Raw genomic sequence first — 71,196 nt, 5'->3', positions numbered from 1 at the left:
CACAAATCTACAGACATGCATCGTGTATATCCCAACTACTCCTCTCCATGTGTAAATGTATGCCGAACAAGCAAAAATAGGAGGCAGTACTTTGGAACTATTACTTCAACCTCATCTCTGAGAGTTTGGTGTTTGGTAAGTGTAAGTGGTCACGGACGAGAAAACCTCATCTGGGACAGGTTTCCATACGATGATAATAATAACAGTTACCATTAATATACACCGATATTTTTTTCTGAAACTTTTTCTTTCAGTTTTATTGGCTAGCGTCGAGTATTTTCTACTCTCTAGAAACACACATATATATATACATACATATATATTCGATAATCACTCTGGTACATTCCACACTCACATACAACTCATTGTGAATGGGATCAAATTTCCCAAGACAGAAATTAATCCTCTATCTTTTCGTTTCTGCTTATGCTTATCGGAGGAAAGGAAGAATGTTTCATCCCGGAAAAAAAAAAGGAGAGTTGATTGTCCCTAAATTCCACGACCAAAACTGAACTCATAACAGGAGTTTTACATTAATTTGGTGGAGTGAGCAATAAGATTGTCTCTAGATTTACAACTAAGCCTACTGAAGAATATATGAAATGATTCTTACATATGATCCTTGGAATACGGGGTTCAATTTCCTTCAGATGTTAGATATGAAACAATAATATTTTTGCATTTTCGAAGGGAAGGTTCCTGAGGTACCAGAATGTGGTAACTGGTAAGGCAGCTATTTACAGTGTTTTTTCACCAATAACTGTATATTTTTTAGTATCATGTAGGAAATTTGTCAAAACATTAAAAAGACAGGGAAATGTCCTCCTTACACATCAGAATCATGGTTCTGCTCCATCAAGTACACTGCATGTGAAATCATGGTTCACCAGAACTATTTTCTCTGCCTTGATAACAGCGTCTAGTTGAAGAGGTGCAAAACTCCGACCAGGGCCATAGAAATGAGGAAAGTAGTTTGAATCATCAGCTGCCTCATAAACTAAGCCATCTGAAAGCTACAACAAACAAGAAGAGAAAGTGCTATCCATATGAATTATATTTGGCAGAATAAACAAATGAGTACCACTAAAAGACAAACTGGGGCTGGATAGCTGCTTGCGTATATTTCAGAGCAAAACAGCTATTCAGCTCTCCAGGTTTATATCCATGTATACAACATGTGATTGGCCCATGTGTTTATATGCCCCAACTTCCATATAAGTAATAAACATGAATACTAAAGAGAAATGAATATATATAAAAGAAGTTTACAGCTTTCCTTGGTAATTAAATGATCTTATATGACTAAGGCCTCGTTCGGCGGAATGGGTAAGTTAACCTACCTTCCTCGTTTTTCGCGCGCACACTTCCCGAACTACTAAACGGTGTATTTTTTTGCAAAAAATTTCTATAAAAAAGTTGTTTTAAAAAATCAAATTAATCTATTTTGTATTTTTTAATAATTAATAATTAATTAATCATGTACTAATCTATTACTACGTTTTCCATGCCAGATAAGTTAACTTACCCTCTCCTTACCCCGAACACGGCCTAAATGTGGAGTTTTAAAAACATGGCTCATTACCTTGGAAGTGTCGACCTGTAGCAGGTATAGATCATTCCTTCCAAGGAAAAAGTTTTTTAACGTCATCTTCACCTGAAACAGGCCAAAAGTGATTTTTTTTTAAATACATGTACAACACAAATCATTCAGTGTTGCATGAAAAGTATATAAATTCAAATATTGATATACGACAGTAATAACACTCTTTTGCATGGAGTTGTTTTCTGCAAATTGAATGATGTATAACAATAGGCATGGCAGTTTAGTTTGTACTCCTATATGCAATACAGAGCCAAAGAATGCAACATTAATACACAACGCCTTTTCTTAATAAACCACATTCTCTGAATTCAATATCCAGATATAATGTGATTCCATGTTTTCTTTTTGATAGCATTTACCTACAAATCATTTGCATAACCAATTATGGGATTTCAATCTTCGTGGGGGTATGAACATTACATCCAGATTTATTCCTACAAAGGCCCGAAAGTGACCAATTCCCAAGAGTGAACCAATTTTCCTGACTATCAAAGCAATCAAGGAAAGAGGAGTGTGTCCTTCCAAGCAAAACAGAATGGCTTCAGTAGGCTTTTAAAAGCCAAACTCTCTATGATCACCATACTTTATATAGTTAGATACATAGATTTTCTTCCCAGTTTGTTACACATCCTAAATGAATTGATAGATCGAAAGGGAAATGACATCTCGGATGGCCAATTGGTGACCCAAAAAAAACAGGAGATTTCCACACATATATCTGTATACAAACTGAAGATGATATCAAACCATCATAGAAGGGGTAATGCAACAAAATGATGCTGTCATAGGCACCGCTAGATAGCATTGACCTGCTTGGACCTCCAAGCGATATGTCCTAATACTTGCATGCTACACTTGAATATGGCACAATTTTGAAATTCCACGGCCTTTCATTCTCCGATGTATTAGACATGCAGCCGTACCATGAGCTTTGTATTCATTCAGTTATTTCTTTAAGCATGGGTGCCAACATCTGCAAGCATTGATGCTTTCGGCAACCGATTTTAATTGTCAAAAATCAAGTTGACTGACATGGTTCTTCATTGATATCTGGCGTCCACAGCTCCATGTCCTGCTCTGTAATCAGTTGATTTGGTTTATAAACCAGACACTGTAATGAATTCACATGACTTTACCCACCAGGACCAAACAAACTCTAAGTAATCAGCCATCCCACACCCATTCCACTGAAAACCAATCACCTTACTCTTTACATTACCATAGGACCAACCAAACGCCACCCAATATACCAAAAGTAATCCATTCCACAGAGTCAAACATCCTAAAAAAACGAAATGGCATCTAGGAGAACACACACCCCAGAAGAAGGAAAATCAATACGCAGGAGAGTACACGCGAAGCTCTGTAGCCGAACAAAAGATGAAATCGCACAATCATAGAAGGAAGAAAAGCACAAAACAACTACGCTGCGAGAGGCGCCTCTGATAGCATTGCCCTGCACCAACTTCCAAGCCCTAGTTTCTAATACTTAGAAAGGCTTACCCCTAACATTTTTCAGAGAGAGGTTTATCCCTAATTCCACACAGCAATTTTCGACCAGACAGTCTAGAACCCTAGATCCACGGAAAAATTAGAGAGCAATAACTAGGACCAAATCGCATCTGATAAACCGAGAGATCCATGGCCATATCAATTTGGGGATTGACCTGACTGAGGTCGCTGAGGTGGATGCAGCCGGTGGAGCGGTCGAGATCGCCGCCGAGGGTGCCGCCGGTACGCTGAAGCTGTGCCCACTCATCCGCCGTGCTGATACGGTACACAAACGCCTGCACCGCTGGTTTTGCCATCTCGCCGGCTGCAGTCTACACAGTCTGCAGTCTACACTGTCAGTCTACACTATGTTGAGGCCCTCTTTTCTACTACTCGCTACCGAGTACTTAAGTATTATTACCACTGTCTAAAAAAACATCTTTTTATTGGTGTATATAGCGTTTACTATTTGTCTTATTTGAAAAATATGTAAAAAACTTAAAAGAATCATTCACATGTAAAGTACTATTCATATTTATCATCCAAAAGATCATAGAAAAATTAAATAAGACTAAGAATTAAACGTTATATAAGAAAAGAAAATAAACGTATTTACGAACCGAGTAATAACATTCAATTTAATATGTGCAGAAGGTCCTTAGTCTTCACTATTGTCACTAGACCCATGAAGCCTCGGTTAGCCCTCACTATTTTTTGTCATGGATATATTAGAAAGGTATGGAACTTTGTCACAAGGTTTAATGAGATGAATTTTATCTCTCGCTATAATTTTTCACTAGAACCACTCATACTTTTGAGTTACCCATGCTATACAGTACAACATTGATTTATAATATGCTTATTAATTGTTTTATGAGCTTATTGAGAATGGGCATAATATATACTCTCTTTGGGTTTTTTTCCTTTGATGTTATTTAATTTTAAATCTATGTTTGATCATTTATCTTATTTAAAATTTTATGCATGTATACAAGATTATAAGTCATTCATAAAGTTTCTTTAGTAATAAATCATATCATAATAAAACAATTATATAATTATATGAATTTTTTAGTAAGGCGAATGGTCAAATATAGACCCAAAAGTTAATGACATTAAATAAAAAAAAGCCAAGTAGAAATTTAAAGGTTATCTATTTGTTGTGATTTTCTCATGAACAAGAAGGTGTATGCTTTGCATCCGGATCTGTTTGGGGTGTAGTGTGCCAGGCAGGGGCGGATCTAGCGTAGAGGTCGTGGGAGCTCCAACCCCCCTATACGCTGGATCTCCATAGAAAATGAGGGAGAGGAGATGGGAAGGAAGAAGAAGAGGGGATGCTAGAGGAAGAAGAAGATAATCAGCTCCCCAAACCTCAGATCCTGGATCCGCCCCTAGCGCTAGGGGAGAGGAATACACGAGGTGAAGTAGTTGTTTTGTTTTTAGGTTTTCTCATGACGAGGAATGTAGTGTGAGGGCATAGGGAGAATGGATAACTGCGCATTTTAAACCGTGGAGGTATATCTTTTTTTCACTTTTAGTTGTAACACTTCACCATTAGTCTTATTTTGAAAAGCAAATAATTTGTTATAATAATATGCTTTTTATTATTAACCTATTTTCAATGTTAGGTTTCTACCGTGCAACATAAGCTTACTTCAAGCGGGTACCATCTACCATGTTTTATTATGTTTTATTATGAAACGAACCATACGGGTAGCCATTTACATTAGTTTCTTCATTTTTCATAAGCCATTGAGGTCATCGATGGCTCGGATTATCTTGTACAGACGAGTATCATCCTGTTACCTAAGCTGGGTATCAAATTAATAGACGGTACCAACATTAGCTAAAACCTGATAGACATAAACTTGGTAACAATGGTATCAACGGGTATCAGCTAGTACCTATTGGATACCAGATCTGATACATGTAGGATACCAAATCTCATCGACCTGGTAACAAACAATATCGATGATATGAGCCGGTACCTATGGGGTTTCAGATCTAATATCTGTCAGGTACTAAATCTCATGCCTGCCCAGTATTGTTTAATTTTGGAACATCATCCCCTATAAATCTATAATAGCAGCTACAAAAATTTAGAAGTTTAAGAATAAAAAAAGGAAGTTTTAGTTTGATTTGCACACTTACAATTTCAGTAAATGCTTCATTGGCCATAATTTGTTTCACACAGATTTCAGGCCAGCCGAGACCATCCGACTAAACATCCGAACTTTGCGATCTAAAACAATGCGGAACGTGTGTTACACGTTCCCAAACCAGACTTCCATACAAAACCGCTAATTAATTAAACGGTAGTACCATAGAGGCATAGAATACTCCTAAATTAAATCTCTAAGAGATAATTAAGGCCACCAAATCAGGACTCAGGAGCAGCAGCTGCAGCTAGCGTGGCTAGTTAACAATGGCGCATCTCCTCCTGATCTCCCCCTGGCCGCCGGTGAGCACCCCCACCCTGCCCATGTTGACCATGGACGCGCCGAAGTCCCGGAGGAAGGCCTCCTCCGAGGCCATGTACTGGTGGACGAGCCCCCTGGTGACGTCGTTCCGGAGGAGCGCCTCGTCGGAGTGGAACATGCCCCTCCGCTCGGCGACGAGGCGGTAGTAGGCGGCGTCGAACGTGGTGGAGCTGCCGGGCACCATCTCCAGCTGCGTCGTGTTGTCCCTCGCCGACCTGCACCGCCGCCGCAGCGCCGCGGCGTACGACGCGTCCAGCGTCGGGTCCGTGTTCTGGTGCGCCGTGAAGTTGCGCAGCCTCTTCGCGATCGACGGGCAGTGCGTGTTACCCAGCGCGTGGGCACCTGGAAAAAAAATACTCAACACTCATCACCTTATTTATTATTATTAGAATCAGACTCGATCTGAATTACCAATTTGATCGGCAAGAATTAAGTAATATGAATCTGTGTGAGCTTAAAAAAGTCTGAAACTTAATATGTGTACCTGATAGAACAGCGAGATCCTTGAGGCTGAGGCCCTTGGAAGCAAACCTGGTGATGAGCCTCCGAATGCCATCGAAGGAGTCGGGCAAGTAGGTCACCGCCTCCTTAGCGCTCGACACGCGGCCATCTCGCCGGCCGGTCTCCACCTCGTACAGGTTGCCGTCCTTGCTCCACCGCCCTTGCCTCACCGCCTTCGTTGCCTGAACGAACACATGCGTGCGCATGCGCCGCGCCATTAATAAATTCAGCTGATCCACAGGCTAGCTAGTATCACTGGTTTAGTTAGTTTGATTGATTGATTACCAGCGAAACGGCGTCTCTGGCGGCGATGGCGAGGATGTCGGCGCAGGAGACGACGGCGGGGCACTTCCTCTCCAGCTTCTCCTTGGCGGCGTCGATCACGCCAAACGCGTCCAGCGTGTGGTTCGGCTTCGCGTCCTTCTCCGCCGTGTTCGTCTTCGTCGAGTTGATGAGCACAGACGCCTCGCAGCCCTGTTCAATTCCAAGAAACAACCTTGGCCTTTAAAACTTTACTCTCTTCCTTCCAAAATGCAAAGAGCTCTCGCTCTTCAAAAAATCAATATTTGGAAACTTTTTACTAATAACTTAAGAGTTTTTTTAACAAAAAGTATCTGGAGTTACTACATTTTGTTAAAACTTAGTACCTGACATACAATGTAACTTAAGTTATCAAAATTTTGCATTAAAATTTTTGTTATCTTAAATTACTTTCCAAGAAAGTAAAGAAGCCCATAATTAAACTAAAACAACTACTCCATATTTAATGGCACTACCTAAGATTTTTACATAAAAATATTTTCAAATGATGTTAATTTCGTCGTTGATGCTAATGTGTTAGGAAACAAGTCAAGATGAAGGAACAGAGAGCTACTTAATTACACTCCTTTTGCGACAAAAGGGGGTACTGCTTTGTTGTTTTGCTTGTTTTAATTTGTACTCTTTCTCTATATGTCGGATGTTTTTGCTTTTTCAGTCAAACGTAAGGCCGTGGGAAAGAAAATTTGGCTCTTGTCAGGGCTTGTGAGTGGACTATATTTTGTTTCTATTTTATTGAAAAAAGGTTCAGGGTCACTTTAGTTTGTGGACAGATGATGATGGAGTGAATCTCATCATTTAAACTGGCTTTGGATACCATTGCACTCAAAAAGGCAATCAAACAGGAATACAGGATGCAGAAAAGGTCCATTTTGAAGGAATCTAACCATATCGATCTTATCCTCACTTTCTTATTTCCTTTTACCTTTCCACACCCCTAAATATCTCCTTCACTAGCTAACAAAGTAACTAGTAGTTAAGTAATTAACAATAGTACGAAATGCAATTAGTAAAAAAAAAACTTCATTTGGACAGGCTATAATAAAAGCATTTTAGTTTACCCGGACGAAACAATCGTGGAAGTGAAGCCTGAGCAGCGGCGCGGTGGTGGTCGGGTCGTCATGGACAGCCGCAGCGACCACCTCGCGCACTATCGCCTCCGCCTGCGGGCATGACTCCTTGTAGAAACCGACTGTCAGCCCGCCGCCTCCGCCGTAGCCATGGACGACGGGAGCCGCCGCCGCCGCCGCCAGCAGCAGAGAAGAAAGCAAGAACCACCGGCGACGAGGAAGAAGATGCTCCCACGCTGCCATGGCAGCACAGTACTGCTGCAAACTCTCTGCAAGAGCTGAGCTGCTAGGCTAGGCTGCCTAACAAAACTGAAGCTTGTCAGAGAGGGAAAGAGTTGTTAAAAATGCAGCGAGAGTGACCGGGACGTGTGCCTTGCCTGCCCTGTGCGTGTATATATAAAGGGCCAAAGGGGCGGGGGGGATGCCATCTACGAGATCTTGGGGAGAGTGTCATAAATGGAGGGGGAGTGCTGTTTCCCCGGCTGTCATGGGCATGATGCCATGTGATTAGGCATGGGTTTCCGGGATTTTAGCGCGGGGACAGCGTGGTGGAGATGTTATCTGAAATGTAATTAACATGTAACCCGATCGAACTATGCTGATTAAGTGCCAGTTGCTGCTACATGTACAATTTGATCACTGTGTGTGCATGTTCAATTTGATCAGTTCAAAGTTTGGCTTGTTTATATTGGAATTTGGTAAGTTATGAGTATAGCTTGACGTTTTAGATAGATGTTTAATTTAACCGGCTCCTATCGAAATAGGTGTATATAAATGTTATATTGGAAATATGCATATCTAAGTGGATATTTGAGATTTTGTTTTTTTGTTTGTGGGGGGAGGGGGGGGGGGGTTGGAATTTGACAATAAACCTTAGAGCTTTACACTCATCCTACCTTTTGTATCGATACTAGTACCGTGAGATATTAATATCCCTACTCGTGCTATCCACCACACGACCAAGTTGTACCTCAAAGTACCATGCAATCGTAACCGTTCGATCTATCATCACCGATAGTCGGGATTTTAGTATCATCTTGATTGTGAGGTGGATAGTGTCACGCCCAGAAATTCCTCACACGAATTTCTGAACTTAATTGTGTATTAAATCCCTGTCCAGGAGCAGCCAGGGTACACAAAAAGACAATGTTGATTACATAACCATCGTTCTTAGAAACAACTGAAAATTACACTTATTCTAGCGGAAATGCAGCGGAAAGAAAAAGGTAGACTAGCTCCAGCGTATACGGCTCCAGTCCACAGGCAACGCTTCAACGGCGAATCAGCTCACTCCTGAGAGGCACCTCCATCGGACTCAACTTCTAGCTTTGGGGTGGGAAAGTTAAGCAAGGCTGAGTACAAACCACCGTACTCAACAAGTAACACGAACAAGGGGGAGGATAAATGATGCATAAGGATTAACAAGGACAGGCTAAGGTTAGTTGCAATAAAGCAGCAGTTAAACAAATAACAGAGATTCAAAGAATAAAAGTAATTGAATACAGTAAAGCATAAGTAGATAACATTTGTAAAATACCACAACACTGTCCAACGTTACACCACGTTGCAACAGGCCCAATCACTACTCAACGTTACACCACGTTGCAGTAGTCCCGAGTGAAAAACCAATTACTCAAGTTATTAAAGGTTCACTAATCACAGTGAGGCTGGGAGCTCGCCCATAACCGTGGGCACGGCTATTCGAATAGTTTATACTCTGAGCAGAGGCGTACTACTGTACCCACAAGACACGACTCCACTATACTTGAACGTGCGCCGACATACCACCATGGTATACCGGAAAGGAGACCGTGATAGGACCCGTCACCTAACCCTCCCTATTTAATCGTACCACACTTCAGTTTTCACCCCCTCCTTTACACCAAGTCGGGCAGTCCCCTCTTGTGCCTTGGTAGATCCGGAAGCAGCAGAGGCTTTCGTTACACCACGATTGCCCGTCCATACTCCATCACGCCTACCCTTGCCTCGGTACGTCAAATAGTTCGAAGTCATACTTCAGATCCCACCTTACCCATTTCGGCATGTGGTTAGCACTTAATTACTTCCAGGGTTTCCCGTGAACCGGTCCTTAATTACCATGGGTGCGACTCTCAAAACCATGCACCCACAGCCCACCATTATCAATATTTTAGTTGACATTAACCCGAACCGGGTAATGAACCAATATCTCAGCTATTCAGAACTAAGCATGATTAAATGTGATCCCATGAGCTATTTGTTCTAAGCACGGCTGAGCATTAACCTAAGCCTAACTCTAATCAAGTTACCCCTGGTTCATCAATGAATAAGGTTGGATAAACAACGGCATAATAATAAGGTTTACCCGAAAAAATACATACAGTAAATACTTTAATTAAAACAATGCATATTTGAATTAATAAAGCGGGAAATTTGCAATAATGGGTTCAATATGATCAAAGATGAGTGTCACTTGCCTTGCTCTGGCCCTTGGGGAACTTCGGCGACGAGCTCGAAGTAAACCGGCTCTTTGGCGGGGTCCGAATCTAAGCGACAAAGCACAAAAATAAATAAAACAGACACAAACTCTACTGAAACAGCAAAAGAAAGTATTTTTAATGGATTCTTGACAATTTTATGAATTTAATGAAATTTGAATGGACCTAAACGGAGACTAGATGAATTACTTATGAATTTTAGAAGTTTTCTGGGTTTTTTAGCTAAACAGAAAAGTCCTAAATCAATTATTGCGCAATTAATGGGGCTGCTGACGTCAGCGAGGAGAGAGGAGGGCTGACGGCTGACAGGTGGGGACCACCTGTCGGTGAGGGAGAGGGGGAGGGAGAGACCGACACGCGGGTCCCACGGGAGGAGAGAGGGAGGAGGGGCGCGGGGTGACTGAACTGACGGGTGGGCCCCGTCGGTCAGCGAGAGGGGAACAGAGGGGGAGGGGAGAGCGCGGCCGGCGGCAGGAGCGGGCGGCGGCGGTAGGGGCAACGCGGACGACGGCGCACGGCACGGCGACGACGGCGCGACGGCGACGACGGCGTGGCGGCGACGACCGACGACCGGCGATGGCGCGCGGCGGACAACCGAGACGGCGGCGCACGCGGCGCAGCCGAGCAAGGCGGCGGCAGCGGACTGGCGCGACGACGACGACCAAGCGGCAAGCGTGGACGCGGACAGGCGCGGGTGGCGGCGGCTTGACGACAGCCTCGCGAAGGCGACGACGACTGCAGCAGGCGACGGCGAAGAGGAGCTCCGCACCTGTCCGGCGACGGCGTGCGGCTCGGCGGCGGTCGTCTGGGAAGGGAGAGAGAGAGGGGAGGTGAAGGGAGACGCTCACCGGCAGCGGCGACCGTGCGGATGAGTCGGCGAGATCGAGACGAAGGTGGCGACGCGGGTTGGAGCGGAAGCTCGGCGGTGGCGGCGGAGATCGGTTGGCGACGGTGAGGAGGCTGGACGCGGCGGCGACCAGGCGGCGAAGGAGTGCACGGCGCTGGGGAGGCTCCCTGGCGGCGACGAGGGTGGCAGCAAGTCGGCGACAGCGAGGCGGAGGCGGTGACGCAGCTGGACGATGACAACCGGCGGCCGGTGGCGAGATCAACCGGCGGCGGCGAACGACGACAGCGCGGCGGCGACTCGGGCGGAGGCGGAAAGTGGGCGACGGCGCGCGACGGCTCGGGATTTATAGGGTGGCGGCGCCGGCTAGGGCGGGGCGGAGGTTGGAGACTGAGTCGGGTGCGACGCGGTCTCGGCGGCGGCCGTTGTGACGGCGGCGGTTGCGGCGCGGCGGCGGACTCGGACTCGGCCGGCGCGGGCGCGGCGCGGGCTAGCAGCGCTCGGTCGCTGACAGGTGGGCCCCACCTGTCAGTGGCGCGAGGGAGGAGGGAGCGGCGATGGACTTGCGGGCGAGCGCGGCGCGCGAGCGAGGGCGAGCTGGGCCAGGCAGCGTCCCAGGCGGGGGCGCGCGCGGGGAGGAGGGAGCGGCCGGTCGGCTGGGCCGGTCGAGGGGAAGTGGGCCGGCTCGGCTGGGCCGGCCCGGGAAGGAAAAGAGAGAAAGAAAAAAGGAAAAAGAAAAAGGAGGGAGAAAAATTGGACTTCGGCCCAATTTGAGAAGGAAGGGAAAAAGAAAGGAAAAAAAAGGGAAAAAGGAAAATCCCACTTTTGCCGAGTTTTAAATTAATTTGTTTGGCCAAATTTTATACTTCTGCAATTTGAATTTAAATCCAGTTAGTCGATTTGCGAGCCTCGATTTAATTGAATTAGGTTCTTTTAGAGGGATTTTTCCTGAGTTAATTAAGCCAATTGTTATTTACGGATTTCTTTTTACGATTTTAGGATTAGGACAAAACTCTGGGTGTGACAGATAGCATGAGTGAGAATTTTAGTACCTCACGATACAAAAGAAAGAATTGGAGTAAAGCTCTAAACTTTACCCATATGAGAAATAATCCTTAAGAAAATCTCCAAAATCCACGTCATAAGAGGTGTATATATGAGTGTTTAGTCTACCTTATTATAGGAGATGTGGACCTCCCTAATAAGGAGGATGCTCTCCCGACTCTACGAGCAATGTGTGAGAGAGAAATAGAGCTCGCTCGCCTCACCTCATGCCTGCGATGACATGACTTTCTTTTGCAGTTTTATTTTGTTGCAAATTTCAATGGATTTATCTAGAGTTTACTTTAGAACCGTATGGACTATTCAATCCGCGTAGAGTCTGAATAGATTACATGTTACTCATTAGATTCGGTTATGAGTTATATAAATAGCACAGGCATCCTAATCACATATCGTAATATATCTATAATACCGAGTAATCATCTCCACACAACATATGAGAAAATGAAAATAGGGTTTGCCACCTTTTCTATACGGAGTCACTCGTCATCTTCTCCGTCTCATTCATGGGTGTGCACCAGCGGATGGGAAAATTAGGTATCCAAGATTCGACATCCTGCACTAGATGAGGACGAATAAAGTTTTTGAGAATCATTGCGTGCGGCTGCTTACTTTTCGCCTACCATGACACATCTTCATTGTTTGGCTGCAATGCATCGTGCCATCCATGTGTACCATTACACAACACTCAGGCAACTGCAATTGCGAACACTCTGATTCAAAACCATCTATACATTTTCAATCATGTCTCGTATTTTTGATGTAGTAATGTGTAATGTTTTTATACATGTCTAGATTATATCTATATAAGATGGTTTTGTTAGTTTAATTATTCAACGCCATGATTTATTTATGAAATAAATTAAATTCACATATGCTTATATTTTTGAACAATATATTCTCCAAAGGATTATCACTAAAGTGTTATTAGTATTTTTGCTATCTAAATGCAAGAATCGATACTAACATAGACAAATCGTAACACGCGCACACTATCTACTATAAAAAACACATGTACACGCTACCACTATGAGCAATTCTGAAGAATGAATCAGTTGAAATCGATAAAGTTACATACAGTGAGCAAGTATCGACTGCAATCTTGGTAAAAAGCCAAGCAAAAGACACAAAATTAGCCACTGCCACGCGCATTGGGCTACAGACACCACCATGTTGTGTCTGCAATGTATCTACTTCACCCATGATTGCAAAAGGCCACTTGTTCAGCCGTGCGTTCTTCATTTTAACTTGAATCTTGGGGGGAAAAATAATGTCTCTTGTTTCTCTCCAGCAAGAGAGACACCACCATGTTGTGATTGAACTCCAATCAATTCCTTGGGCTTGCTTTTGGGTTTTATTTGCGTGTGTTCATGACAGTTTCAAAACTATATAAGACAAGCGCGCGAACCAGAAGATGAGGTCGATCGATCGGGTACGTGCTTATCACCGGCAGCTGCGGTGAATGTTGCGCTGCGGCGTATGCTGTTACAAGCGTGGTTACCGCATTAATTTCCCCGTGAATCTATTGGTTGATGGTTATATCAGCATAACCTAATTAAGTAAGTAATTAATTAATTAATCAGCTAGTCGTAGAACAGAACAAGCCAGTCAGCACTGCTAGCTAGTATATGGAATTACGATGCGATCGGATTTCAAGCGTACAGGACCCCAAGTGCGGACCACGTGGGGTCGTGCAAATTATTTGCGTTTTTTTTACTTGGCTTGCTGGCCCAATCTGCTCGCCTGTTTGATCTTATCTGGTGCAGTATAGTACTCCAGTAGCTTGTTGTTGCAATTAGCCGAGGCTTAATCAGATGCGACTTTGACCAAGTTTTTATTCGACAAAGGGAGGCCAATCAGAATCAGCCACGCTGCATATATACATATATGCCTCTATATGATACCCTTCAAATCAGGATTAAGGGCATGTAACCTGTCCGGCTAGTGTTCATTAATCACTATGACAAGATATATACCACCGTGGTGGTGTGTGCCATAAGATAGCGCCACATGCAATGTCTTTTGCAGATGCATGGAGATGTATAAAAAAAGAAAATTGCTATACGAACAACTAACAATTCACCGGTTGTATTGTGACTCACTTGATCCCTTTATCTAATAAATGATTATAGTGTTTAATATAATTGAGTTATACGTATAATGTGACTGATAGAAAAAAAAAGTATTACTGGTTCAATTCGCGGTACAAAAGTTCCAGTACGTCGGCAAGCTCGAGCTACCTCAGCTAAAGCTGTGATTATATATGCCCACGGCCTGGTGGATCGGCACAGGAGCCTCAAGTCATGCTCTACTGCCGGGCGTGCCGCCTTGCATTGTGCCCCCATTTCAGCCGCCTCGCCTGCCGATATGGCGATATCTACCGTACTGCAGTTTTTTTTCTCTCTATTGTCCGCTTGCTACTATTGTCTTGCGTTGGTCTATCTGTGGAATAATTGTTTTCTCTTCAGCAAACGATGATAGAACTAATCTAAATTATTTATTTTTATCGAATTTAATAGATTATAGAGCGAAATCCATAATCTTATCACCAAGGACAGAGCTTCTTTGAGGCAGGCTAACTTGGATTATAGCTTCTTCTTCTTTGCTTTTCAAGAACTAAAAGGAATAGGACCAATTTAACCCCTTTGACTATTGACTTTGTCTAAAAAAGAGACAAACTTATACTTTAGTTAATAATTTTTAAAAGGGGTCCCCCCCCCCTCAAGTCTTAAAATTGTTTAATTTACACCCATTGGTTCAAACCGTAGTGCTTTTGTTCAATGGTCTCTAGTCAGAAAAAAAACCTAGGCCATCATCTCTCATCTTGATATCTTCTTTCTCCATGGGGAGACTGCATGGTGATCGCAAGGGATAGCCGAGCAGTACGTACCAAGGGAGGTGAGGTCGGCGGCAAGCTACAACACATGGATAGTCTAGATCATACTCTCACTGTTTTATATTATAAGATATTTTATATATATCTAAATTCATCAGTAGATTAATATATATGATTTATATATGTGTCTAAATTTGTTAGCATCCATATATGCTAAAGAGATAGTTAAGTAGAACTGTTTATGTGGCTACCACTTTTACCTCTCTTCTGTATCTCTCATTCTTTTCATAATTCATCTATCGGCTCTCCTCTTGTCATCTATCTCTACCCATAGCATAAGATCTTGGCAGGTGAGTCTCATTGTCTCTCTTTTCTGACTCACGAGCCTATTAAGTCACATTATCCCACTTTGTTACTATGTTTACGTGTTATCTACAGTAACTAGATTAAATGTGTAATAAAAATTAACAAAATATTTGTATAATATACTTTGTAAGAAGTGAAACTATGCTTGAATTATGACAATCAATCAATCAATCTATCTGTTAGTATATTATAAAAAGTTAAAAAACAGTTCGGAAAAGAACTACCATCTTCACTGTAGAGGCTAAAATTACAACCCTTAATCATATAAAAAAACATTAACCATTAGATCATGTTGGATCTAGATTATAACGATTCAGATTATGGAATTGTATACACAATATAATTATATTTATAGAAATAGAATCAAAGAGATATATATAAAAATCCAATCCAACCCAATCCAAATCTATAAAACAGAATATAGAGTTGTATACGGAATCCAAAGCTTATATATGATTAGATAAGTAAAGGAAAGATAATAAGGGTCAAACGAAAAATAATTTATGAATAAAAAATTTATATATGTATCTTTCGCGATCTAAGTGCCAAGACTGAAAAGTAAACTTCGGTGAGAAAACCTAAAAATCAACTCCAAATTTAAGATTGAAAATTCAAAATTTGACTTATAAGCGAAAAATGGATGTTTTCATGTTTGAACCACCAAATTACATTAGTCATCTCTTATTTATGGGCATCGGGAATCATATATGATTAGATGAAGGGTACAAGCCCACATATCTGCCCCTTCATTAATCTGGTTTTCTCTTTCTTGGTTGTCCTGCATCCAGGGGCGGATCCAGCGTGGATACTAAAGGCCCGTTAGATCCCTATGGAAGATATGAGGGAGTAAGGAGAAAAAAAAAGAGAAAAGATGAAGAGTAGGGGGTTAAATGAGGAAGTAAATAATTAGCCCCCTCCTTTGGTGGTCTGGATCTACCTCTGCCTGGATCCAGGCGATGAATTGCAACTCCAGTAATAACTCTGTATAATATACTGCCGATGATGCAAGTGCAGAATATCTAGGGACAATATTGTTCTTTCATGCGCACGAACATATTGGATCTTATGGTATTAAAACCATTTTTTAGGATAACTCAAAGTTGTACACAGTATGATTTAGCCATAACTTTTACAGCTTACATGAATTTGATGCCCTTTTCAACTTCTCAGTGATGAATGTCAATGTCCATCCAAGAAAATAACACAGAATTGCTACTGGACATGAAATTGAAAGAGAATGTCAGCGCACCACCCTCGTTCTCTGTCTCTCATCAATCCCTGAATCTTGAGGTTTAACAGAACTTTTCGGAACAGGTACAATAATATGAAGAAGCGGAAAGTCTGAAGAAGAACAGAGAAAACAGGGCAACGAGCAGAGATACTCAATACAGAGTTTGTTACATGTATAACAGAAATAACTGATTAATTTAGATCAGGCTACTGGCCAAGCCATTCTGGATTCTACAGCTGGGTTGATCGCCAAGGCGCAATAGAAGCGTGTAGTAGTACGGCTGTAGGGTTGTCAAATGTTTCTCCCTGAAAGATAGGCCCATCCCTTCTCCCATCAAGTACTGTTAATTTATGTGCTACCTCCGTTTTATAATATAAAATATTTAACTTTTTTGCAACGTTTGATCATTCGTCTTATTCAAAAATTTAGTATAAATATAAAAAATGATAAGTCGTGCTTAAAGTTCTTTTGATAATAAAGTAAGTCACAAGTAAAATAAATGATATTTTCATAATTTTTTGAATAAGTAAAAATGTCAAACATCTTACATTATGAAACGGAGGGAGCAAATACACTGCACATCTTACATCTTACATTTTTGTATGCAGTAAGGAAATAAAACATTGTGGTGTGTTGCTGCATTTATAACCATCGATTCACTATTTCAAATACCAGAATTAGAGTAGAGCCGGGTCCGAGACCAACAACTAAGAGAAAACAAAAGACCGGGTCCATCTCAGGCCCTCGGGCTTTGTTGGGCTGGGTTAGGCATTTTTAGTGTTTTTTCATAAATTTCAGGATTTAATATCTAGTTCCGAGCTTAGCTTGTGTATGATCGAGTCTGGCCGGGCAGCTCAACTTGAACAGGGGAGGGTATGGGGCAACGCTTGCTGCACAACGATTTTATTCGGAGTATTTGCTGTTTTCAGAAAAAAAATGAAATAAAGAGTTGAATAATGAATACCACGTAAAAACGGACCTCATCAGAAGTTGTCCTGGAAACCGGCAAAGCAGGCTTTCGAAGGTTGCAGTTGCAGCCTTACGAGGACGGCGTCGTGGGCCTCGGATTTCATGCGGAGTTCAAGTCCAAATCCAGTCCCCCAGTCGCACGCAGGCAGCCAAACCAAAAGCCAGCGTCGGCCTATCCCGACGCGACGGAATCTCTCCCAATCCCTCTCTTATCCCCCTCGCTACGAACCACCGCTCACCGTCCATTCCCCATTTCCTCCCTTCGCCATGGCTTCCCCCTTCTCCCCCGCCACCGCGCCTGCCGCCTCGCCGGCACTCTTCTCCGCCTCCACCTCCCGCCCTCTCTCCCGCACCACCACCTCCGCGGCCGCCGCTGCCGTCTCAGGTAACGTATCCTCCCCCCCACCCCCTCTGTTTGCGGGAGTCGAATCCCCTCGGGGAATTTACGCTTCGCGTGGTTCTGCTGCGCAGCCCGTGTTCCGTCCCGGAGAGGGTCCCGCCGCGGCCGCTTCGCCGTCTGCAATGTAGCCGCCCCCTCCGCCACCGAGCAGGTAACCCCGATCGCCTCCGCCCTCAGATCCTCGAGACATGGCCATGGGTTGGGTTGGGTTGGGTTGTTTTGTTTCATGTCCAGCTTCTCGGCGTAATGTAGCGCAGGAGGCGAAGGCGGCGGGCGCGAAGGAGAGCCAGCGGCCGGTGTACCCGTTCGCGGCGATCGTGGGGCAGGACGAGATGAAGCTGTGCCTGCTGCTCAACGTCATCGACCCCAAGATCGGCGGCGTCATGATCATGGGAGACCGTGGCACCGGCAAGTCCACCACCGTCCGCTCGCTCGTCGACCTGCTCCCGGACATCCGTGTCGTTGTTGGTGACCCTTTCAACTCCGACCCTGAAGATCCTGAGGTCATGGGCCCTGAGGTCCGGGAACGCGTGCTGGAGGGTGACAATCTTCCTGTGGTCACCGCCAAGATCACCATGGTAGATCTTCCCCTTGGCGCCACCGAGGACAGAGTGTGTGGCACCATTGATATCGAGAAGGCGCTGACGGACGGTGTCAAGGCGTTTGAGCCCGGTTTGCTGGCCAAGGCCAACAGGGGGATTCTGTATGTGGATGAGGTCAATTTGCTGGATGACCATCTGGTAGATGTGCTTCTGGATTCTGCTGCATCAGGATGGAATACCGTGGAGAGAGAGGGTATCTCCATCTCCCACCCTGCTCGGTTCATCCTCATTGGGTCTGGTAACCCTGAGGAAGGGGAGCTCCGGCCGCAGCTGCTTGACCGGTTCGGAATGCACGCGCAGGTTGGTACTGTCAGGGATGCTGAGCTGAGGGTGAAAATTGTTGAGGAGAGGGCTCGGTTCGACAGGGACCCAAAGGCGTTCCGTGAGTCCTACCTGGAGGAACAAGAGAAGCTCCAGCAGCAGATTTCGTCCGCTCGGAGTAACCTTGGCGCTGTGCAAATTGACCATGATCTTCGTGTTAAGATATCCAAGGTGTGTGCGGAGTTGAATGTTGATGGATTAAGAGGGGACATTGTGACTAACAGGGCTGCCAAGGCATTGGCAGCACTCAAGGGCAGGGACACTGTCACTGTAGAGGACATTGCCACTGTTATTCCCAATTGCTTGAGGCATCGGCTTCGGAAAGACCCACTTGAATCAATTGACTCAGGATTGCTCGTGGTTGAGAAGTTTTATGAAGTCTTCACCTAAATTATTCTTGAGGTAAATGTTTTCCCATCAGAAAGTTCGGCAGGAGGGCTTTTGTTTGAGTTTTAATGACATTGTTTCAGAGGCTTGAACTTGATCTCTATTTGTGCATCTATCATTAGTATAGATTACATTACCCTTCACTGCAAATGCTGTCAATGAGTTCATATTTGTGCATCTGTCATTAGTATTGATGCAGCATATGAATAGGAAAGGCGCATCCAAGTCAAGCTAACATCTTATAGTCCTTTTTGGCAAAAAAAATCTCCCAATGTACATGAACAACTCCCTTTGAACTACAGAACTAGGCCAGCAACAGCAAGTGGATCAGTTTTTTGTGCCCTGAAATAATGTCATGCGATAAGTAATCTGCTACTTCTGTGAATTCTCTCTCCTACATGAAAGGCTATAAAACTAGAAAATACAACACTAGAAATTTGATGGGATCTTTCACCCAAGTAATCTTCGATATTCTCTCTTGGTATTTTGGGCAGGTTGGTACTGTCATTTTGTGCCACTTTTCATCATCACTTCTATTCTGCTCGCTATTTCCATGAGGCAATTGGACAACGAGAGCCTAGACTCACTTGTCATTTGGGCAATGAGGAGTTCTGCAATTTCTTAGTGGCATATAAGAAGAGCTGAAATCAACATGCTTTAAGACGTTGCACATGTTGTGCAAATATAAGGTCGTAGATAAACGGCACAGCTATCCATGGGAGCATATTTTCCCTTTTCTTGTATATAATATCTTTCTACAAAAATACAATACAACAAAATGTTATTCTCGAAAACGGTGTATGAGTGTCTCAAATGATGACTTAGATGATAAATTAATATGTTATTGTGACAATTGAGGCGAATATGTAACTGATAGTACTGAAGTTCTTGACATTCCAAACTACGAAAAAAGGGGGTTAGCCTGGTTCTCTGATATTGTGCATGAATAATAAACTATAGATGCATTTTGAATTATCAAATTTTTATCACCTATCTTTGCCCCAAAAGTGTAGCAAGGAAACGTTCACCTTCTTTAGAAACTCTTCACAAATATATTAATGAAAAAGTCTTCTGGACATTCTAGGCTAATCTATCACCCAATAATAACCTAGGGTAAAGATTCCTTAATGTACTGATTAATTATATCGGTTAGTTACATACATTTGGATGACATCTTCACGAAGGTACTGGAGATCACAAGTAGCATAACAAGCAATGTACTATATAGAGAATTTCATAAAGGACTGTTGTACAAATCTCCCAGTTTGAACTTATGAACAGATGTTCAATTGTGTCCACACACTAATAACTTCTTGAACTGCAGTTTTTCTGAAGATTGTTACTCCACATATGACTGTAGCTTATGACAGAATTTAGTACTAGATTATTTCCTGTTGCATCATTATTACCGAGAGATCCCCCCTTGCCTTCTCATCCGCGTGTGGTCTTTGACTTGTTTGGTGCAATTGGAGGATTGATTCATTCAGCTACTTCTGCTTCGTCTTGCACTAGCTCTTTATTCCAGCAAACTCTGGTTTCATGTACAACCAACTGCTGATCACAGTATTACTCATGAAAATAGGCAAATATGGCATACATTAACACATCTAGATATCAACAAGCAGCTGAAAACATGAGCTAAACATAGTTCAGCTGTAGTAGGCCGTAGTACACTGCACCTGCAAATCTATCTCTACAACAGAGAAGAGAATTGACTGAATTGTGATATGCCAACACACTAGAATCACCACCAGTTTTTCAGTTGTTTGCCGTGGAATGCTCTGTCCTATATCTAATTTACGGGGGGTGACTAATCGCCATAAGAATTGACCGAATTGTGTGTTTCCAACGTGATCAAGATTACAGCTTGGTGCAGACCCTGGCATCCTTGTACACCTTGCCGGGGCGGCACACGTAGCCCTGGTCGGGCGCGCAGTGCGCGTCCCGCGAGCACACGCACATCCCCTCCAGCGCGCAGCCGGGCGCGTCCGTCGTCGGCGCGCGGCCGCCGATGCCGAGCATCATGTCGCTCCAGTCGCTGGAGAAGAGCCCGTCGGGGTCGAAGGCGTCCTTGACGCGGAGGAACTCGCGGAGGCGCGGGTACTTGCCGGCGGCGCCGACGAAGGCGAGGTTGCGGTTCTTGCCCCAGTGCGGCAGGCCGCCGTACTTGAACAGCCCCATCTGCTCGATCTCCTCTAGGACGTCCTCGAACAGCCGCGCCCTGCCGGGGTCGCGGCTGCGGTAGTAGGTCATGTCGAAGTCCACCATGTCGGCGTCGCCGGCGCCGGCGCCGGCGGCGGGCTTCCCGAGGTGCGCCGTCGAGGCCTTCACGTAGCGCATCAGGATGCCGTTGTACAGCTCCACGCCGCAGAGTGCCCTGGGGTTCAGGTCGCGGAGCCGCCGGACCTCGTCGACGAACGCCCGGGCGCGGCTCACCGGCAGGCTGAACGTCGTCTGGTGGAAGAAGCTGGAGCCCCTCACCCGCGGGTCCCACGGGCACGCCGTCAGGAGCAGGTCCTCCGGCCCGGTGATGCACCCCCCGGACGCCTGCATCCGGTTCTGCCGGCCCACCACCGGGTACCCGCCGAACAGCCCGCCGCTCCGCCGCATCAGCCCGTACCCCGCCGACGCGAGCGCCGCGTGGGTCACCCGCGACGTCACGCATTTGCCGCTGCCGTTGCCGGCGCGCTCGAGCAGCTCCTCCGCGAGGCGGTTGGCGCGGATCACGAGGGTCGAGGTGGCGCGAAAGCCGATGAAGTCGAGGACGCCCTCGCCGGACGCGTTGATCGGCAGCCGGTCGTCCACGCGGTACAGCGCTCGCCCGAGGCCCGGGTACCAGGCGATGTCGGCGAACTCGTGCTGGTAGCCGAACGTGGCCACCTGCTCCGCGAGGTCGTCGTCCTCCCGCTCCGCGAACGTCACCGAGCGCTTGAACAGTGGCTGCAGCGCCAGAGTCACCTGCACGGCCGGTGGTGCATAAGACTTTGCTTTGTTCTTTTGATCAAAATTTGGAGGGAAATAGAGGAAATAGTATGGTTTCAGAATCCAATTTGTTCAGTTTATAAAAAAAAATCATCATTTTTTCTCTGCTGTACTCAGCGGCTCAGCTTGTGTTCTCCGGCATGAAAAAAATATAGTATATCAGAGTTCTACCATTTCCAATACAAATTTACTACTCCCTCCTGTTGTCAACACCGTGGACTTTTAAACGCAAACTTAACCATCTATCTTATTAAAAATGATATAATTATTATTTATTTTATTATGATCTGTTTTATTATTATAAATATGTTAAAATATGACCTATTTTTTCGCATATTTTTAATTTTTTAAAGAAGACAAAATGTTCAAATCTATGTTAAAAACATAATGGTGCCAAACATTGAAAATAGTCGAAGGGGTAGTCATCCTCTTGTCCCCCTTGTTGGACTTGCCGGATCTTAAAAGAAAACGTACGAGGAACTGAAAACACCGATCTCTATATACGAAAGCCAAGCATATCTATGGGCAGGGAGCATGTCCACGTGTCACCGGCCATAGCTCTGGAAATGAAAACGTGCATCTTCCGCGAGCTGAGCGGGGATTTGAGTAAAATAATACATCGTACTACCGTAGGTCCGCGTCACTTGCTATTGCTCAGGAAATGAGTAAAATGGGCTGGCCGATGCAATAGCCTCTCCCAGCACGCGTCAAATGGCCAATATGCCAAACAGCTCAAGCCCAAGTTTAGGTAATTTTGCAAAAGAGTGTTTATGGTCCCAACAACTATTTTATCCATCAATTTTGCAGATATTACAATTCACGATTATTTTTATTTTATTCTCTTAACTCCCTATAATTTAAACAATATATAAATATAAATACTATCATTAAGGGCACCTCCTCACCCTACAAATAAATAATGACTAAATATACATCAGCTCATAATATTAAAATAATTCAAAATTTACAAAGCTTTTCAACTGCATTTATATACTAATCCATTAAAAAAACTTACAACAATCATACATATGCCAATGTCATATTAATTTAATTCTTAAATTTTGCCATGCCTATATCAATGTCCAAGTAAAGTTTTTACATCTTGTATACCTATGTCAATTAAATATTTTAAAGAAATATATAAAAACTAAGATAATTCTACAAAAACATGCACATATTAAAAAAATATTCCCTTTCATCTTTTCCATCTTCGGTATGACAAAAAATAATACAAAATTTCTAGATTTTTTTTCCTCACAAGGATGAAGGGAAAGTTCTTAGGCTATAAAAAAAGATAAATAATAGTTATTAAAACAAGGAAAATTATATCTCCTCACAAAACTAAATCTGGAATACTTTGAATTATCTAAAGAAAATACAAATATATGTTTCATCATTAGTTGACAATTTAACTTCTCCGTCCAAATTCTTATCATTTTAATAAGTTTAAGGTCAAACTTTTAAAATTTTGGTTATCAATAACATTAAAAATATTTACTTTAATGACACTAAAACAACATGTATTAAATACTTTCATAAGAAAATTTGTTTTTATTTATTTATTATATATTATTATAGAAAATTATAATCAATATTGAATTTTGGAGACTGTGTCAGTGTCCAAAACGACATTTAAATAGCAAATCAGGGGGAATACAATTTAAGATATGCAAATACTATAAGAGTGTTTGGGCTGTAGAAAAACATTTAAATTTTCTAGACATATAAATATACTCCCTTTGATAAAAATTAAGTTTATGATATTATGATAATACTTTTTGAGAAGAATTTATATATATATATCATTTGTCTTGTATTTAAACTAAACATTTAAGAATAATTGATAGTGGGAATTTTAGAAGTTTGTTCAAATCTTGTTCTAAAACAACAAATATTTTTGACCGGGGAGTATATTGTAAACATAGATATAAAAAATAAATGTTTAGTACATTAAAGTTCTCTTTAAATAATGAGATATGAAAGTAATTAATATTAAAGTTGAGCAAGCCCATAACATTATATTGATCATCACTTACTAATAAATATGCCCAAAATGTATGAAGGTGCGCGGCAATGCCACGCATTGTTTCTAGTTTATAATTAAGGACATGATGCAAGATGCATCATCATCATGGAAGCATGTGAAGAAATGAGAATAAATTCTTTGTTGCCCAAACAACTCCAAAAGGACTAAAGTGGAAAAGATTGTGATAATTACACTAAAGCTGGTTCTTTTGTACTAGAAATATCATGCTTTGTACTCCAAGCATCACATACCCGGCAGATCGGCTACGTACTCATTTAAAAGCACTGTACTAATTCGTGCAAAAGGTGGAAGTAGTGGTACTTTCTATGACAAATGTGCTCTCAGTCACACTATATAAGCTGCTAAAGGATGTTTTTTGGATTAAAATAAAAAAAATATGCATCTATAACACAACTATGCATCCTAATGGACAATTTAGGTAATTTTTTGGATTAAATTCATAAGTATGTGATTTTTAGGATTCAAAGTCAAGACACCTTTGTCTCCACACACATATCATGTTACCATCTCACTATGAAGCATGCTATTGTTTTGATTTGCATTGTTCGAAACATAAAATACTTGTTTGCGCCTCTCTAATGATTTCATATACAAAAAGCTATAAACTTTCTAATGATTTCATATAAAAAAACCCATAAACTAAAAAGTTGTAGATTTTGTAGAGCTCTACAACTTCGATATGATCTTCGAATAGATCATGTGCACATCGGAGAGAATTTAAATTATAGATATAAAATTTTGTAAAATATATCATGAATCTTATAATGAATATTTGGAACCCTAAATGATCCCAAATGGAAAAGTTTTCAAATAAAATATTTAGTATCAACTTTAGTATAATTTTATTTTCGGATGACTTTTTATCAATAAGTTAGGAACACATATTTTTTTCTAGAATTGATTTTCACTATTGGACGTCTTCGGTGCCCACTAGTGAAAATTCTACTCCATCTGTTTTATAATGTGAGATGTTTGATTTTTTTATTTGCAATGTTTGACCATTTGTCTTATTCAAAAAATTATAAAAATATCTTTTATTTTGCTTGTGATTTACTTTATTATTAAAAAGAACTTTAATCATGACTTGTCATTTTTTATATTTATACTAAATTTTTGAAGTAGACGAATGGTCAAACGTTAAAAAAAATCAAACATCTTATATTATTATATTATGAAACGAAGGAAGTATTCTTCAATAGTATGTTGTCTGTCTAAATGATAACTATGATTTTCACTCGCGGACGTGTTAAGCACATGCCTGAGAAAATCGATTTTAACTAGCAATGCTTATGTTATCTGCAAAGAAAAATAAACGTGATTTTTACCGATGATCCTATTTTAGTCCATCTGAAAAAAATGTGTCATGGAAAATTGTTTCTGCAAGATATAACTTTTAGCTAAAAAGGGTATTTTCTAACACATCTCCAGTTAGATAATGTTAACTGAGGCCCGTTTAGTTTCCAAAAAGTTTTCCCAAAAATATAACATCAAATTTTTGGACATTTAAATGGAGCATTAAATATAGATGAAATAAAAAACTAATTGCACAGTTATGGGAGAAATCTTGAGACCAATCTTTTGAGGCTAATTAGTCCATGATTAGTCATAAGTGCTATGGTAACCAACATGTGCTAATAATGTCTTAATTAGGCTCAAAAGATTCATCTCGCGGTTTCTAGCCAAGCTATTAAAATCGTTTTTCATTCGTGTCTAAAAATTCCTTATAACATCCGATCAAATGTCCGATGTGACCCATCTCTTGGCAACTAAACAAGGTCTAAATAAACATGTGCCACGGGATAATATTTTTTGAAACTAAAAGGTAACCCCGTTGGCCTACGATATATATGCTTTTCTACGTGCCGAAGTTGGTCAGTGTTGCATCTGCGCTCGTATGTTCGTTTTTACTGTGATATTCCAATGTGGAGCCTCTTTGCTCTGGTATGATTCTTCTTATTTATTGTATCGGCATGGTCATAAGCTCTTCATTATTTAATATAATTTACCTCGCTTCACAAAACAAATTATTCTAGACGCACATAAAGGAGGAATAATTTTATGACCTGAAAATCATACGCCAGTAGATGTCATTATTCTTTTGTGAGTGCCCTTACTTGTAATTATATCACCAAACTAAACTATGACAGCATATTCTCTTTTATATCCAGGGTCATGACATCAAAGTCTGGTTCATCACAAGGGCTCATTTCAGATGCAGGATTTTTTAAAAAGAGTAAATTATGCTCACAGTACATGAACTTACGTGGTGGGTGCAAACAGATATAACAACTTGTAAATTACTCACTTTGATACAGTAACTTGGTTAGTTGGTGCAAACCAGACAAAAATGATTTACACAAGCAAAATTGCTCTAAATAAGTGCACACTAATGACATAGTAGCATACGTGTACGACTGTGATTTGGAGATCTTATTTCGAATTCAAATAAAAAGAGAAATTAGATGTGCAAAAGTTTAATTTTCATGCCCATGATAGAGACTTTATTTCATTTCTTGGGATAAATAATCACTATATAACTCGTCTAATGTCTGTTTATATGTTATAATTTTTATCTGTATAATTAACTCCTGAAAAAATTATTTTAATTTTCAAGCTCATTTTCAGACACTCTATATCACTGAAAGTACATTTTTATGATCGGGTGTTTCTAATCTATATCTTGAAAAAATAATTAATTGTTTTCTTTAGTTGTTCTGTATCTTGAAAATACCACACGGATAATAATAATAATAATAATAATAATAATAATAATAATAATATATTTTCAGTATAAGATTTTGATGTATAACCATAATTACATATTATTATGTATCATATTAGATCAAATTTGCTTCTGTAGATCATTTTGACTCAAGTTTGCATAAATTAGCCAAGTTATTGTACGGAATAAACAATTTGCAAGTTATCGTATCTATTTACACCCACTATACAAGTTCGTGTACTGTGAATACAATGTACTTAATTAAAAAAACATAGAAGTTGGGTGTTATGACTAGCTAAGTCCAATTGGAAATGAAAACACAAGAATTTGCTAAAGAAGATGTTTGGTTAATCCATAGGAAAATCATGAATTGTGAATGGAGATACATAAAAGATTGGAGATAAATAGACATGTTGCCTTGGACTTCTCAAAGTAGATCCAAAACATGAGCTTTCATCATATATATTCGCAATCCTCCTAAATGTAAAGGAGTTTTGGAACCCATTCCTACCATCCAAAGGACCTCATATGAAAATTTTCTATAGGATTTCAATCATTTAAAATTCGTACAAAATTCCTATAATCTAAAGGAGTCGTAATTGTTGTTTCCGGGGGGTTGTTCAACAGGAAAAAGCTTCTATACTATAACCACAGCACTTATATGGCCCTTTAGGGAGTACTAGAAGTACCACGCTATTTTAGCGTTACTTTAAAGTTCCGTCAAATATCGTTGTGTCCTAAGGTTGTGTTCCAATGGGGTGATTATTTGACTTTTTTATGGAAAAACAATATAATATATTTACAAACAAAAATAATATATGAGTAAAACTTTTATATACGTATTTTACCGATATAAAAGCTAATACTGAAAAATAAACTATGGTGAAAAAAATCCTAAAATTTACTTTAAATTTAAGGTTAAAAATTTAAATTTTGGTCTGTAAGTATAAGAAGAAGTGAAAAGAGGGGTGCTACAAAATTAAACCGCTTATTGTTACCAAGCACTGTATTAAATTCATACCAATGATCAACACATTTGTATAGATAACAAGAAACCATCAATTTATTTAGTCACAATAGATTCTAAAAAGAGTCAAATGGTTGCAATTAATGTGGTGAAGAGCACTTAAAAAACAGAATGAATCTATTTTCAACACTGAAGTCATTTATAGTACTCCCTCCGTACAAAAATATTCACTTTTCTCCCATCTCATACATTCAAAAGCAAAAGGAATAGAATACCTTCAACTTTATCAAATCTCAATTCAATTATACCCTCCTTTATCTATTTTCAATGTATTTATTTAATACTTTTATGTAATGCTTTCTTAAAGATAAATTTACTTTAGGACAAGAGAGGGGGAATGATATTATTTTACAACAGAGAAAGTAATCTATGATACCGTGAGGAAAACTCAAGTAGCAATTTTATCGTCAATGCAGTACTCTCTCCGGTTTTTCAATGGCTTTATTTATTTTTATATATTTTATCATTTGTGTCTTATTAAAAAAACTTGTGTCATCGTTATTTCTTATTGTGATTTGATTTATTTATGAATATACTTTAAATATAATTTGTATTTTTATATTTGTGTAATTGTTTTTAAAAAAATACAGTCGAACGTGTACGGAGAAAAATCCGGCTGTACAAACCGGAAGGAGTATAATATTTCACGATCTTCGTTTCAAATAAATAAAGTTTCAGGTAGATAAACGTATTGGTCATCGAGAATATACTACCTCCGTACTAAATGTTTAACACCGTTTTGTTTATTCATGTGTAACCATTCGTTTTATTTTTTTAAAAAATATATGTAAAGCTATATATATACATAAAAATATATTTAATAATAAATAAAATGATATAAATAATTAATAAATGTAAATTTTTTAAATAAGACAAATAGCCAAACGTGTATAAAAGAAAATCAACGACGTGAAACGTTTAAAGACGGAGAGAGTCTACTTTACCTGAGAGATGACTCCAAGAACGCCGAGGGAGACCTTGGCGGCGTCAAGGTCCGGGTCGTCGGCGGCGAGCACCCGCACCTTGGCGTACCCCTCGGCAGCGGGCGCCGGCGTGACGATGCGCATCCCGACGACGTACTCGTGCACGGCGCTGCCCTTGCCCCACAGCGAGCTGCCGTGCGCGCCCGTGCCGAGCATGCCGCCCACGGTGAGCCCCCACCAGTAGGGCGCGTACGGCAGCGCCATGCCGGCCTTGGCCGCCTCCGCTATGAGCTCGCGCAGCGAGATGCCGCTCTCCACCGTCATCTCCATCCTGCCGGCGTCGACGCCCACCACGCGGTTGAGCCGCCTCGTGCTGATGACCAGGCCCTCGCCGTCGCCGGCGCCCGGGCAGGCCAGCTGCGGGATGCTGTGGGAGTACCTGGTGACCACCTTCATCTTCGTCCCGGACGCCGTCGCGTTGGCCACCGCCAGGATCAGCTCCTCCTCCGACGAAGGGTACGCCGCGGCGGCCGCGCGGCACGTCGACCTGTCCGGGAAGACGCCGTACGCGCTCGACACGGTGCAGTCGGCCGTGCCGCCGCCGGACGAGCACTGCACAGGGTCCGGCGGCGGGCTCGCGGCGGCCGGCGCCGCCAATGCCACGGCGAGGACGAGCGGTAGCAGCTGCACGAGATTGATCATCTTGCAAAAACTAAGCGAAAGCGACGACGCCCGCTCGCTCGCGGCAGGCAGCCACTGCATATGTTGCAATTAAAACCGTACCATTGGTAGCAAGCAAAGCACCTGCTAGCTTTTACTCCAATATATATAAAGCTACTAATGGAGTTTAATTAGTTCTAACATGTGGCTAACTGTGTGACACCAAGTAACCGACAAATATAACCAATCAGATTAATTTGCCTGCACAAAAAGAATGTGCTTGCTGCATATTTGTATTAGAATCTGCATATGCACCAAAGTAATCAAGCATATATATGCATGTGTCAGATTGCCATATGGTATATGAGCATATATATGTGACCAAGATTTTGATAACACGTACGTACGTACGCGGGTAACGCAACAACATAGCGTGTGGTGCGGATTTGCTCTACAGAAACCAGGTAGCCTGGTACTACGAGAAGTAGGGAAAGCTTGAAGCATTATCTTCTTCTCATGTGGTCTATAACTAGTCAGGTGTCAAGATATATATATGTATGTCTGTCGCAATAACTACAAGCATGGGCAGCATGGCGTATATACTCTTGTTATGTCTACACACACTGCTCTCGACTGGAATCAATATAATGTTACTTGTAGGAAAAAAATGGGTGGAATACGTAAAAAAAAAAGGTTATATATTACTCTGATCTCAGAATCAAACGTTGTGTCTTGAACGCTATTAGCGACTGGAACCTTGCGACACTAGGAAAACCGTTTATTTTTCCCATTATCTTGTATAGTTCATTATTAGTTATATGATTTTTTTATGGGCATGTGCAGTCCATCATTAATATAAACCTGTTACAATGCACAGATATATTACTGGTTTAATACGTGGTGTTGAGTCAATCCATTTTATACGGTCAACAAATCGACGGTTATACAACATGCTATTGGCAAAACTCAATTCACAACTTGTTTTTTCCATATCAGGTTCTTGCAGCATTATCCACGTTTGTCTCGCTCAAACGTCATTTATCAAAATGAACATTTTCTCTGCTCTTAATGGACTTTGACTGCGGGTTAACTAACGGCGATAGCATATAAATAAGAAAACAAGTTGTTTGATAGTATATTATACAACTGAGCTTTGCAGTGACATATTACATAATTTATGTTTTCTTAATAGTATAGAATGGATTAACTGTTGTTATAGACTGCATCTCAATAATGAACCTGTTTTCACTCGTCTCAATTATTTTATCTTATGGTGCATCGTAATAATATAATTTGACTATGCGCGCCTTTATTGCACTATTATACACTAAGTGGTTGTTTGGTTAAGGTGAATAAAACTGGTCTTCAAAAAATAAGTTCTATTATAAGTTTTAGAAAGTTCCACTTTCCGTTATTGTTCTGTTATTATTGGATACAGCAATTATGTTCTTTGGCTGAGAACGAACAAAATGAGGCGGTCCTATATATATCAATAGCATGCTGCCTGGGAGAATAATGATAAGTTGAGCAACAAATGGAGAACAGCTAAAACTAAATATCATCATAAAAACACTGCCCAGTAGGTTTTAGTAAATGTGTATTTTCGGTTCCCTGAAAAGTTGGTTTTATTTCTGATATGTTAACCAAACAAGGATTTAGCTAAACTTTGATCAAGAAAACTAAAATGCCATCTCACAAAACGTGCGATCCAAACGACCCTAATAAGTTAGAGCTTTTTTACATCGTTGAAAAAGTACTTCAAGGTACTACACTTTTCAGTGTAAAATGGTACTTGAGGTACATCGTACCTCGAGATACCAAAGACTTATAATAAAATTTTTAGTACCTTGAGATACTTTTCAAGGATAATAAAAAAAACCCAATAAGTTAAAGATACATTGACGGTGTTGAGAGAAAAGAAAATGTTGCACCCCATCTTTTCGCTTCTGCTTAAGTTTGAAGTTGATTAGAGTTTTTCGCTGTAGTTTATTTTTCAATTCTAGCTTTTAGATTGCTAAAACACGTATATAAAAGTTTTATTCACAAATTATATTTGATTTGCAAATATGTCGTTTGTCTGATAAAACCGAACAATCACCCGTTGATGACATCTAAATTTATGTGTTGTTTGCCGAATGTGGTTCGTAATACATACTATTAAAGGGTTATTGAAGGGTAGAAAGGAGAAGCACCAAAAGTAGTCGTGGCCTCATGGGTCAAAGATTTCATTCACGGGGATTCAAATCTTAGCCTCATGAATATTAGGTACATGCGGGAACATTTTTAATAAAAAAATATTACTTTGATGATTGATCAAGTAAAAAGGGACATATTAAGGGTAAGTTCACATCTTCTGCGTATAACAAAAGAAGCAACGACATATTCCTTTAAGATATATTGCAAGCATGTTTTTCTCTAAATCTCCTCAACACGTTGGCAATGTTCCTGCATATAAAAATATAAAAAGTTAAAACATTGACCGTAATTACAGAACACAAGTAGTATAGTGCACAGATACATTAGAGTAAGACTAATAATATAGTTAATAAGCTGGTTTAAGGATCTATGTAGTTTTCTCTTAGTCTACCCATATAGTAGTTAACTCTTTATTATTAATGCAAGCCCCACATGTCTTTCTCACATAGTTTCTTGGTTCTTATGCCCAAGCTGGCTACAAGATTACAACCAATTTCTCATCTCTCTTTCCCTCACTCCTCCACATAAAAATTTAGTTAGCTTATAGCCTGCTATTATACTTATCTTAAACTATTTTAAGACTCATCAAAGAAACAAGCGGTCTACTATGTCTCATTAATTTAACTTTAAAAGTGTCTAAATTGACACTTATTTGTGTCTGGAGGGAGTAATAGTGGATAACGTACCATTTATTTCACAGTACTGTTAGCCGCGGTGCAAATTTCAGACGGTTGTGAGCTTCAGTACGAAGAGTCCCGGAAAAGAAAACACGAGAAGATAGCCCTAAACTTAATCCATCAACCACCGTCACATAATCAAATCTTGAGAATTAATTCAGGCTGCACGAATGGATGAATGTACCGCCTTGTGTTCTCTTGAATGCTAAAATTCAATTGCAAGATTTGATCTGTTGATCATAATCTCTCGAAAAAGATATATCCTGGCCAAGTACATTAGCTATCATTGCATCAGCAATCTCCATTGCTTTGCTTGCCTTGCTAGTTATGCTTATCTTGCGATATAAGTGATGGATATAAGGCACAAAAACGCGCAATCAAAAGGATTCGCAGTCACAGATCGATACTACGCGTGGACTGCATTATTACATATCCGGTTAAGCACTTAAGCTAGATGGAGAGTGTGGGACATCATCATTGACGGGTATTCTGGTAATTTTAACGCCAGGATGCAAGTAGCATAAGGCAGTTTACATAAGGCGGGGCTGTGTGGTTTCGGCTCCCATAGTCTTTGTTTTTCGTACGACTGCATATAAACTAAAATTTAAAATTTAAAATTTAAAATGTAATTTTAGAGTTGATTTATAGATTTTTTTATCCCTGTTTATTTCATAGTATTTAGTTTTGAATGGTTATAGATACGTATATAAAAGTTTTACTTAAACTATAATTTTTTGTTTGTAAGTAACCCGTTTCGCTTTACTACAAAGCATTACTGTCTTAGTGATATTTATTTGGGTAGACGTTTATACAGGAGTGAAGCAAGCCTATAAAATCACCGTATTTTAACGTGACTGACGTGTGGATCCTATTTTCACAAAATATGTTATATATCCACACTTGCATTTATAGCTGTCGGATATATTAATTTACTACTCACTACAAATATATGCCGTTAACAAAATGATGAATGATGTATTCCATTGGATTTAAAGAATGATAATGAAGAACGATATAATAAGTAAAATCAGCTGGAATAATGTTGTAGGGTAGAATACATTGCCATGTTTACAGTTTGTGAGGGTACCTAGGGTGCTACTTTTTTTATTCCAAAGTCAGTTAGCGCTTCCAAAGTCTACGTGAATAGCTAACTTCTTTTAGGCCCTGTGTATTTTCTAAAAACTTTTCCTAAAAATATCATATCGAATCTTTAGACACCTAAATAAAGTATTAAATATACATGAACATTAAAAGTAATTATACAGTTATAGGGGAAATCGTGAGACGAATCTTTTGAGCCTAATTAGGACATGATTAGTCATAAGTGCTACAGTAACCAGCCTACACTAATGACGGATTAATTAATTAGACTCAAAAGATTCGTCTCGCGGTTTTTAGGCGGAATCTGAAATTTGTATTATAATTAGACTGCGTTCAATACTTCAAATGTGTGTTTAAAAACTTGATGTGATGTTTTTGCAAAAAAATTTACAAACTAAGGCCTTGTTTCTTTCAGCTTAATATTATTATAATCTAGATAATTGAGTTAGATTATTATAAGGTAGATTGTTATAATCTGTAGTAGAATAAGCTGTGATTGTTTCTTTCCTAGATTATTAGAGCCTAGATTATTGGGTTTGCAAGTCTAAAGAGAGGTGGAGTGGCATGGTGAATAATTTTTTACCCAATAAGCTAAAAAAAGCCCACCTAAATGAGCTTATCAGATTATAATAAGTTGGGCTCCAGATTATAATAAGCTACTTCAATAAATTGTCTGTTTCTTTTAGCTTACTTTCAATAATCTAGATTATAATAATCCTAAGCTGAAAGAAACAGAGCCTAAACAAAACCTTATTCTCTTGCGTTCCATTCAACAGTTTGGCAATCCCCAGATGATGGGTCTGCATACTATATCATAGAGGCACGAAATATAGTAATCACTCTGTCTTTAAATACTTAACGTCATTAACTTTTTTATAAACTTTTGACTATTCATCTTATTCAAAAAAATTTGTCAAATATGTAAAGCTATATATATATATGCATAAAAATATATTTAATAATAAATAAAATGATATAAAATTAATTAATAATTATGTAATTTTTTAAAATAAGACAAATAGTCAAATATGTATAAAAAAATCAACTGCGTCAAATATTTAGGGACGGAGAGGGCAGTAATTTAAATGATCCAGTCAATTGGTCCGATCCGCCGGATATCAGCGATCGCTCTAGAACTGATCTTTAGCATGCACTCGCTGGTGGGGAGCACTATCACCACGCAATCGATCATGCATGCCACTTGAACGGATGAGCTAGTGGGGGTTTGGGGGTGTGCCAGCATTATACTGCCCTTTTGAGACGACATGGCATCATTAGCGTCACGAGTGCTCGGTGCAGGTGAAAAGGGTCACTACTATGAAATATGAATAAGCTTTTTACGTAGGGACAAAACACATTTACGCATACATATATACTAAACGCTCCTCTGGAATCAATCATATGTGAAAATCAGGAATTTTATACGCGGGCGCTACAACTACACACGAAAAGACTAGGTAAATTAAATGAATTTTGGTAAAAAAATTCCTAGAAACCCTAGGTCTAGAACCCATGATCCGCTACCGTTGTTGCTACCGCAGCCTGCAGCCATAGTCCACTGTTGCCATGAGCCATTGACATTACCACACTCATCACCATTGCCATGAGTCATTGATATTACCACACCCATCGTCGTCACCAGATCTGGAGAGGCACGCAGTGAAGACAGAGAGATCGACTAGCCTAGGTCTGTTGTTTTGACATGCCGACAAATATGCTCGCAAGGGACACGTCTACGGAAATATTTTTGTCTCCATACTAAGATGTCTATATGCGAAAATAACTATATTAAGATGACCCTATATGAAAATGATTCTCAGAAACAAGCCTTGACTGTAGAAGCCCTCTATGTATTTTTATGAACGGGTTTTCTCTTGGTCTATATGAAAAAAAAAAAGATGTCTTTCTTGGGAAAAAAAACTTTTTTTCTAAGAGTGGCAAGAATGGTTCTTTACATGGCAGCGCACACGACACTAACCTAGATCGGTTGCATATATATTCACCGACCCATGCATGTGAGATACATGACCAAAGTACCCATGTGACCATATGGCACTTGCACATAGATATCCAGCACGAAAGTACACCACACTGCAGTAGAAAAAGGAGTGTCCTGGCACGGATCGTGTGGCCAACATATAGTACATGGGAAAATTGCCTATTTGTTGAGTTGGTAAGCCTTTTGGATGTTGACAATATTTCACTAGGTTGATAAATATATATTTGGATGTCTATTACACCCAATCCTGCTATACTCATGTCTCCAACGAGTGTGATTTTTTTTATTTTTAAACTTTTAAAATAAATATTTTATTACTAAAGCTTATAGGTAAATATTTTTAGCATTTGAATCTTTTTAGCCACATCACCTCTCCTGGTGTGGCAAATAAAAAAGTTGTTAAGCCAAAGTGGCTAGTGTGACAATCCGCCATGTACAAGAACTATACTCAGCGTGGCAATATTATCTTGTCACGGCAGACGGGGTAGAATGGTCAAAATATTCGGATGGTGAAAATATTTAACTTGTAGGTTTAGTAATAAAATTATTTATTAAAAAAGTTTAAGAAAAATAAAAAACATGCGACCTCCAGGAACAACCCACAGTATGGGACCGGACAGAACTTACAATGTGGGATAGTCGGAGCGACTATACTTTCGTAGGGGCATCATATTTATCATTAACTGTTTCTAATCAAATAATTTACTTGTTGTTAAAGAAAAAGATCATTATCTAACGCATTTGAAAAAGAGCTTTAAGCAGCTAGTAATATGTCCGTACTAATGCAATGGTAGCATTCAATATTGCAAAAAAAAAAATTAAAAGAAGCTATATATTTTATCAATCAAGTATAACTTTCAGATTCACTTAAAAAAGAAAAGATACATAGAGTTACTATATTATTAATTACATATAACCGACATGCGTAAAATAAAACAATAACTTGTTGCATCATTGAACATATACAGTTCTCAATTGGGCAAGATAAAATAAACACATATAATGATGATAAGGTATTGAATTATTTTCATATAGAAAATTATCAATTTATTTTCATTCAGAGCTTTAAAGAGAGGATGTACAAATGCGGAAGAGGATACACTACAATACTGCAGTGTACTGTAGCAATGTGTAGTGTTAGCGGTAATGTTGGGGCCATGTAAGATAGAGAGAAGATGATTAATGGTAACCTAAGATGTACGGATATTAGAAACCATTCATATGTTTGACCTATGGCATTGTTTCACATCCACACTGTTCAGTATAGTCTACCATATTAATTACTGATCCACATATCTACATATATATAGGAGACCAAAATAGTTGCATTTCATTGTCAAAATTTCAAAATCAACAACAATCATGGAAAACAACACAAAGGTAAAAGAAATTGCATTACCTTCACTACAGGAGAGGACACTAGTAGATGGTAAAGGAGGTATGAAGAAAGGAAGCAAAAGCAAGGTGTGGGTAGCTTATTCTCCTACCAGTTGATGTCATGTGCCATCACGAGGTTTCTACAGAGAAGAAAAATATATGGTTAGATAGTTCATCACAAAATCACAAGCTAGCGAAAGAACTAACAAAACTATGATATGGCTTGACTGGACATCAAAGTGGCTACGAAGGAAAAGGAAGACAGAAACCATAAGATATTCCTTTCCGACCAATGCACCACCTCTCTCCTCATGATTGTAGAATTGTAAAGGGCCTTTCCCATCTAAAAAGCTAGCCATTGAGGTGAGAGACTCCCCTACTTATGTCATAGGTTATTTGCCCCTCCATAACCAATGTGAGACTATTCAACAATCTCTCCCTTCACACATTGGTGTCCCTCAGCCTTTCACCGCCCCTTCATCATATCCGGGCTATCACCAGCCCACGGTCCATCAAGTATATAGGCCCCGCATCCCCGCAGGCACCCTACGGTCCATCAGGCCTTCACACACTGTGTCCATCGGACCAAAGATGTTAAACTAGCCAGGCTCTGATATCAATTATAGGATCGTAAAGGGCCTTTCCCACCTCAAAAGCTAGCCATTGAGGTGAGAGGCTCCCTCACTTATATTCTAGGTCATTTGTCCCTCCACAACCAATGTGGGACTATTTAACAATCACATCTCATTATCCTAAAGAAAAGTTCAATATATATCTGCCTTTAGTATGAAGAATTAGATTGACAAGGAAAATGAAGTTTGGAAAGTGTGGTTAATGTGATATGTTTCCATGTTTCCTTTAGTTGGTATTGAAACCATAATTTGGTTTTCATAATTTGTGTTTAGAAGGAAGAAATATCCATAAATCATGCTCTTGGTCACACTACACAAGAAGCCAAGGGAATAAGCATGCATGCAACACAGGTCCATGGAAGCAGATGAGCAGTGGCCAACAGCTTACCCTTCTTTTAGGGGAAGGGAAATGACTAGCGAACCTCAATGGCAGAGGGCGACAATGGTCAGATAGAGGTCAAGAGCGAGGACGTTAGACAGTAGCACTCGAGGGCATTGATGCTCATAGGCATATGACAGTGGCAACTGAATGTGTGCTCATGGGCGGAGGATGTCGATCGATGTTGTTTGAGGGTGGCGGTGGCGATGGCGTGCTCACAAGTGAAGGACGGCATCAATCGGGGAGGGGTGGGGTAGGGGAGGAGGCACACTCACTAGCGTAGGATAGCAGCTCAGCAAGGCGCAGTAGGCCAGTAGCAGGACAAGCTATGGCTGGCGATAGGTTGATGGTTCGGGCGTGGCGCAACGATAGGGCAAGGTAGAATGTTCCGTGGCTCCACCATGTGCACATGCGCGATGCAGACTTGCAGCGAGAGAGAGGAATGGTTGAAGGGGATCTATTCAATTGAATGACCGGAAGAGAAGGAAAGAAGTGAATCTGGGATGTCTGGGTTTTGTGTTCCTTTTAGATTGCTTATTTAGGCTTACATATGGACCAGTAAGTTAGGGTATGGACCATGCTACTAAATTTGTGGAAGGCAGCAAGAGAGAAAGGAAGGATGCATCAACTCTGATTAGGGGGAGTAGGAACAACGTTAAACAAAGGAAAGAAATGTCATGAATGGAGGAAGTAACGTATGACATTGGATCAAAATACAAATAATTTGAATCGGACCAAGATAAATGCATCATGAGTAATTCAAGTTGCGCTATATAGTGTTCTACCATCTTCCTAGAAAAAAACATGGGGTAGGGATGGATTTGAGTTACCCATTCTACCACTATGTGAAACCAAAACAAAAAAACTTTCTTAGTATTAAACAACCATACAAAACCTCATAAGGTATATGATATTCGTGACAACGTTGCGGAGTGTAGACCAACACTTACAACTTACATAAAACAACTATAAAGCAATGTATTTGTGCAAAGGACATTCCTCAGACATATACACCATGCCAAAGGTGAACAAGAAACACGTGTAGCCACACATCCCGAACTTTTTTGAGAATTAATATTATTTTAATGAAAAATTGCAAAAGCAGAGACCATTCGGGAAAAATCGCAAATTTAGGGGTCTATCGAACGATGGGCGTTTGACAGGGGCGTATCGAACAGAGGGAGTTTCATAGGCCCCACCACCCATTTGACTGCTGAGTCAGTCGGGCCTGTCGAGCCTGTCTCCCTCTGTCTAACTTTGAAAGCTAGACAGGCCACCCTGTCGAACATGGGCAGTTCGACATGCCTTGTCCAACTGCAACGCTGGCGATCTAGTCCGATCTCCTCCCCAGTCGACTGCTGGCTGTTCAATAGGGTCCTATCAAACTACGGCAGTTCGACAGGACCCTAATTTACGATTTTTTATAGATGCCCTCTAATTTTGTGATTTTCCATTAAAATTATGTTAATTCTCAAAAAAATTCCACACATCCATGCATAAGCCACACGCCCACACATGTCCTCTGTTCATTGGCTCGCGCTTCCGCTAACAAAAAAGAATAAGAGCATAAGCATAAGCTCATTCCCTCCATGCAATTTTGCAGCGGTTGCAACAGAAAATGAAGAAGAAGAACGAGCCGGAAGAATGATCCACCAAAGAACACACACGCACATGTCTCAAACCGATTATCAGTTAGATCAACACCTATTCACGTTGGCCTAGACATCTTGTGAATTAATGGTCATCCCTGTATAACGTGGAACGGATGTAATATTAAATAACTATCAAAATCAGATAATATTTTAAATTTCATGTTTCATAGTCAAAAGAAAAATAGACTTTGATACTCCCAGTAGGAAAAAAGTACGAATTACCCCCTGAATTATCACGGTCGACCGAATTACCCCCCTAAACCCGAAAATCAGACATTGTTTACCCTAAACTTTCAATACTAGGCAAATTACCACCCTCAATCCAATCCAGAGCGGTTTTGTCATACGTGGCGTATACATGGCGGTCCAGACAATTTTTTATTTTTTAAATGGTGGGGCCCACCTGTCATAGCCCTAAACACTCTCTCTTTCTCTTTCTCAGGCTGGAGGGCGAAGAGGGCGAGGGCGGCGGGCGTGCACAGATGAAAAGGAGGAGAAAGAGGAAGAAGCCATGCGAGAAGAGACCTAGAACAGGAGCACGAGCTTCATCAAGGGAAGGAGTCTCGCGTTGCCACCATTGAGGAGTAGAGCTTGGATGGTGGAATCAAGGAGGAGAGCATCGCTAGGCAGCGGCAGAGCAAGGATGACTAGATCAACCACGGCGACAGTGCCGTGAGCTTGCACCGGGAAGCTCAGGAAGAAGCGCACATCGGTGAAGGATACGAGATATATGGCGGATCACCTGTCGGAGTCGGAGCACCACAACGAAGGCGAGGAGATGCTCGAGCAGCAACATCGGTAGCAACCGGAGGAGGAGCATGCTAGCGAAGTAGAGGTGTCGCTCACTGGTGGCGATGTCGACCGGAGCGCGTAGGTGATGCAGGCCAATCACTCCCACCAAGAGAAAGATCGTCTCGAGGAGGCGGCCTGCACCGACGAGAAGAGCGCCGACGGTGGCGAGGAGTGCCGACTGTGCAAGTGCGGACGACGGGCGGGCGAGGACGGTGGCTGTGCAGATGGCGCTGAGATTGGCAGTGAGCGAGCATGCAAGGGCGAAGGGGTGAGGGCAGGCGGGCACGGCTCCGAGAATGGCGGCGACGGGCAGGCGCGCAAATGTGGACGACGGGCTGGCGAGGACGGCGGCTGTGCGGACGACACTGAGATTGGCGGCGGCGGGCGGGCGCGCAAGGGCACTATAACGGTCCTAAGGTAGCGAAATTCCTTGTCGGGTAAGTTCCGCCCCGCACGAAAGGCGTAACGATCTGGGCACTGTCTCTGAGAGAGACTCGGTGAAATAGACATGTCTGTGAAGATGCGGACTACCTGCACCTGGACAGAAAGACCCTATGAAGCTTTACTGTTCCCTGGGATTGGCTTTGGGCCTTTCCTGCGCAGCTTAGGTGGAAGGCAAAGAAGGCCCCCTTCCGGGACGGCCCGAGCCATCAGTGAGATACCACTCTGGAAGAGCTCGGATTCTAACCTTGTGTCAGACCCGCGGGCCAAGGGACAGTCTCAGGTAGAGAGTTTCTATGGGGCGTAGGCCTCCCAAAAGGTAACGGAGGCGTGCAAAGGTTTGCTCGGGCCAGACGATATTGGTCCTCGAGCGCAAAGGCAGAAGGGAGCTTGACTGCAAGACTCACCCATCGAGCAGAGACGAAAGTCGGCCTTAGTGATCCGACGGTGCTGAGTGGAAGGGCCATCGCTCAACGGATAAAAGTTACTCTAGGGTTTACTATTTCTATCTATTCGAAAAATATATTAAGATTCTTATGATATAATTAAGTATATCTATTATAAGGAATATTGACTATTGTATTTTTGAGTTTGCAAAAAAAGTATTCTATTGGATTAGATAAATAATAAGAAAATTGCAAAAAAGGAGAAGCAATTAAAAAGATTTGATTTTTCTTTTCCCATCCTCATGGCCTTTCTATCCTTCTAATCGAACTTGAAATTGGATTCAAAGTACGACTTAGTTGAATGCACCTATTTCGAATCTAAAATCATTTTCGTCTACTTCTTTCCACACGCAATACTTATTCAACCACTCTCGGACCCCACAAACGCAAGATGCATATCAGGAACTCCTCTTTTGAAGAAGAAATGGAAATGTTACCTTGTCCGTTTGTGGCAATATTCTTTCTCTTTTTGGACTCAATCGCGAAGGATCTATCTAAACCAACTAGCAAACTCTTGCTTCGATTTTCTGGGGTACTTTTCAAGTGTACCAATAAATTCTTTGTTAGTAAGGAATCAAATGCTGGAGATGTCAGTTATTTTGAAGTTATTCTAATCTCGTACACACAAAAATTTGCAATTATTCATCTACTACTGGAATTTGGATTTATTTTATCGATGCAAATTGGATTTGGATAGAGGGTCCACATTCTTTTATTTTAGATAGAAGAAAAGTTTCTTCTATCTAAAATTGCTGACGACGCTGAGAATGGCGGTGGCGGAAGGGCGGGCGGGGACGAGGGCAACAGCACCAAGCTCGTCGACCCCCGCCATCGCGGGTGGGGGGGGGCGAGGGCAACGGCGCCCGCCGCCCTCGCCCTTCAGGCTGAGAGAGAGAAAGAGAGAGTTTAGGGCTATGACATGTGGGCTCCACCATTTAAAAAAAAGAAAATACTGACTGAACCGCCACATGTATGCCACGTATGACAAAACCACTTTGATTGGATCGAGAGGTGTATTTTGCCCCGTATTGAAAGTTCAGGGTAAACAATGTCTGGTTTTCGGGTTTAGAGGGTAATTCGGCCGACTACAGCAGGGGGTACTTCGTACTTTTTTTTTCCCACCCAATATTTGTTATTGGGCCTGGCTTAGTTTTCGGGCCCATTGCACTTGGGCTCTAAGCCCATGAGAGCCATCTTCCACATCGGCACATCCTCATGTATTGATTGACCTACCTCTGCCCTGCTGTGGCTCTCAATCCGCCCGTCGTCCATGGCGTCGTCGTCGCCGACGGTTCGGCCATGGGCGGACCTGCAGCACGACCTACTCGTGGCCATCATGTCCCGGGTGGGCGTCCCCGACCTCCTCTCCGGCGGCGCCACCCGCACCTGCTCCGCGTGGCGGGCAGCGGCTCGCGACCCGCTCGTGTGGCGCCACGTTGACCTCCGGGACTGGCCCGCCCTGACCTCGGCCCGGCGCCGGCTCCGGCTCGCGGCGGGAGACGGCGCGGAAGAAGCCGCCGGGCGCGGGCGCGTCCCCCTGCAAGCCGATCTCTGCAGCGTGCTTGAGATCGCCTCGAGGCGGGCGGACGGTCGAATGGAGGCCCTGCTCCTACCGGAGTTCGCCGATGAGGAGCACCTCCTTTTCCTTGCAAAGAGGTAACGCCTCCTTCTCATTGTCTGTTTGAAATATGCTTTATTATTGCTGCGAAGATTGAATTACCGAATTGGGGAATAATCTTCCACATCCGCCCAGTTCTTGTTCAAAGAGATGTACTTTATCTTAGTTCATGTGCTCATTTAGTTCTGTAGCATGAAGGGGCATTAGGGGTGATTGTTTGGAGCATATTTGCAAACGAAAAATAAATTGTGAATAAAACTTTTATATATGTATTTCTAGTGACTTAACAGCCAAGTCGGGAAAATAAACTTTGGTAGAAAAAAACTTGTCGGTCAAATATTAGCTTATCAGCAGAAGCAGAAACGAAAAATTGGGGGAGGTGTTAGAACAGATGCTCCGTTCATCTTGTAAGCTAAGCAGAACAACAAGTTGCCATAAAGATTATATCAGCAATTTTATGTTGTTATAATTCGGTGGAAAATTGATTTTTGTTGTTTTGATTATAGAGTCTAGATTGATTCACCTGATTTGAATTTCCAAATGTATAGCCATCCGTGATCCCCCATCACATTACTGATAAACTATTAATGGCATCCCAGAATATCTGTTGGAACCTAATCCCCAGATATCTTACCAAAATATAAGGATATCTGTGCTAATAGTTTCACCTTATTACAGTCATCCTGAACAGGAAAAACAAGCCAGATTGTGAACATAAGAACACCTTTCCATAACAGCAGTAATCTGAATTCAAGGCTTATCCTCTTTGTGATGCATGGATCTTGGTATAAGACCCCATTGCTTGTGGCTTTCTTAATGTTTGTCCACACTAAGCATGAAATGTTGCAGTTTCACATTTTAATATACCTTCGATGGTAGCAATGCACAAGCATGAAGTGTTATGGCACAAGGAGATCTTAGACTCTTTGTCTTACTGTCTTCTTTCAAAACAATCTCTGTTCTGCAGTTTTAAAATTTCTCAAAGAATGGCTGCTAAACCAATTACATGCTAAATTCCCACTAGTTATTTTTTTTGTTTCCAGAAATGAACTAAAGAAATGGCCTTTGTCACAAGCAAATACCCACAGTGGTATGGATCACCTTATACAGTACACATCGAATTTTACTTTCTTTTGTTTGTCTCTGTTATGCGAAACAAAGAGCTTGCATGGTTTCCAAGCCAGTTTTTTTTCAACAAGTTATTTCAATAAGAACAGTGCCCTGTTTAAGTAGCTAATGTTTAATTTAACCTTCAACTGTATTCTGGTTTTCCAAATGTGTTCATGAGATAGATTCTCTTAATTTCTAAGCATGTGTTGTGTACTTCCCATGCATAATTTACAGTGAAGTCCAGATTCTCCATAACCATGAGAGGTCATATATTATTACTTTTGCTGTAAGTTAGACACAATCTGAATGTATCATTTTTTTTTGTTTGAACTACTATATTTAGGAAGTTAAATTAGATCTATTGTTCCTCGCCTTCTCAACTCTGTATTTTTCACTAGGCGTTATAATAAACTTGAAAGGAGCTATATTGTTAAATGAAAAATGGAAGTAAGTGCCACCATCGGATAGATGATTGTGGAGTTTGCCCACGTGTCTAATCAATGCATTACATTATAATAATAATTGAGAATTTTATGTCAGTAAATTCAACTGATAATCCAAAGTGATGAACTAGCACCCATAACAATTTGTTACTGCCAATGTGCCACATTGCAGTCATATGTTTTGTCCAAACTAGAGAAATGGTAATGGAGATGATGCATGTGAATTTTATGCCTGTATGTGGGGAGAAGTGTTGGATATCAGTGCACGATCCTAAAATGATGCTCCTCCTGTTTCACAATATCTGTCCACAGGCCACCATTTGCACAGAACAAGAAAATACTTCCTGTAAGAAAAGGTTAATAAGTAAAGACCATGCGTGCTCTTACTGATCGCTTATTCTAAGTATTTTACCTCTTTCAAATCGTTTAATTAGGTTAGAGTGTGCAAACACTGAAATAACATCTTGATTTATTTATTGAACAAACAAAAACACCTGCGACAATAGAGACATCCTGAAGAGTATGGACTACAAAACAAGACTAGATTTGAAATACATTAAAGACAAAACAGTCCTGCCTAGGATCCTGATAGCAATCACCCATCAAGGTGAGGTGAGCTGGGCACAGAGTTCGGAGGAATTACTGTCCCCAGTGAAATGGAGGCATGTTGGGGCGCACCGGTGCAGTGTATCCTATACATTTACCATTGAAATTAATCCAATGGCCATTTTTCTGCTAAGATATTGTTTTATTTCATGATTACCCAACCATCAACACAACTATTTATACTTTACAGTTTTGGTCCTCTCTCCCCAAATAGAATTTACTAGTTCTGGAGTGAAACTTGCTTCAACATAGGAATGTCATCTGCCACGCGGGCATGCACTCCGATGTGCAGTCCAGTAACGAACTTTGTTTATTTTTTAAACTTTTTTAATAAACAATTTTATTACTAAACCTCAAAAAAAAATATTTTCACCGTATGAAACTTTTACCCACGCTAATACCGGTAGCGTGGCAAGACAATGTTGCCACACAAGCTGGTTGGCACGGCAGGCTTGCCACGCAATCAACGATGGCGTTGCAACGTTGTCCTGCCATGCCAGTGTCACTGGCGTGGCAAGCTTGCCACGCTAAACACTCTGTGTGGCATCATTATCTTGCTATGTCAAAGTTAGTGTTATGGCCAAAAGGTTCATAATATGAAAATATTTTATTCGAGATTTAGTAATAAAATTATTAATTAAAAATGTTTTTAAAAAAACTCCAGTAACAGCATTAGCACTCTAATGCACAATGTATGCCATTGCTGTGGTGCATGTTGTCCCTCATGCTGTTGCACTGATCACCTGGACTCACGGTATTGGCAACTGTGATGGCAGCGTGATGAAAGTGGTCAGCCATTCAACAAACTTATCTCAGTTCTTCCTGATTCAGTTCAAATTTTTTTGCCCTGAGTTCTGATTAGAATGACGCAGGAGAGTTTTTTTTCCTACACTACAGATCTGCTCAAACAGAGAATGAGAAGAAAAGTGATCTCATGTATTACCAATTTAGTGCCAGAAACGATTACTCTCTTATTTTTCCCTCAAATTGATTTGCTTACGTGTAACAGTTGTGTAAAGGAACCCAGAGTGTCGGTCTATATTAGATGGTAGAGGTCAAGGCAATGTTACGCCCTAAGATGCCTTTTGGATGTAAGATGAGCTGGCTCCCAGTGAAATCTAGTACATGTGGATACTTCTGTCTATTGGGTAGAAATGCGAGTCCAAATATTTGTATTTTGACCGGTAACCCACTGATAAATTTCTACATTTAAATTCTAGTTTGAAATCTGAATTCATATATGTGGATAGTATGGAATAGGGGTATCCGCATCACCTATCTATTCATATACTATAGGCAGTGGTCTTATGGCTAAGCATGTAAACCTAGTCGGGCCCTCCCATATATCAGATATAGGAGGCTGATGTCGTATGTGACTCAGTACCCAACCCGTGTAACCCTACCCCAGGTATATAAATGGAGGTAGGGGTCCCTTGAGGACAAACTAAACTCTAGCCAGCGGGTATTACTCGTATTCGAAGGACCAACGCTGGATAATCCCTTATCTCCTGTGCACTCTCTTTTTCGATCTTGTTTCTACCACTTTATTTATTGCCGATACAAAACATTGACAATATCCTTTTGTCTGGTAACCACCCCCTGTTTTTTTTGGTTGCTTTCACACATACATTTCTAAGTTCATTGCTCTTCTGTTTATAGTTCATAGAGATAGTAGCAGTAAATTTTCCATCATTCCATGTTTTCAGAGTTCACTAGTTGTTTCTGATTCAGTAATGCCTATCCAATATTTTCATTAGAACACTGTGAGTTATGTGAAAATGGTATTTTCTATGAGGTTTAAGGTCACAATCATGCAACATTAACTTGAGATTCAATAGCATGTGGTTTTGCAGTATGCTCTATCCCTGCATAATACTCTTATGGCATTTTCTGTTAGAATCATTTGTAAGCACTATCTCAGTTCCAAAGTATAAGCATTTCTAGACTGGTTAGCATAGATGAAGAAGATGTCAAAAAATTCTCTTTTAGTCAGTTCAGTGCTCAATTTTTTAACTTTGAATTGATTAGATTCCTTTTCTAAACATTTGATTGACTCTAGAATCATTGGAATGATTAAAATAATGGAATCAATGCAAAAATGCTTATATCGTGGAACACAACTTGAATCCTAGAAATGCTTATATTTTGGGATAGAGGGGGTAATTATTTGTGGCAGTGCATGCTGTTTATTTCGCCTGTATTCCTTTGTCCAAATTGGTTAACAGTTTTTTTCCAGATATTTATGGACATATTGTTATGGATTACAGCTAAATGTATTTCTTGACATTTTTTCTGCAGGAATCCAAATCTGCACTATTTCAGCCTTCCTACCACATGTATAACTTATGATCAGTTCTGCAAGGCGATTGACAAATTACAGTCTCTTAAGGGCATGGCAGTGGATGAGAGTCTTATTAATCACGATGTCCTCAGCCATGTGCATCAGTGTTGCCCAGATTTTTTGGAGTTGAAGGTGTTTGCACTTTATGTGGATGAAGAGATGGCTTCGATCATTTGCAACTCCCTTCCACGCCTTAGGAAGCTTGAAATACCAAACTCTGATATGTCTTGTGCTGTAATAATAAAATTCCTCGATTGCCTAGAGGAGCTCGAGTACCTGGACATATCTGGTTACGAGACTTCAGCAATATCAAGTGCTGTGCTTCGAAAAGCTTCTCGGCTGAATATCTTCATCTGGAACTCAAAATTTGAGCTTGGGGAGTTCATGGACTGCTCAAATTATGGCGAACATTGCATTAATCCTCAAGAGCCTTGTAGTTGCGTGATGGATCACCGAGTGATGGACTGGCTGGCTGGACCTTCAGAGCCTTCCTGACGAGATTGAACTGTGACTTGAGTTAAAATGTTAAATCCTACCTGCTATTTCAACAATAGTTGAAGTGGTGCTTTGAGTTACTTGTCAATCAAATGATGGGTAAGGTGCTACCGTGGTAGCGTGCTTTGATGTGCGTTGCATGACGATACTTGGGTCCGTTCAGTTTCCTCCTGCCGCTCCCTTTGTTTTGGAGTTTAATATGTATGTGATATATTATAATTTCATGCATTTAGTGCTCAATGATCTCTTGAGCGAGAATGAAGCAACGCACACTACTTGTTGGCTTGTTGCAGTGTCGCAGCTTACGATAAATTTTAAGCTGTTACAGTTTATTGGACCTGATTAATTGAGCTAGCAAATGCATGATTGTTCCGCCCGTGCAGAATACTCTGCTTTATGCTGTTTTTGTTGAGCAAGATGCCTGTGTTTCCTCGAGGAGCATTTATGTTGGGGATCGCCATGATTACACTATTTTTAATTAATTTATTTCCTGTGGACACTACATTGTTCTGTGAATTCTGATATGGTAAAGGAACCATAGCAAGTTGCTTGGAGCTTATTTACCTTTTTTTCTTTGGAAAGGCAACAGTTATGGTAGTTCATTAAAGATAATCAAATATTCATAATGTGTTTGTATCATTAAACGAACTATCCTAGCTGACAGGTATAGTTTATGCTAAAATCCGAAAAGGTTCTGCTAGCCTGCAACGATTCACAAGCAAAACCGACCTGGTCGTTAGGTTTGGCTAATGGAGTACGAGCTGGTGTGGGGGGGACGGCTGGAACGCCCGTGGCCGCTGCCCCGAAACGGAAATGGGGAAAACGGTCCCCGTCCCTGGCTCCCTGCCCCTGCATGGTCCCCACCCGGGAAAGGAGCCTCGAAATCCCCGAAAACGATTTGTTGCAACAATGCAAGACAGAGTGTATGCATAGTATTCCAGAAATCGTGTCAGCAATGCAAAACGAGAACAAATCTGTCTCACAGATCGGCCGTCGACGCCTGGGCTGCGTCGGGACTTGGGTGGAGGGAGCATGCCGGCGTCAGGCGGAGGTCGGGGGGGGGGGGGGGGGGGGGGGGGAGCAGAGGTGTTGATGTCAAGATGTAAATGTTAACGTGTCACACACAAAGGCCTAGGAGTTCGGTACAGGACCTAAATTCTTAGAAGATATGCTGCAAATGATTTGAGGAAGAATAAAACAAGTCGATCAGCTATCGAGCCGATTGGTAACTAATAATCCAGCCGATCGGATGTTAATGCCGCAACGGTTAGCCGATAGACTGAGCAATCGACTGTAAAAAGCTTGGATTGGCTAGAAACTTGATATAAACATATTTGAATTAAATAGTAGACCAACATAATCCCCAAGTTACTTATTAATATTAGTCGATCGGACGAGCCCCTATAACCAAATTGAACCAAACATACATAGATCGGACTTAACCAAGACAATATAAAGTTGAGCACGATATAATTATAGGAAACATGAAGACAGATAGGGCTAATAAATAAACCGTTGAATTACTTGGAATAAACAATGAATCATGTGTTACGATCGGCTAAACCCAAGTTACATGTAATTCTCATAAGCCAATGCAACCTAAATAACTGCCGATCTAAATAAATCAAGTCGATTGGTATAAAAATAACATAGTAATTCAGGCGGAGGTCGGGGGGGGGGTGCACTGTTGTCGGAGGGCGGCGGGCAGACCGGCTGGCCTGAAAGCGGAGGGCGGGGAGCAGAGGTGTTGATGTCAAGATGTAAATGTTGACGTGTCACACACAAAGGCCTAGGAGTTCGGTACAGGACCTAAATTCTTAGAAGATATGCGGACGTACCAGTCAGTTTGATCCTGCAAATGATTTGAGGAAGAATAAAACAAGTCGATCAGCTATCGAGCCGATTGGTAACTAATAATCCAGCCGATCGGATGTTAATGCCACAACGGTTAGCCGATAGACTGAGCAATCGACTGTAAAAAGCTTGGATTGGCTAGAAACTTGATAGAAACATATTTGAATTAAATAGTAGACCAACGTAATCCCCAAGTTACTTATTAATATTAGTCGATCGGACGAGCCCCTATAACCAAATTGAACCAAACATACATAGATCGGACTTAACCAAGACAATATAAAGTTGAGCACGACATAATTATAGGAAACATGAAGATAGATAGGGCTAATAAATAAACCGTTGAATTACTTGGAATAAACAATGAATCATGTGTTACGATCGGCTAAACCCAAGTTACATGTAATTCTCATAAGCCAATGCAACCTAAATAACTGCCGATCTAAATAAATCAAGTCGATTGGTGTAAAAATAACATAGTAAGTCAATCCGCTACTCTATTGATGTAAATATGATAAGTATGTAGATTGGCAAAGATCATTGACTATAAATGACTGACAAACGACCAAGATCTATAAAATATGTAGCTTAGATTGCTTACAATAATCATAGAAGATCGGACTCAACCAACACAGTTCAAGATTACGCATAGCAATGTTAGGATATATACTAAACGGATCTCTAACACACAAGTCTCGATTGGACTCTGACTCTCTTAGAGATAAAGGAAAAATCTAAACTAACTCTAACTAATAGATAAAATTAAATTACACGAAATCTGATTATTTCTGAATCTATCTGTAACATTCTAGGTCCAATCATACTCTATTTCTTATCCGATCCATACTCTATTGGCTGAATCCGAGTCGTATTCTGCCTAGTCTTCTATCCGATTGCCCTGTTTCCTATCCAATTCAGTCTTTAATCACAATTTAATCTATAACGACAATTATCCAAATTCTAGCGTTAACAAGAGGGCAACGGGCTTGCAGAGGGCGGCGTCAGCCCTCTGTAGCGGTAGCGGACTAGGACTGGCGGCCGACTGGGATGCACCAACACGAGACTAGCGTTTTGCTGCAGCGGTGGGCTAGCATGCTAGCTTAATAGTTGATTTTTTTCTTTTTTCTTTTTTATTCTTTTGGTGCCCCACGGGTTAAAACTGTCCTCCTCCTCCCGACCCCCCAAAAACTGGGGCCCTACTCTACTCTAGATTTCCCGCGGGACGAAATTTCCCCCGGCAACTGCCCGTTGGGGCGGGAATTTTGCCATCCCTAGTACGAGCTAGAGAATTAGACAGCGATCGATTTCCAGTTTTTACACGACTACCTGACAGCCAAGGGACGTGCTTGGTAAGAGGCAAAGGATTGGGCGTTTATATAGGAGAGTTAATGCGAGGCTAGCATGAATTTTTTTATTTTCAGGACCAATCCCTTGTTTGTACAAGTGCTAGATAGTTATGACAATTAGTAGGAGTTTATATAGAGACTATATTTTAAGTGTAAATGGATGTTAAGAATCTATATCATATAATTTGAAATCAAAAGCTCTATATACATTTAGAATATACTTAATGTAGTTCAATCTAATAATTAGTTAGGCACTAATACTATCAATTTATGATGAGAGTTACCATCCCATTTACTTAATTTAATTTTATATGCATATACAACAAATATGTATCCGCAATTCTCCTTTCCCGTTCCATTAAAAAAAATAAGTTCCTGTAAACAAACCATGAAGTTTGCCTTATCCTTTTAATCTCAAAATCCGTCCTGAAACCAAAATTTTGGATGTCTTACTGACGAGAGGCCGGTATATATGAGACAATAAATAATCTTTACAACGGACACACCTACAATGGTGATACTGGAATTTCTAACATGAAAACTCGGAGGAAGATCTAGATTAATAAACAATTATATTTCTACTCATTATATCTCCAACAAAAAAATAAAAAACTAACATCACCAGATTTCACCATGGTCCATCGTCGTAGTAGTCGTGGTCGTCATATTCGTCATCATATTCGTCGTCAGAACAGCGCGGCTTGTCGTCCATGGGGCTCCGGTGGCAGCTCATGCACCGAAAAGATTTGGCGCCTACCGCGCCTCGGATAACCGTGCGAGCGCCGCAGTACTGGCATTTTCCCCTGTCCGGTGATGGGGGCCTCGCTACCGGCGGCGGCGGCGCCGTCGTCTTCCGCTGTGGTTTCTGCCCGGAACGAGTCGTCTGCGCTGGCACCGGTTGTGCAGACCGACGCATCTGCACGACCTGAGGTCTCCTCGGTGCGGTCTGTTTCGGCGGCGGCGGCGGCGGTTGTTGTTGCCGTGTCGGCTTGGGTGGTTCGGGCGGCTTCCTGGCCGACGCTGTCGCCGGCTTGGTGCGGTACAGGTCTTCCGCCCGCTTCGGACGCGTGCACGGCGCGGCGGCGGCCTCCGGCGGGGGATGGCTAGCCGAGAGTGCCTTCCAGGCGTCCTGGACGAACTTGAACGCGCCGTCGGCGGCGGGGGAGGTGTTCTTGTCGGGGTGCACCAGCAGGCACAGCTTCCGGTACTGCTTCTTGACGGCGTCGTGGGTGAGAAGGCCGGAGCGCGGCGGGGGCAGGCCGAGCACGGCGTACCAGTCGGGCCCACAGCCGTCGGGCCCGAGGACCTTCCGCGCCGCCGCGCAGTGCACGGCGTAGGCGGCCGCGGCCTGGGCGACGCCGGGGAGGTCCGGGTCCAGCCTCTGCGCGTTCTGGCACCATTGCTTCGCTCCAGCCACGTCGCCGCGGAGGAAGCAGCGCTCGGCCATGTTCTTCGCCTGCACGGCGCCGTCTTGCTTGAACGAGTCAGCCATGGTCGAGTGGCGGGCGTGATCACCTCTGTTCCGCCGCCGACGGTTCAGTATTTAAGGTGTCGGGCGCCTACCGTACCGGGAGAAGCGGATATCCGACACGGAAGACCGACGTCAGATTAGAGTCCGACACGGAGCGCGACGCCGGGACGGCGAACATGTTCAGTTCTTTTTTATTTTTTATTTTTTGCCCTTTTTTTTTTCTGTTTTCCACTTCCCAGCCATAACTTTCATCAGAATCACAGCCGTCCGTTTCTTCCTGCGGTTCAACGAAAGCCTCTGGATAGCTGCCATCTGTCCGGAGCATTTACGCGCGCGCCAAGCCACCTCGCGCTTTTAGCACCAGGAATTTCCTCGCGCGCGTGCGCACCACGGTGACCGAAGTCGTCGATCCGACGAGGAAACGCGCTTCCAAGCTCCAACCTTGCGCCGTCATGCGCCGACGCTCCTCACCAAAGCCGGTAAGGCCGAAAAAAGTCTGCACAGAAAATCCAGCTCGACTCCATCCTAAGTCAAACAATTAGGGAAAAAAGAAACCCGCACCCAACATGACCCTGACCTCTACGGCATGCGATATGCTCCAACGTGACGAGTGCCCAGGGGTAGACAGAAAGCTCGTGACTCGTTAGCTCGCTCGACTCGTGAAAAGCTCGGCTCGACTCGACTCCGCTCGTTTCAATTTTCTAATGAGCCGAGCTAGCATTTTAGCTCGTTAGAGATAACGAGCCAGCACAAGCTGGCTTGCAAGCTGCTCACGAGCCCAACGAGCCAGAGCCCACCCCAACACGGAGGCCCACCAGACAGCCCATTGCCCAATAAGAAAAACCATAGTCAAAGGACAAGGTAGCAGTCGTGAGCTCCTCCACCACCGTCGCATGCAGCCGACGGTCAACCTCGCGTTGCCCCGAGCTTCTCCACCGAACTCCCCCTCCGACGGCCGCCTCCTCGCGTCACTCCGCCATGGTCGCCGCCCCAAGCTCCTCCGTCGACGGCCGCCGCCTCGCGTCACTCCGTTGTGGCCGCCGGCCAAGCTCCTCCGTCGATGGTCGCCGCCTCACGCCGCTTTGCCACGACCGCTGGCCGAGCTCCTCTGCCGTTGCCGTCGCCTCGCGCCACTCCACCGACGGCCGCCGCCCCTGCCACTTAGCCGATGGCCGTCGGCCACCGCCCCGCGCCGCTCCGCCACGGCGGCCGCCTCGCACCGCTCCACTCCTGGCCACTGCCCCAAGCTTCTCCAGCGCACCGTCTCCTAGTCCTAGGCTGCATCAGCTCATGAGCCTAACGAGCTAGCTCGAGCTTTCCAACGAGTCGAGCCGAGCTGGGTTTTTAGCTCGTTAAGATAACGAGCCGAGTCGAGCTAACTCGTTATCTTAACGAGCTAAACTCAGCCGAGCTAGCTCGATATCCACCCCTACGAGTGCCCCAGTAGGGGTGCACGTATCCAGCAGAAGATCTAGTAGCTTTGTCAGAATGAAGCCCAAAAGGTAGTTGTCACGCACAGAAATTCCTCACACGAATTTCTGAACTTAATTGTGTATTAAATCCCTGTCCAGGACCAGCCAGGGTACACAAAAAGACAATGTTGATTACATAACCATCGTTCTTAGAAACAACTGAAAATTACACTTATTCTAGCGGAAATGCAGCGGAAAGAAAAAGGGTAGACTAGCTCCAGCGGGTACGGCTCCAGTCCACAGGCAACACTTCGACGGCGGAACAGCTCACTCCTGAGAGGCACCTCCATCGGACTCGACTTCTAGCTCTGGGGTGGGAAAGTTAAGCAAGGCTGAGTACAAACCACCGTACTCAACAAGTAACACGGACAAGGGGAAGAATAAATGATGCAATGGGATTAACAAGGACAGGCTAGGGTTAGTTGCGATAAAGCAGCAGTTTAAACAAATAACAGAGCTTAAAGAATAAAGGTAATTAAGTACAGTAAAGCATAAATAAATAAACAGTTGTAAAATACCACAACACTGTCCAACGTTACACCACGTTGCAACAGGCCCAACCACTACTCAACGTTACACCACGTTGCAGTAGTCCCGAGTGATAACCAGTTTACTCAAGTTATTAAGGTTCACTAATCACAGTGAAGCTGGGAGTTCGCCCGTAACCGTGGGCACGGCTATTCGAATAGTTTATACTCTGATCAGAGGTGTACTACTGTACCCACAAGACACGACTCCACTACACTTGAACGTGCGCCGACATACCACCATGGTATACCGGAAAGGAGACCGTGATAGGACCCGTTACACAACCCTCCCTATTTAATCGCACCACACTTCAGGTTTCACCCCCTCCTTTACAACAAGTCGGGCAGTCCCCTCTTGTGCCTTGGTAGATCCGGAAGCAGGAGAAGCTTTCGTTACACCACGATTGCCCGTCCATACTCCATCACGCCTACCCTTGCCTGGGTACGTCAAATAGTTCGAAGTCATGCTCCAAATCCCACCTTACCCATTTCGGCATGTGGTTAGCACTTAATTACTTCCAGGGTTTCCCGTGAACCGGTCTTTAATCGCCATGGGTGCGACTCTCAAAACCATACACCCACAGCCCACCATTATCAATATTTTAGTTGACATTAACCCGAACCGGGTAATGAGTTATTATCTCAGCTATTCAGAACTAAGCATGATTAAATGTGATCCCATGAGCTATTTGTTCTAAGCATGGCTAAGCATTAACCTAGGCCTATCTCTAGTCAAGTTACCCTTGGTCCAGCAATGAATAAAGTTGGATAAACAACGGCATAATAATAAGGTTTACCCGGAAATAACATAAAGTAAGTACTTTAATTAAAACAATGCATATTTGAAATAATAAAGCGGGGAATTTGCAATAATGGGTTCAATATGTTCAAGGATGAGTGTCACTTGCCTTGCTCTGACCCTTGGGGAACTTCGGTGACGATCTCGAAGTAAACCGGCTCTTCAGCGGGGTCCGAATCTAAGCGACAAAGCATAAAAATAAATAAAACAGGCACAAACTCTACTGAAACAGCAAAAGAAACTATTTTTAATGGATTCTTGGTAATTTTATGAATTTAATGAAATTTGAATGGACCTAAACGGAGACTAGATGAATTACTTATGAATTTTAGAAGTTTTCTGGGTTTTTTAGCTAAACAGAAAAGTCCTAAATCAATTATTGCGCAATTAATGGGGCTGCTGACGTCAGCGAGGAGAGAGGAAGCTGACGGCTGACAGGTGGGGACCACCTGTCGATGAGAGAGGGGAAGAGGGAGAGACTGACAGGTGGGACCCACTCGTCAGCGAGAGAGGAACAGAGAGGAGGGGAGCAGCGAGCGCGCGGCTCGGGCGCACGGCGGCGACCGGCGGGCGACGCGACGGTGGCTGCGGGACGACGGCGACGGCGTGACGGCGACGACCGGCGAGCGACGACGGCGCGACGGCGACGACGGCCGAGGCGGCGACGCACAGGCGCAACCGGCAGAACAGCGGCGACGGCTAGCACGGCGATGACCGGCGAGCGGCGAGCGCGGACACGCGCGGGCGCAAGCGACGGCGGCCAAACGTCGGCGACGCGGAGGTGACGACGACCACGGCGGCCGGTGGGAGTGACGAGCTTCGCACCCGTCCGGCGACGGCGTGCGACTCGGCGGCGGTCGCCCGGAAAGGGAGAGAAAGAGGGGAGGAGGGTGCGGGTGCTCACCGGCGGCTGCGAGGGTGCGGGCGGGTCGGCGAGACCGAGGCGGAGGTGGCGACGCGGGCGGGAGCGGAAGATCGGCGGCGGCGGCGGAGATCGACGGGTGACGGCGACGGGCGAGACGTGGCGGCGGAGAGGTTGGAGGAGCCGCGACGGGCGCGAGACGTCCACCGGCGACGACGAGAGCCCAGGAAAGGTCGGCGACACCGAGGCGGAGACGATGACGCGGCTAGGCGGCGACGACCGGCGACTGGTGTCAAGATTGCACGGCGGCGGCGAGAGGCGGCAGCGCGGCGGCGACACGAGCGACGGCGGAAAGTGGGCGACGGCGTGCGGCGGCTCGGGATTTATAGGGTGGCGGCACCGGCTAGGGCGGGCGGAGGTTGGAGACCGAGTCGGCGACGACGCGGTCTCGGCGGCGACCGTTGCGGCGGCGGCGGTTGCGGCGCGGCGGCGGACTCGGACTCGGCCGGCGCGGTTGCGGCGCGGGCTGGCGGAGCTCGGTCGCTGACAGGTGGGCCCCACCTGTCAGTGGCGCGAGAGAGAGGAGGGAGGCGGCGCGGACTTCGCGGCGCGGGCGAGCGGGCGAGCGCGGGAGATGGGCCGAGCAGCGGCCCAGGCGGGGCGCGCGCTGGCGGGCGGAGGGAGGCCGACTCGGCTGGGCCGGCTGAGCGGGAAGATGGGCCGGCTCGGCTGGGCCGGCCCGGGAAGGAAGGAGAAGAAAAAGAAAAAAAGGAAAAAGGAAGAGGGAGGAAAATTGGACTTCGGCCCAATTTGGGAAGGAAGGGAAAAAGAAAGGAAAAAGGAGGGAAAAAGGAAAACCCCACTTTTGCCGAGTTTTAAATTAATTTGTTTTGCCAAATTTTATACTTCTGCAATTTGAATTTAAATCCTGTTAGTCGATTTGCGAGCCACGATTTAATTGAATTAGGTCCTTTTAGAGGGATTCTTCCTGAGTTAATTAAGCCAATTGTTACTTACGAATTTCTTTTTACGATTTAAGGCTTAGGACGAAACTCCGGGTGTGACAGTAGTAGTCTGGAGAGATGCGGCGGGTCAGGACCTTGCTCCGCATCGCCGAGCTCGCGCCACCGTCTCCAGTGAGCTTGCACCGTCACCGCCGAGCTCGTGCCGCCGTCTCCAGTGAGCTTGCTCCACCGCCGCACGCTCCGCTGCGGCTGGGCTCAATTCGCTGCCGCCGCCACCACCGAGGTTGCTCCACTGGCGCCGGGTTCGATCCGCCCCGGCCAGGCTTCATCCACCGCCTCCTAGGTGAAGGTCGCTCCGCCGCCCTGGCGAAGATTTGCGAAGAGGAGATGCGTTGGGAGAGAGGGGAAGATGAGAGCCGAGAAGATTCTCTCTATTAAAAAAAATAAAGACTCATAAAAAAGTATATAGATGTGGATTGCATTGTAGAGCTAATACCCTTATCTCATGTGGCATGTTTAGACTACTCATATGAGTAGCCTGCATAGTGCATGCTCTTATCGGGTCAAGCTAGTCATCTTCACCCTTTTCATAAATTTTGTTTTTTTTTTTTACTTTTGGGCTTCAATCTAGACCTAGGTCCAACCCGTTGCATGGTTAGGCCTGGCTAGGCTTAGGCTTTTTTGGCTTGGGCCAGTTTGGGCTGATCGGGCCATACCTATCACTAGTGAGATCGAGAGAGCGAGATTTCGAGTTAGCAACAACTCCTGCATGCCATGGATGAGGGAGCGGTTTTTGCCAGATCAATGCATAATCTTGGTGTTCCAATTAGGATTTTAGGGTTAGGAGAGGAGGAGGACGGTGTTGGGAGCAGTGGCGGAGCCAGAATATTTTCAAACGTAGAGCTCAATTAGTTGAATTTATATAATTTTTTCTTTATCTTCTCGTATTTAAAGTTTTAAAATAAAATTTCAGTACATATTTAGGATCAGAAATTGGGCTAAGCCCAAGCTACCCTACTCCTGTATCCGCCCTTGGTTGGGAGGTAAGTAGAGGCATTTCTGGGCTTGAAGAGATGGCTGGGAAGGGGCCGGAAAGACGGGTGGTAGCAATGTGCCGCTGGAACTACGAGGTTGAGAGAGGGCAGTAGGCTAGCAATAAGACAGCGACGTGCGGTCATAACTATGAGATTGAGAGGGCATGCAGTGGGAGGGGTTCGGCCAAGGGGGAGCATTAGGGGAAAGTTGATGCCCAAATAGCTTAGGTCGATCGGGGTAGGCCCGTGGTGGGGAAGATAGTGGCGTGGCCAAGCGGTGGCGATGGGACGGGGGAGTAGGGGCCCACCTAGTTCTTGAGATGAACTCACTAGAAGAAGGACGAAAGGAGCTTGACGCAGGGAGTTTACCGCAGGGATGCCATCCTCTTGCATTTACACTTTGCGGGAAGTGCTCACTGGACGGAGTGCGGGAGGGGGGTGGAGGGAGAGAGGCCGTTGCCGGATAAAGCCAACAACATAGAGACGCTGGTTTTGGCGAGAAAGAAATCTGTTTGATTTGGGAATTAGGAGAACATGTGAAGAAGACGATGACCAGAAAAATACTTGGATGGATAAGATACATAGGTTGGTGGTTGTGCGAATGCACGCCCATTAGGAAGCTGGAAGCCTCCTTACGCAGTGCCAAGAACATGACCCTTGGCATCTACCGATTTAAATAGCTAGATACCCTTCACAGTTTTTCTATTTTTATTTAGATCAAAGTTTAGGATAGTTATTTTGCTCTGTAAAGCCATTAATTGCCGGTTAGATTACATTATATATAATCTTTACGGAACACCACCTCTGTTTTTTATTAGAATCATTCATCTTTCTATTTGCAATTGAGTTGGTTCCTCACCTTGTTCTTATTAGTTCTTGATTTCTCCCAAGAACTAATACACTTGTGGTTAAGCTAACCGTGCTTCGTCAGGATTACGAACACATACTAGTTGTAGTGATTGCTTAGACGCAACGTGCATAGACGGTTATAGTCGAATTGTCACATTCACATCCTTACAATCCAAGTTATTTCTCTCATAAAAATTGGGACACTTGAGAACACATCATTATGCGCCTATTTTAAGTCCAATCCCGTTCACCTTTAACCCACAGGTGGATCTAAGACGAGAAATCATTGGTGCCATGTTTAGTACTCCATATAATCCTTAAACATATATGCAATAAAAAAACACCGATTAACAATGGAATTTGAAAAAAAAAATGATTGGCGTCACTGTCACATGGTATTGTAAAGCACTGTTGAATCTGCATCTGCGTTGACTAAGCATTGAAAGAAAACACTGCTGAAGAAGACAATGGTGGTGGTGAATCTACCACCCATCTCCTATGGTGATTTTTTACCAGCTACTCCATGTTCTTTAATGTTAAAGAAAGATCATTCTACACATTATTAACATATTATTTGAATTCTAGAATAGGGATGAAATTGTTTCAAATATCTCATAATTAACTTGTTCCAAACAATGCTAGCACATGCATAGTTTATTTATCGGTAGCATATCACATATATTTAGCTAGTATAACTATATGGCATTTACTCCCTTGGTCCAAAATTATAAAGCACCCTATTTTTTAGGAGAATCAATCTTGATAACTTTTGACTAATAATTATACTGACAATGTGTATGGTTAATATTATGCATTTTATATTTATATATTCATATTGAGAGGGACTACAGCACGGATTTCGTCGGACGGGAAGCAGCGGAGAAGAGAAAATCGTGTCCGCGCATTGTGTTGTTGGGTATCGCTGCATGCCTACATGTCGTTGCATGCCTACGTGCTCCGCACGTCGCTGCATGCCTGCATTTCGCCCACGTTCGCCCGCCTCCACCAACGTCACGTGCCTCTCGCCTCCGCCGTCCCGGCATTCCGCCCACCTCCATGCGCCCCCACGTCCGCACCTCCGCCGTCATTGCACTCGCTGCAGTGTGCCCATGCCTTTCGCCTCCGCGCTCAGATGTACCTCACATATGATACCAGATGATATCACTGGTATGGTACCAGATAATACTACTTGGTATCATCTGGTATCGTAGTGTCGTGTGACAAAGGAGGTTTAAAAAGATATCACATGGTATCAGGCGACGCCTGCCTTCGCCGTCGTCGCAGTATCGCCGCCATGTGCCGCACGCCTCCCGCCTCCACGCTCAGATGCGCCCCACGTATGATACCAGATGATATAATCATTTGATATCGTAGCGTCGCGTGATAAAAGAAAGCTTAAAAAGATGCAGGTATCACATGGTACCAGACGGTACCGTATGGTTCATTGGCCGAGTTGCCTGCAAGAAGGGAAGAACGACAAGGAATCGCGGCGAGGATGCTCGACGCCGGTGCGAGGTATCATGCTGTGCGAGGTGGTGGCCATGATGAGCGAGCTCGACACCAACCGCGACGGCTTCGTCGACCTCGGGGAGTTCGTGGCGTTCCACGGCTGCGCCTGCAGGGACGCCGAGCAGGAGGCCGAGCTACGCATCACCTTCGATGTGTACACGTCGACGGAGACAGGCACATCGCGACGGCCGAGCTCGGAAAGGTCCGGATGGAAGGACGTGGATTCGTCCCCTTTAACTATCCCGTCCCCTGGACGACATGACGTTGTCTAGTTTTTTTGATTCATATTTTAAAATAGTTGCATGTGATAGTAGTCTTGTACTCTCGCTGTCACAAAACAAATCAATTTTTCAGTTTTAGATTTGACTCTTCGTCTTATTAAAAATTTTACGATTAATATTTTTATTTTTATTAGATAATAAAACATGAATAATAATTTATGTGTGACTAATTTTTTTAAATAAAACAGACGGTCAAACACTCGGCATGGGAACTGAAATGTTGCATTTTTGAGGGGCGGAGGGAGTAGTTGTTATCGTGAAAGAAATTAATGGTCAAAGCATGGTAGTGAAGACCGTGTAAAATATATATCTTATAATTTCGATGGAGGAATCATTTGTTACCAAGGAAAAGATTTGTTTAGGAAAAAAAAGGTTCACTATTACAATACACCAGCCGATGGTTTTGGAAGTATGAGAAAAAACATAAGAATTTCAAAAAAAAGCTTAGCATACTTCTGGAGTTATAAAACTCAGTAGTTCATTTTTTAAAGGAAGTTATCACGATTATTGACAAACATGAACTCAGCATAATATGTTTCAAGGATAATACATTGGGCCGGCTATAGGCCCAACATGGCCGGTTACAAACCCAGCCATGTTGCTTTTCCCAACCAGAAACGAACAGAACACTCAGGTGTCTCTATATTTTGTCATGGCTGTCTCCGTCCTCTTTAATTACTTTTCTCTAATTACAATCCCCTTGCTTTCCCCAACCCAATCGCTTCTTCTATGCTGACACCTTAATTTGACACTAAGATTAGTTTATGGCACAGGTTGAAAACCGAGCCTTATCTAGAGCAACGCTAATAAAATAACCAACAGCTGGCTGGCTATAAAAATCTTTATATTCTTCTCCTCAGTCCACTCATATATTAATTAACTCTTTATCATCAATATAGAACTCATGTGTCTCTCTCACAAAATTTCTTGGTTCCTGTGACTGAGCTGGCTATAAACCTATATTCCGCTTCTCCTCTCTCATTCCCTCTCTCTTTCGCATCGGTATTTAGCTGACTTATATCTTACTATTATACTTGCTTCTAGGTGACCAGCCTTATTTATATGATCTAACCGGGCAGGTATTTTGATCAGCAGCACGACCTTCTGATTAACATTGGCCCCACATTTGGACCGTCCGACTTCGAGACTGAGTTCAATTAATTAATTTTTTCATGTTTTTTATGCACAAGGTTTCCTAAGAGCAAATTTAATAGCAGAGTCAACTAGTAGTTATAAATTTATATAGAGTTAACATATATAATATCTCAGCTATAACATCAACTTCAATATGTTTCTGCTATCTATATTTTCTTTACTTATGTATTTAATGCATGTGTAGAGCTATCTGTTATATAAAAGTCAACACAGTTTATTTTTTATTTTCTCTCCTTTCCATAAACTTATAGTTCGTAGCTTGCTATTGTGCTTGCTCTAAGTCGTAACCAATTCTACAAGAATAGTTTTGATGCACTATTGCCGCTATAGCAGGAGTCATATTCAAGAAAATTTGGTAATGTTGGCATTTAAAGTGCAATGGTAAGAGTGACTTCTATAGATCTTGCCGGCGGTTTTCGAAGGTGTTCACAGGGATAGGGTTTGCATGCGTACATTCTAGGGGGAGTGTGCGTGCGTTTTGAACGTCTGCGTTGTACTGTGTTCTAAAAAAATGCAATGGAAAGACGATGCTCGGAAAGGTTGATGGTGAGCATTAGTTGCATTTAAGATTTACAGGTGTTGCGCAACCTAGGCAGAACCATTGCATTGGTTTTGGAACTGTTCGAAACTGTATTGATGTGTCTCATACATATACATATAGGTATCATACTTGTTACTCTCTATTTTATAACGTAGTATGTTTAACTCTTTTGCTTATAATGTTTGACCATTTATCTTATTAAAAATATTATGAAAATATTATTTATTTTGCTTGTGACTTATTTTATTATCAAAAGAACCTTAAGCATGACTTGTCATTTTTTATATTTACACTAAATTTTTAAATAAGACGAATAGTCAAACGTTATACCTAAAAAAATCAAATATCTTACATTATAAAACGGATGTATTACATATGTATCAGGCCTATACCGTTTGAACGGTATACCATTGCGTTGTCTTCCTCTGTTAAAAATAAAAGAATGTGATAAGCATGGACTCACATAATTGGGTCCCAAGACTAAACAATGTATCACCTCTCACTTCTACATAACCTAGTAAAGCAGATTGGCCATCCGTGATGAGGCCCAGCAGCCTGCCACAGATCTACTCATCTGAAATTAGGTCTACTGTAGATGATAGTAAGAGGTTTGGTCTGTTATCGATGACATATCATTCTTCACGGACCAAAATTTGGGCTCGGCACAAATCATCCCTCAAAGGCCACAATAAGTGCCCGTCACTAATGACTTATCAGTGACGAGAAATAATTTAGAGTCTTTCACCGATGACTCATTGGTGACGGGGCATATTAAACTCATCATCGATGACTTCCGTGACGGGTTTATTATACGACCCCTCACGGATGTGTTTGAGTACCCTTTGACTAGGTTTTTTGGCTGGCACTTAGCTAGTTAGATCCAGATCACAAACACAGCTAGCTGCCAGTCACTAAGACCTTGTTTGGATCCCCACGACTTTTTTAAGTCCCTGTTATATCGAATGTTTGGACATTAATTAGAAGCATTAAATATAGACTATTAATAAAACTCACCTTATATTTTGGACTATTTCACGAGACGAATCTATTGAGCCTAATTAGTCAATGATTAACGGATGTGATGCTACACTAAATATTTGCTAATCATGGCTTAATTAGGCTTAAAAAATTTGTCTAATGAAATAACCTTTATTTATGCAATTAGTTTTGTTATCAGTCTATATTTAATATTTCTAGTTAACATCCAAACATCCGATATGACAAGGAAGTAAAAAAAGCTTCTGATTCAAACAGCCTCTAATAACTTATCGGTGATGGCCGGCAGTAGCGGCTAGCAGGCAGCGGCAGTGCGCCGGAGGTGGCGCACGAACGGTAGGCAGGTAGCAGGTAGGAAAAAAACGGAGACGTGGAGTTGCAAAATTAGATTCTAAGGTCCGTTTAAGTGGGAAAAATTTTTAGAAGAAAGATAACATTAACACGTACAGTCACACATTTAAAATATTAAATGGAGTCTAATTATAAAAAAATTTCAGATTCCGTCTGAAAACCGCGAGTGAATCTTTTGAGTCTAATTAATCCATCATTAACACATGTTGGTTATTATAGCACTTATGACTAATCATATCCTAATTAAGCTCAAAACATCTTTTAATGTTTACGTATATTTAATGTTTTATTTAGGTGTCTAAAGGTTTGATGTGATGTTTTTAGGAACTAAACTGTACCTAACTCCGGTGGAAACAAAATAAATGAATCCAATTGGGATTCTATTAAGAAAAACAAAAGCAAAGGGTTAGAAGTGGAGAGAGAGGACGGACACATGGGGGAAGGAGGAGTCAACCATGAAGAGGGAGGGAGACGGTGGCAGAGGCAGAGGGCCCATGGTAAGGGAAAAATAGGTCCACGGCCCGGAAAGAAAAACAAAGAAAAAGTAATGTCTTTTTATTTAATTTATTTAGAATGTTACGAAAGTTTCGTTAAAAATCTTCTTAATTAATTTCGGCACAACAAATACATAAAAGATATTTATGGCCTTTTAATACTTTTATTTAATCATTTAATTTTAGTTAATTAACTCTTGATTTAGTAAACAAATTACTCTTGAATAATTTACAGTGTGAGGAAGAGTCGATGGGTGCATTTAGCTATACTAAACCTTATGTGTGTATGTATACATGTATATATATATCCTATGTTTTCCAACCCAGTAAAATCTAAGGTGATCTATTATAGCCAGTTTTATCATTTTTTCTTTTTTTTACTGATTCTTTTATCAGTTTTTATTCTATCATGTAATCTGACTTCATATTTTCTTGTTGAACTATAGGTAACACGTATAGCCCATGTCACAATCAACTGTATTTAATTCACAAACGGATGAGCGGTAGCTGTAGCTTTCTCCAAGACTCGAAGAAACGAGCCATCTCGATCAAGAATTCAAGCCTCGCTCATAATTTGACAGCAACTTCTTGCTAGAAGCGCCTTAGCTCTTAAGCAACACCGTCCTTTTAAGCACCTTGGACATCTATCCTCGAATCAACACAAACACTACAAGTAAAATACCCAAGCAAAAATGGTGGCAGTAGACCCGACAACTCCTCCCTCCGCTGCCACGACCGTCAAAGACGACCACCAATTCACCGTCCTCGTCGACGGCGTGGAGACAGCCATCCACGAGGGTGTGCTCCGGTGCAACGGAGGCACGCTCACCGTGATCAGCCCGGGCGTCCTCAGGGTGGACCGTCTCCAGCACGTCGTGGTGCGCGGCGGGGGCAGCGGCGGCCACGTGAGCTTCACCCGGTGCGGCTTCGCGGCCGCGGAGGACTGCGGCGCCGCGTCTTTCCACCGGTGCGACGCCGTGCGGGCGGACGGGGCGCGGGAGGTGTCCGTGCGGCGGTGCCGGTCCGCGGACGTGGAGCGCGCCGGCGCGGTGGCCATCCGCCGGTGCAAGGGCGCGGCGCGCGTGCGCGGCGCCGGGGAGCTGCGCGTCGGGCGGTGCCGCGAGGCCGACGTGGGCGGGTGCGCCGACGTCGCCGTGGGGCGGTGCCGCGCCGCGCGCGCCGACTGGTGCGGCGCCCTGGGCATCGAGCGGTGCGGGTCCGCCGACGTGAGCCGGTGCGGCGCCGTGCGCGTGGACCGGTGCCGCGCCGCGACCGTGTCGGGCTGCGGCAGCGTGGCGGTGCGCCGTGGCAAGGTGAACGTGATCGAGCAGCCGGCGGTATGTCTGGAGAAGCCGACGATGACGCATCAGTATCAAGACGGTGAACCAGTGTATGCGGTCCCTTTGGAAATCGTGAGCAAGTGAATTAAGCAGACATCGCGCATCGCCGAGTGCCGACGATTGGTCTATTTTTGGCTGATGCACATATACGTGCGTCGTCTGTATCGGTATGGTTAATATAGTAGTACTACTGAATTTCATATATAGTGCATGTTACGTAATAATGTAATATAGTTTTCGAGTGTTTTGTTTGTACGGAAACATATGTATAGTGTACTTTGACTAAGAAGTGGAGAACGTTACACAGACATGATACAGATAAATAATTATGTGTTGATCTACCTTTGGAAAATACTTGGGTTGATTATGTAAATGGGCATTATAAATTTGCTACATTGAGAAAAATATCATTATTATTCTTTTTTGCTGATGAGTCTCCCTGATCATTCGAAGAGATGACTTCATAAGACATCTGATTTATGTTACTCTTAGGAGACATGCTAACCCGATCATCTGCTAGGTCATCTCGCACCGGTAGATTCTCAAAAAGTATGGGTTGAGATGAAGAGGTCGCCGTGGGAGATATGTAGAAATTATGCTCTTTGGTTTAAAAAAAATATAATTCAGTATAGGTTAATATATATATATATATATATATATATATATGTATATACTTTTTCATGATAAATTATAACACCACAACCTCTTTGACCCTAAGGCCTCTAATGGCTATCTATAAGATATACTATATATTTTTTAATAGAGAAGAGATAAAAACTAGCTATCTCTTAATTAAGAGATAGTCTATTGTATATATTTTAATGTCAAGTGAGAATGAATTGTGCGATCATTTATATTATAAGTTATTTGCTAAGAGCTAGATCACTAAAGAAGTTGTCTTTTAGAATACTTAGAGATAGTATGTTATCTTTATTGTTCGAGGTGGCCTAATATAATAGTGGTGTGGTTTAGCGCAGTGGTAGATCCAGAAAAAATATTAGGAGGGGCTGGACGAGAGAGAATTGCTTTTAGCCCATGCTTCTCTTCAGTAATACCAAAATGTTTGTTGTGGGGGCGAAGTAGGGACTTCAATAGCGCAGAGGGACCAGGGGGGCTGAAGCCCCCCTAGCCATGGTGGTAGATCCGCCACTGGGTTTAGCGCCACCACCCAAGCCACTGCCTTGCGCCTGCCCTAGCCGCAGCTGGCCGCTGCCACCCTAGCTGAGCTAGTTGCGTCGCCGCTCTGCCACACGCCACTAGCCGCGTTGTCACTTCCCGTGTTGCGCCCCACCTTACCGAGGGCCCCACCTTACCGAGCCACAGCCCTACCGACACCTGCCCTAGCCGCCGCTGCCTAATGCATGGCTGCCACCACTGTATTCGCTAGCGAACCAATCTTTTTGCTAGATCGCATTGTCGCTTAGGTTTCTAGCGAGTCTAGTTAACAGATTATCAATCTACACTGCAAATCCTCATTTCGTAAGTTGATTTTTTGTTAAAGTCATTAACTTTCTGGTTTAGCGAGGTTAAATTTCAGTTTAACGGGTCGTTAAATCCCGTCGTTAATCCCGCGCTAACCCTATTGTTGTTTCGGCCGTACGTTCATGACCTGCGTTTTGATACTGATTCGTCATGCGAATCTTTGATTCATGCGCATTTTTGTCCTGTCGTACGGATTCGTGTTTCGTCCGGTTTTTCCAGCCTTCCCATTAACAAGTTCGGCGTACGAATCTGCAAGCCATGCCTGAGTTGTTAACCCGTCCTCGGTCTAGTGACTTTCGTTTTTCCCAGCTATTTTCCTGTTTTGTTTAGGTTGCTGTTAAAAAGTCGTTAACCCGTCTTTCTGCAGGTTAAACAAGAAAATAACATAACTTCTAAAAATCATAACTAATAATTCTGAAGTCTGTTTAATTCTGAAGTCTATTTAAGCCCATTCAAGTTATGGTGGATCAATAATTTATTCAAGAATCCATTAAAAATAGTTTCTTGTTCTGTTTCAGTAGTCTTATAGCATGTTTTTGCTTGTTTGCATTGTTTGTCGTGTAGATTCCGATTCCACTGACGTGCCAGTTTACTTCGAAGTCATTGTGGAGCTTCTGCAAGGTGTAGTGCAAGGCAAGTGACACCCTAACCTTAATCATCGATCCTATCATTTTAAAGTCTCTTTTATATTTTCGGAGCGTGAGCTCCTCAAGTGGGAGTTAGTGAGACCGCCTTTTGTGAGTTTGGCCTAGGGATGCAAAGTTAAGGGCCGAAAGCCTCGATGGAAGCAAGAAAGTAAATGCGAAGTGGATCCCAGGGGGTCGGGTGTCACGCCCAGAAATTCCTCACACGAATTTCTGAACTTAATTATGTAATAAAATCCTTGTCCAGGACCAGCTAGGATACACAAAAAGACAATGTTGATTACATAACCATCGTTCTTAAAAACAACTGAAAATAACACTTAATCTAATCGAGAAATGCAGCGGAAAAGATAACGTAGACTAGCTCCAGCGGGTATGGCTCCAGTCCACAGACAACGCTTTGACGGTGGAACAACTCACTCCTGAGAGTCACCTTAATCGGATTCAACTTCTAACTCTGATGGGGGAAATTGTCGGATTCAGCTTCTAACTCTGAAGGGGGAAATTGAGCAAGGCTGAGTACAAACCACCGTACTCAACAAACAGCATGGAAAAGAGGATAATCAATGATGCATAAGGATCATCAAGGACAGGCTAGTGTTAGTTGCAATAAAGCAGCATTTAATAAATCACAAAGATTAAGTTGAATAAAGGTAATTAAGTAAACAAAAGAATAAATACATAAATAACAGTCCTAAAATACCACATCACTATCCAACGTTGCACCACGCTGCGACAGGTCCAACCACTACTCAACGCTACACCATGTTGCAGTAGTCTCAAGTGAAAGCTAGTTTACAGAAGTCACTAAAAGGTTCAACTAATCACAGTGAAGCTGGGAGTCCGCCCTTGACTATGGACACGGCTATTCAAATAGATTATACTCTGATCATAGGTGTACTACTATACCCACAGACATGACTCCACTGTACTTGAACATGCGCCGACATACCACCAAGGTATACTGGAAAGGAGACCGCGATAGGACCCGTCACATAACCCTCCCTATTTAATCGCACCGCACTTCAGGTTTCACCCCCTCCTTTACACCAAGTCGGGCAGTCCCCTCTTGTGCCTTGGTAGATCCTGAAGCAGTAGAGGCCATCGTTACACCATGATGTCCCGTCCATACTCCATCACGCCTACCCTTGGCTTGGTACGTCAAATAGTTCGAAGCCATGCTCCAAATCCCATCTTACCCATTTCGGCATGTGGTTAGCAGTAAATTACTTCCAGGGTTTCCCGTGAACCGGTCCTTAATTACCATGGGTGCACTCTCAAAACCATGCATCCACAGCCCATCATTATCAATATTTTAGTTGGCATTAACCCGAACCGGGTAATGAATCATAATTAACAGCTATTCAAGACTAATCATGATTAAAGTGTGATCCCATGAGCTACTTGTTCTAAGCACAACTAAGCATTAACCTAGGGCCTAACTCTACTCAAGTTACCCCTGATCTAGCATGAATAAAGTTGGATAAACAACGGCATAATAACATGTTATCAATAAAATAAATACTATAAATACTTTGAGTAAAACGATGTATGTTTGAATAAATAAAGTAGAGAATTTGCAATAATGGGTTCAATATGATCAAGATGAGTGCCACTTGCCATGCTTTGGTCCTGGGGGTACTTCGGCGACGATCTCGAAATAAACCGGCGCTACAGCATGGTCCGAATCTAAGCGACAAAGTACGACAATAAATAAAACATGCACAAACTCTACTGAAACAGCAAAAGAAAGCATTTTTAATGGATTCTTGACAATTTTATGAATTTAATGAAATTTGAATGGACTTAAACGGAGACCGGATGGATTAGTTATGAATTTTAGAAGTTTTCTGGTTTTTTTAACTAAACTGAAAAGTCCTAAATCAATTATTACGCAATTAATAGGGCTGCTGACATCAGCGGAGGAGAGAGGAGGCTGATGGGAGGGGGCCACTTGTCAGTGGGAGAGGGGAGGAAAGAGGGGATGACCCATGGGCCCGGGGAAAGCAGAGAGAGGAGGGACTGACCGGTGGGCCACAGAGGGGAGAGAGGAGGGAGAAGCTGACAGGTGGGGCCCACCTATCAGGGGGGGACAGGGGAGTAGAGGGAGACGCTGGCCGGTGGCTCTCAGCGATGGTGACCGGGCGTGGCGGCCTGGGCGGAACATGCCGACGGGGAGGGGCGGCGACGCAGCCACGAGGGGGGGAGGGTCGGCATGAAGGTGGCACGGAGGTGGCACGTAGGCGGCTCCAGCGCGGGCAGGACGACGGCGGCAATGACCGGCCGAGGTGGCGACGGCGTGCGGCGGCAGAAGACGGTGGCGGCACTTGACGGCGACGACACGGCGGCCGCGAGGCGACGACGACGTCGGGTAGCAACCCGGCGGTGGCAAGCAACCCCCGGCGCGCGGCGATGATGCGGGCGCACCGGCAACGGTGGCGGAAGGAAAGGAGAGGAGGAGGGGAAGGTTGGGGGCGCTCACCGGCGGTAGTGAGGGCGTGGTGGCGGAACGTGTGATGGCGACCGGTGAGGAGGGCGGCGACGAGCAGACAACGCGATTGGATCTGCGGCGGCGAGGAGGTCGGGCGTGGCGGCGGTTCGGGCGGGTGGAGAAAAGACGGTGGCGGCGCACGGGGTGCAGGATTTTATAGGGGAGGTGGCCGGCTAGGACGGGGCGGTGGTTGGAGACCGAGTCGGCCACGGCGGTAGATTCGGCGGCGGCGGTTGCGGGCACGGCGGTGGCGATGTGACGGAGTCGGACTCGGCCGGCGCGGGGAGGCAGGCCGGACTTCGTGAGCGGGCGCGCTGGGCCGACAACAGGGCAGCTGGGCCGAGGCGGCCTAGCCGAGAGGGGAGGATGGCGCGCGGGAGGAAGGAGGGAGGCTGGGGAGCTAGGCCGGGTTGAGGGAGGAGGAAGGAGAAAAGAAAAGGGGAGGGAAAAGAAAGAGGAAAAAGGGGAAAAAGGAAGAGGGAAAAAAAGAGAAAAGGAAAGCCTCACCTTTGCCGAATTTTAAATTAAATTTTTGTAACAAAATTTTATATTCTGCAATTTAAGTTTAAATCCCGTTAACAATTTGCGGACTTCGATTTACTTTAATTAATTCCTTTAGAGGGTTTTTCTTGAGTTAATTAAGCCAATTATTATTTACGAATTTCTTGTGCGAATTAGGCTTAGGATTAAACTCCGGGTGTGACATCGGGCTCCCCACTGGACGAAGAGGAGTTATACAGGTTCAGGCCACCGTGAGGCATAATACCCTACTCCCTGTTGATTGAGCTCTATATGAGTAAATGTGTTACAAGCTCATGTGGGAATGTTCTCCTTGTTTTGTCTGTTGCCCAGGGCCTCTTTTTATACTGACAGGGGACATCACAACTATCATGATTCCTACCAACGGCTGCTGCATAGCTCATCATTCAATTATGTCGTCCGGTTCCCTTGGTCGGAGGGTAGGCGACATGTGCAGCAGTCCTTAGAACTCGGCGGTCCGAACAGAGCAGCCGGCATCGCCTCCTAGCAGCTGTCTATCGCATTTAATGCGACACCGATGGAGAGGGACATGCCATCCCTACGGTGACAGGGACGCCACTTGTTGTCAG

General features: G+C 43.1%; 7 protein-coding genes across 8 annotated transcripts; 3 read left to right on the top strand and 4 right to left on the bottom strand.

Moving 5' to 3' along the window:
- Positions 1-660: 660 nt before the first annotated feature.
- On the bottom strand, positions 661-3,469 carry LOC102713610. The gene is made up of 3 exons (XM_006650188.2): positions 3,271-3,469; positions 1,583-1,654; positions 661-1,013 (listed from the first exon to the last, which is right to left on the bottom strand). Exons 1-3 carry the CDS (start codon positions 3,409-3,411, stop codon positions 840-842), a joined length of 387 nt encoding a protein of 128 aa, XP_006650251.1. The 5' UTR covers positions 3,412-3,469; the 3' UTR covers positions 661-839.
- A 1,701-nt stretch (positions 3,470-5,170) lies between these two features.
- LOC102713339 (peroxidase 27-like) lies at positions 5,171-7,813 on the bottom strand. Its single transcript, XM_006650187.3, has 4 exons — positions 7,455-7,813; positions 6,361-6,549; positions 6,059-6,257; positions 5,171-5,916 (listed from the first exon to the last, which is right to left on the bottom strand). Exons 1-4 carry the CDS (start codon positions 7,704-7,706, stop codon positions 5,510-5,512), a joined length of 1,047 nt encoding a protein of 348 aa, XP_006650250.2. The 5' UTR covers positions 7,707-7,813; the 3' UTR covers positions 5,171-5,509.
- A 9,642-nt stretch (positions 7,814-17,455) lies between these two features.
- Positions 17,456-19,892, top strand: LOC102713060 (magnesium-chelatase subunit ChlI, chloroplastic). 2 transcript variants are annotated; one of them, XM_015835548.2, is made up of 4 exons: positions 17,456-17,633; positions 17,720-17,799; positions 17,906-18,973; positions 19,453-19,892. In XM_015835548.2, the coding sequence occupies exons 1-3, from the start codon at positions 17,516-17,518 to the stop codon at positions 18,959-18,961; spliced, it is 1,254 nt and encodes a 417-aa protein (XP_015691034.1). In that variant the 5' UTR covers positions 17,456-17,515; the 3' UTR covers positions 18,962-18,973; positions 19,453-19,892. The 2 variants fall into 2 exon arrangements, with proteins under 2 accessions (XP_015691034.1, XP_006650249.1); XM_006650186.3 differs by lacking the exon at positions 19,453-19,892 and having other exon boundaries at positions 17,459-17,633; positions 17,906-19,411.
- Positions 19,893-20,373: 481 nt separating this feature from the next.
- On the bottom strand, positions 20,374-29,431 carry LOC102717331 (L-gulonolactone oxidase 2-like). Its single transcript, XM_006651486.3, has 2 exons — positions 28,681-29,431; positions 20,374-21,916 (listed from the first exon to the last, which is right to left on the bottom strand). The coding sequence occupies exons 1-2, from the start codon at positions 29,419-29,421 to the stop codon at positions 20,819-20,821; spliced, it is 1,839 nt and encodes a 612-aa protein (XP_006651549.2). The 5' UTR covers positions 29,422-29,431; the 3' UTR covers positions 20,374-20,818.
- A 12,821-nt stretch (positions 29,432-42,252) lies between these two features.
- Positions 42,253-47,996, top strand: LOC102712790 (F-box/LRR-repeat protein At3g48880-like). Its single transcript, XM_040522185.1, has 2 exons — positions 42,253-42,667; positions 47,087-47,996. Exons 1-2 carry the CDS (start codon positions 42,282-42,284, stop codon positions 47,622-47,624), a joined length of 924 nt encoding a protein of 307 aa, XP_040378119.1. The 5' UTR covers positions 42,253-42,281; the 3' UTR covers positions 47,625-47,996.
- Positions 47,997-51,452: 3,456 nt separating this feature from the next.
- Positions 51,453-52,316, bottom strand: LOC121053817 (atherin-like). Its single transcript, XM_040521770.1, has one exon. It carries the CDS (start codon positions 52,314-52,316, stop codon positions 51,453-51,455), a length of 864 nt encoding a protein of 287 aa, XP_040377704.1.
- A 12,458-nt stretch (positions 52,317-64,774) lies between these two features.
- On the top strand, positions 64,775-65,822 carry LOC121053888. Its single transcript, XM_040522339.1, has one exon. The coding sequence runs from the start codon at positions 64,823-64,825 to the stop codon at positions 65,552-65,554; it is 732 nt and encodes a 243-aa protein (XP_040378273.1). The 5' UTR covers positions 64,775-64,822; the 3' UTR covers positions 65,555-65,822.
- Positions 65,823-71,196: the final 5,374 nt, after the last annotated feature.

The sequence above is a fragment of the Oryza brachyantha genome, chromosome 3 (genome assembly GCF_000231095.2).
Source record: "Oryza brachyantha chromosome 3, ObraRS2, whole genome shotgun sequence".
NCBI lineage: Eukaryota > Viridiplantae > Streptophyta > Magnoliopsida > Poales > Poaceae > Oryza > Oryza brachyantha.
The sequence above is the reverse complement of the archived record's forward strand: the minus strand, read 5'-3'. Positions and strand labels throughout refer to the sequence as shown.

Coding starts and splice junctions, on each gene's coding strand:
- LOC102713610 (XM_006650188.2), bottom strand. CDS start 3,411: ATGGCAAAACCAGCGGTGCAGGCGTTTGTGTACCGTATCAGCACGGCG. Junction 1,655..3,270: donor ACCTCAGCGACCTCAGTCAG/GTCAATCCCCAA, acceptor GGCCTGTTTCAG/GTGAAGATGACGTTAAAAAA. Junction 1,014..1,582: donor TACAGGTCGACACTTCCAAG/GTAATGAGCCAT, acceptor TGTTTGTTGTAG/CTTTCAGATGGCTTAGTTTA.
- LOC102713339 (XM_006650187.3), bottom strand. CDS start 7,706: ATGGCAGCGTGGGAGCATCTTCTTCCTCGTCGCCGGTGGTTCTTGCTT. Junction 6,258..6,360: donor CCAGAGACGCCGTTTCGCTG/GTAATCAATCAA, acceptor GTGTTCGTTCAG/GCAACGAAGGCGGTGAGGCA. Junction 5,917..6,058: donor GGATCTCGCTGTTCTATCAG/GTACACATATTA, acceptor TTTTTTTTCCAG/GTGCCCACGCGCTGGGTAAC.
- LOC102713060 (XM_015835548.2), top strand. CDS start 17,516: ATGGCTTCCCCCTTCTCCCCCGCCACCGCGCCTGCCGCCTCGCCGGCA. Junction 17,634..17,719: donor GGCCGCCGCTGCCGTCTCAG/GTAACGTATCCT, acceptor TCTGCTGCGCAG/CCCGTGTTCCGTCCCGGAGA. Junction 17,800..17,905: donor CCCCCTCCGCCACCGAGCAG/GTAACCCCGATC, acceptor AATGTAGCGCAG/GAGGCGAAGGCGGCGGGCGC.
- LOC102717331 (XM_006651486.3), bottom strand. CDS start 29,421: ATGCAGTGGCTGCCTGCCGCGAGCGAGCGGGCGTCGTCGCTTTCGCTT. Junction 21,917..28,680: donor TTCTTGGAGTCATCTCTCAG/GTAAAGTAGACT, acceptor CCGGCCGTGCAG/GTGACTCTGGCGCTGCAGCC.
- LOC102712790 (XM_040522185.1), top strand. CDS start 42,282: ATGGCGTCGTCGTCGCCGACGGTTCGGCCATGGGCGGACCTGCAGCAC. Junction 42,668..47,086: donor CTCCTTTTCCTTGCAAAGAG/GTAACGCCTCCT, acceptor TTTTTTCTGCAG/GAATCCAAATCTGCACTATT.
- LOC121053817 (XM_040521770.1), bottom strand. CDS start 52,316: ATGGCTGACTCGTTCAAGCAAGACGGCGCCGTGCAGGCGAAGAACATG.
- LOC121053888 (XM_040522339.1), top strand. CDS start 64,823: ATGGTGGCAGTAGACCCGACAACTCCTCCCTCCGCTGCCACGACCGTC.